Source organism: Zingiber officinale, chromosome 3B (genome assembly GCF_018446385.1).
Source record: "Zingiber officinale cultivar Zhangliang chromosome 3B, Zo_v1.1, whole genome shotgun sequence".
Taxonomy (NCBI): domain Eukaryota; kingdom Viridiplantae; phylum Streptophyta; class Magnoliopsida; order Zingiberales; family Zingiberaceae; genus Zingiber; species Zingiber officinale.
The window spans coordinates 101,685,510-101,743,351 of NC_055991.1; the positions used below are offsets into that span (position 1 = coordinate 101,685,510).

The 57,842-nt window shown below is 37.7% G+C and overlaps 1 protein-coding gene across 2 annotated transcripts; it reads left to right on the forward strand.

The window, feature by feature from the left end:
* Window positions 1–26,375: 26,375 nt before the first annotated feature.
* Window positions 26,376–37,297, forward strand: LOC121967185 (nudix hydrolase 16, mitochondrial-like). 2 transcript variants are annotated; one of them, XM_042517253.1, is made up of 4 exons: window positions 26,376–26,831; window positions 28,761–28,872; window positions 36,435–36,518; window positions 36,867–37,297. In XM_042517253.1, the coding sequence occupies exons 1-4, from the start codon at window positions 26,761–26,763 to the stop codon at window positions 36,882–36,884; spliced, it is 285 nt and encodes a 94-aa protein (XP_042373187.1). In that variant the 5' UTR covers window positions 26,376–26,760; the 3' UTR covers window positions 36,885–37,297. The 2 variants fall into 2 exon arrangements, with proteins under 2 accessions (XP_042373187.1, XP_042373186.1); XM_042517252.1 differs by having other exon boundaries at window positions 36,885–37,297.
* The last annotated feature ends 20,545 nt before the right edge of the window (window positions 37,298–57,842 follow it).

Consider the following 57,842-nt stretch of genomic DNA (forward strand, 5'->3'; position numbering starts at 1 on the left):
CCGTGTCGTCCTTCTTGTTAGCTGTGTCTTTCGCTCAACTTCTTGTGCTCTTAAGTTCCTGCACACTTAGACACAAGACATCAAACACACACAGGACCTAACTTAAATTGGTTAACCACATCAAAACTACCTCGGGATCCATACAATCTTGCCTTTTTGATGTGCATCAACCCGAGTTAGAGTTAGGGTAAAAACATAATTTTAATAAAATGAAAATCAAAACTGAAATTTTGCAAACTACAAAATTACAAACATAACCTCCCCTAGACTTTAGCTCTCATCTCCGCCTTTGATCATAGCATAAAATAAAGTCGGGGAAAATAAAGTTAAAAAATTTAAAACTTTTTCTAAGAGTTAAGGCGATTTAATAATCACATTTATAAATTTTATTTAAAAATAAGTTTAACATTTCAAAAATTTTGAAAATTTCTCTTAAAGTTCAACAGAAGTATATGAATATACAGAAAAATTTTCATGAAAAATTTAGAAGTATTTTAACACAAACAAATTATTTTGCATAGACATAGTTTTTGCAAGTTAAATTAAAAAAAACATTTTTATTCAAATAAATCTTTCAATTTTTTAAGTATTGAGAACAGAATGCACAGTTAACAAAAAAATTAAATTTTTCAAAATAAGTTTTCAAGATTTTTAGTTTTAAAAATAAAGTTTTCAGTAAATAATCCATAGAAAATTTATTATTTAAAGAAAATTTATAAAAAATATTTTAAAATAGAAATTCAATGATTCTATCACTATATAAAATTTGGATAAAAATTTCGAACAGAAAGATTGTACGAAAGAAGCTAGACATGATTCTTTTAGAAAAATATTTTTTAAAAATATTTTTTTTAATATAAAAATCAGGTTGATTTGTCTCTTTATTCAAAATATAAGGGTAATTCTATAAAAAAAATTAGGTTTTTTTAAAATACTTATCCATTTTAAATTATGATTTTTCAATTAAAAATTCAAAAAAAATAATAAAAAAATTCTAAAAAAATTAATACTGAGAGATTTTTCATTCAAGCAATAGAGTAAAAATTTTCAGCAATAAAATGTTAATAGTAGGCATATAAACTTAATTTTTTAAGTAAAATTAATATTCTAACGAAAAAATATTTATTTATACTAAGCAAGATTTTAGTATCCAAAATAAATTTTTACTTACAGGATTGATAAGAAATTTCTTTGATACATTTTTATGATATTTTTATAATTTATTACTTATGATATTTAAGATACCAATTTATGCTTCTATAATTTCTCCAGGTATTTTGATTAATACATGCAAAAATTTTAGATTTTTCAATTTGTTCCTTCAAATTTTTATTTTCATCTTTTAATTTATCACACATTTCTAAAGGACATATATTTTTCAATTCTAAAATTTCCTTTTTCAAATTATTATTATTTTTTTATTTAAGTGTATAAAATGATCTAGTAATAGATTTAATACCTGTATATAATTGGTCAGGGGTATTAAACATACCTCACTTATCGGATCTACTCTGAAGTTTGTTTCTTCCTCCTCGCATTAGCTTTTTTTGAGGAGCCTCCCCCTTCGTTTATGCTCTTGTCCTAGTGACTTGCCATCAGTGCAAGTCCAACGTACTCCTCCAAATCTGATTCTAATGACAACTCGTCCCAAGTCGCCTTTAGAGTTTTTTGCTTTGTTGTGCTTGGACCTTGCTTGTTGTCCTTCTTATTCAGCTTTGGGCAGTCCTCCTTGATGTACCCCTCTTCATTACAGTTATAACATCTTATCTTCCTTGCTCTTATTTTCTTTGCCTGCACTTGATTAAATTTATTAGATCTAAAGAATTTCTTAAATTTCCTTATCATATATATTGATTCGTCATCATCGAGGGAAGTGTCGGCGTCTGATTCATCCTTCTTGGCTTTTAGGGCAATATTTTTAGATTTTTCTATTTCTTGATTATCGACACGATGAGACTCGTAAAGTTCAAAAGTTGAAAATAAATTTTCAAGAGTACTTGCCTCGAGATCCTTAGAAATATAGTAAGCATCTACTAAGGCTGACCACTCTTGAGTTCTCGGAAAGGGATTAAGTACATACCTTAAAGAGTCATAATTTGTTATCTTTTCTCCAAGGTTATTGAGTTGGGTGATCAAATCTTTGATCCTTGCATGGAGTTGGGCTACCATTTATCTCTTGTTCATCCGGGAGTTCGTTAGTTGGCTTCAGAAGATGCCCCCCCCCCCCTTTGCAAGTTTGGCTTCTGAAGTACCTTCGTGAAGCTCCAAGAATTTTTTCCAAAGATCTTTGGTCCAGTCGTAGATTCCGATTCAGTTGACCTCCTGGGGCGGAAGAATACTAAGCAGATGGAACTCTGCTTTTCTATTTGCTACGAAGTCTGATTATTCCATCTTCGTCCATGTGTACTCTTCTTTCTTGGCTCCTTGTTGATCCGTAGGTGTTACAAAAACCATATTTTATAATTAATAAGATTTCAAAATCAATCTTGAAGAATACCTCCATGCGCCTTTTCCACATTGCGAAGTTTCCCTCAACTTTTGGCGGGTAGATGCCAGATCCGACCATTTCTTTTGGTTCAGATGATAGTTAGTCCTTTTGAGACTAACTTGACTCTGATACCACTTGTTGGTCCTCGGTCGGCTGACAAGAGGGGATGAATTGCAATGAAAAAGCAAACAGAATTTTCTCGAAACTTACCGCTTGATTAATACAACCACTTTATTAGAATAAACTAAAATGCATAAATTAAAAGATGCTAATGATTTTTTACTTGGTTACAACCGGGTAGGTTGTTAATCCAAGATGTTGAAAGCACTAATCAAATTCTTTTTTTGTCGTAGGCGGAGAAGCCTCTTACAATCGTTGGAAGCACATAACTTGAAAATAGAGATGTAGTTCGAAGTACAGAAAGTGTTGTATTGAATTATTAAGACCAAGACTTTATTTATAGCCTGCTGGTCAAATCTGACCATTTAGTGATGTGGCAACTTCGGGCTCCTAGAAGGGCTCCGAGTACTTAGGTGTGGATAAAACTTTATCCACGTCGCAACGGCTCGCAATGACTAGTGTTGATAAAACTTATTTGGTCCAGACGCCTGGAACAGCTTGGCCACCCAGGCTGCCTTCGATAAAGGCACGTTGAGGAGGTGCCCTAGGCTGCCCAGGGCAGTCTGGGTGCATAGACCAGTCAACTTCTTGTTGACTATGTGGTTTTTACTCTATTCTCTTGAGTGATTTTGACCATCCGAAATAGGGCTCACTGATAAAGCGCGTATCCAATCTGTCACATCCGCTAATCAAATTGTACAAATGTATATTCCACTGAACCCCTTAATTAAACAATAATGTTGTAGTAACGAGCCCAGGATCGATCCGAGGAACCAACGGTAGAATGTAATTTAGGATTATCTTTATTTCCTATTTTTGGGGTTTTCGATATAAAAATGGAATTGGGGGGAATTAAACTTGAATTTAAATCTAACAAATGAAAAGTACAGCGGTAAAGAAATTAATCTAAAGCATAACTAAAACCTAACTATGTGCCAATGAACAAATCATTACGCATTGTCACACTACGTTGTGATAAATCCATCAACACACTTAAACTAAATATGAAATAACAAGACAGAAATAAAATCTAATCTAAGCAGAATTTAAACCCTAACTTAGAACTTAAACATTAAACAATTAACTAAGCATCAAACAAGAATTAAACAACTACTAAACATGAATTAAACTTCAACAAAACAAAGAAATGCTAAATTGCAATGATAAGAGCACTAATAAAACACTAATAAAACAAAATAAATCTTAACCAATCCAACTCACAACCAATCCATACAAGTTTCACACTCTTGCCGTCACACAAGAGTGCCAAAATCGTGACCACCCAATTCCGGACCTCAATGGATCGTCTCAGCTGCGTATCAGCTCAAGGAAGGTTCAAAAACGCCGACGGACCACCCCCGACGAGCTGAAACAACCCTAAACCCAAGAAAATGCCGAAAATCTGAAAATCTGCCTCTGGATCTGATGGAAGGCTGTGGAACGTGGATGAACGTCGAGTGAAGCTCAGGAACACCGGAAGACCACCTCCGAATGTTGCTGATGGGAATCGGAGCTTGGATTTGGAGGACCACCGCCAAATCGAGCTGGAAAAGGAAGATGCCGCGAGCCAAATTCCACCGGAGAGAACACCCTCCGATGACTCCAGAAGATCGGGATGACACCGCCGAGAAGCTTACCACCGAGATTGAAGCTTGAGAGATCGATTGGAGAAGAGAAAGGGGCCGAAATCCAGAGAAATGCCGCGGGGACGAAGCTGCTGTGCGTGGAGGATTCAACGAAGAAGAAAGAACACTGTAGCTTCTGTTTTGAATCAGATCTGGATCTGGAATGGACGGTTGAGATGATTCCGGGCTAAATCAACGGTGAAAAGTCATCCAAAATCTGATCCGAAGGTACTGATGTTGATCTAGGATCTGGATCTACCCTCCCGTAAGTCGTATCGATCAGATCATCACTGGATGGCCCAGATCTGCTGATCTTCAATGAACGGCCCAGATTACTCCGGCTGGATCAATGGCTGGATGAACTCAGATCTGGATCAAAACTTATGGATCTTCATCAATGGCTCATATCTGCTCCCCATTAAGTTGGATCGGCCAGATCTTCAACGGATGGTCCGGATCTGTCCTATTCTTGATGAACGACCCATAATGCTCCAAAGCTTGATCTTTTTGTTTGAACTCCGATTGGAGCCCAATTTCGGTCCAAATAGATCCAAATTCAAGATCCTTTGATGCCTACAAAATAAGAATCAAATATTAGCATCAAATAACACCAAAAATACAATAATTTGTAATTAGGTCCAAAATAGATACAATGCACAAAATATGATGTAACCATGATTTAAACCTATAAAATCAACATCAAAACATGCATATATGAATCAAAATAATGCAGTAAAATCATGGTTATCAAATCCCCCACACTTAGTCTTGAACGTCCCGTGAAAGTAAAGAAAACTCAAAAAATCATCTCCATAGAAATTTCCTTAGCAATACCTAAAAGATAGTAAAAAGAATTTAACTAAGATTATCTAAAGATCACAAACAATCATGAATACAATCCAAACAAAAATCAGTAGGTATGGTAGTTTCAATCCAATTGAAAAGTTAAGCAAGATGCAATCTCACAAGGGATTTACCTATTCTAGCTCTCCCACTCAAAAATATGTATAAGTGGAGCTCACTCAATGCAACTCACAACATTTCACTACCATACGCTTGCTTATTTTCTAATTCTCCACCACTATAGAACATAGCATACATGAATCAAAAGGATTTTATCATGAAGAGTTGAAATGGAATCAAAATGAACAATTAAAGTGGATGAAATAGGCAAAAGAAAATAATTCAATGAAAAATTGAGGAGATTAGAGTATTGGGGGAATATACTTAATGAGTTGACCATTTTGATGTTAAAAGAGATGAATACCATTTGCCATTACCTCTTCAAAGTATCAAGCTAACCTCTCCTTCAATTTGAATACAAACATAGAATCTTGATACTCTATCTCCAACTTTGATACTCTCTTGAATGTGTCATTTTTTCTTTCTTCACTGTTTTTACTGTTTTTTTCCACTTCATTCCATCACTTCAAAACAAAAATAATCTCACATCAACTAGCCAAGAAGAGTTCCCTCCCCCACACTTAAAGTATTGTTCGTCTCGGACAATTCAATACCACATGTATAACATGACTTGATACTCTTCTATGTCTGATCTTGATTTCATTCTGTAGATATTTTACCCATGGGAAGTTCTGTTTCAAGAGAATACTCCCAATAATGGTACAGCTGGAGTTCAAAGATATCACTGACAAGAATTGGTACCTAGCTTTCTCACAAGACATTGAAGGGATCAATGCTTAAATTGACATATTCAGAACTTCTTTCCAGATTCTGGTTCTACAGATTGTCAACAATCCAGCAATTCCACATTCTATTAAACTTCAACAACTCCTCAAATCCTTTATGTCTTTCTCTTACATAATTCCAAGTTGTCAACAAAAAAAAAACAGAAATGAAACTGATTCTGCATTTCTGAACAGCATTTCTGGTTCACATCTACTCCATTCCAACTAAAAATAATGTGTATCCCAACAATTGCAGAATTACAACAGAAAATTTCAGTTGCTGGACTGAATTTCAAAACTCGATTCCAGGAATTGCAAGTTCAAACTCGATTTGCATCAACCTCTGAAAATCAGCACAGAAATCAGAACTGGAAATCATGGTTATCAAATATCTGCCATTACAGGATTCAAACCAAATGAGGTCAGTATTTAAATGCTAAAACTTTAGTCTTCAATTTCATAATTGGAATTCAATTGTAACTTCAACTCAATTCATTACAACTTAAGTTGGAAAGTAGGAATCATTAAACACTGAGACGAATGCAGATTGGTACATGTCATAACAGCAAGAATATTTGGCACAAAACAGGAATTTCAATTGGGGTTTCACTGATCACACTGTGAAGAAGACTTTTTACACAAAATAACCAAATTGCTCTAGATCACAGTTAAAGAACAAGCTTCACAAAATTATGATTCAGCTTCTCTATTTTTTTCTGTTCTTGATCTGGCTACTTAATACTCCTTTAATGATTTAAGCATCTCCACCAACATCATATGTGAACACTCTAATATAGAATTGATCTCTTCAATGTAAGAGTTCAAGACCAATTTCAGGAATCAAGCTTGGTCAGAAATAAAACTGCACTCTGCTTTCTCACTTATCAGAAATAAATTCCATTTCTGCAGGTTCCTGCATTCTTCCAAGTTTCTGAATTTATAACCTCAAATACCTGACCCATAACAATGTATCTCATCAACACAATATCAGAAATTTACAAGTCAGATTCCGAACTTAGAGGTTAAACAGGCAATTATATCCACTAATTGAGTAAAATAGACACTAATAGATAATCACAGAATGCTAAGAGAAAACCACCAACAATACAAAGCTTTCCAAGCAGTTCAGTTCAAACTTGGATATGCAGATCAGAAATCAGATCTGTCCATGTTTGTTACCACTGCCCACCAGGATCTACAATTTGTACAGAATAATGACTTTGTATCAAGATTGCCTTGTTTAGCCACTAAAAATCTCAATACTTCTTTCATCTTTCTCCTTAAAATCCCTCTCAATGAATACTAAAAAGTTTTCCAGGTTTTATCAGTTCTAGCTCATAGAAATTCAATTCCCAAATTGGCACAGAAATGCCAAATTCATCATTTTGCAGCATTCTGCATTTCCACCTTTGTACCAACATTCACAACCTTTGTAGCTACATGCTTAAGTTCGAAACAATGTTGATTAGGACAACTACAACAATTTGTATATTATTCTGAATTTATTGGCTGTTGTATTCACTTCCAGAATTACAGCAAGAAGAAAATGTATAACCTCCTGGCTCAAGTTTCAGGTCTTGATACACACAAATCAGTAAGTTGCAGGAAACCCATATCTGCAGATTTCACAAAACTGCAGCCATTTCAGCAATTTACAGCTTATTGCAAAAACAGAATCAGTTCAAAACCCAAACTGCAGAATTGGTTTCCGATTTCAGTTCCCAGCTAATTCCTTCAACTGGACAGCTCTCAGCTTTTACAAATCTGCACAATTTCTGCATTTCCTCTGATAAACCTGCACATTTCAGCCAAAATTTTCTAGCTAGTAAGCCTTAAAAGATAGCTCATTTGACACTACATCAAAATGGCTTAACTTCCATTCATACTTAACCTCTTATCTTTCAATAACACACAATTTCAGCTCGAATTTGAATTTTCACCTACTGAAATAGCAGCCCAAAATCCAAGCTGCAAAACCATTTCAGGTTCTAGATTCCAGCTCTATGTATTTGTTTCCATCCAGTTTTCAGTCTTAGAATTAAAGCAATATGAATTCCAGTAATCAAAACCCTTTTCTTCTCTTGCAATAACTCAAAATTTCAGCTCTAATTTTGACTTTCTTCTGCTGCAATAACATTTCAAAACCCAAGCTACAGATTCTTCAATTTCAGTTTTCAGCTTGTTTCCTTGACCAGATTTCCAGATTTTTTTAACTCAGTGAAAGCTTGGAAGGAATGACACACCATTTGTCATTGAGCATACAATACATTTGCTTGAATTTCTCAATGATTTGAGAGTTTAAAGAGAAAGTTGGCACACAAGTGGCACAAACCAGTGTACCCAAATTTCAGCTTCAATTCATGTTATTCCTCTAGCTTTTAAACTATTTCCCACTGCACATATCTGATACTGCACATCTGAACAGAATCTTCAAATTCCAGCTTTTATTCTTAACTCTGCAGATTGTACAAAATTCCAGCAGATTACAAAATTACCTTAACTACTCTGCTTGAACTCTTCTCTTCTCAATCTCCATTCTGCAATGTCTCTCCTTAATTTCTGTTCTTGCAGACTCGAATTAAAATTGCCAGAATTTAATTCAGAATCAAAATCAAGCTAGCTTTTGCTCCTTAATATCCCATTGTCAAGGTACTCTCTTCACTTCTTCCATCAAATTGTAAATCCAGAATTTCAACATCTTGATACTATCAGAATTTTTCCAGCAGATTTGTAAAGAATGCTATCAGGATTTACACAACAGTTGCTGTCAAAGTAACTCAGTTCTCAGTTTCAGTGCCCTTCAATTCTAATCTCACTTATCCCATTTCCATTTCCTCATCACTTGGCAGCTCTCAGCCATTTACAGATCTGCAGGCTGCTTTCAAGTTTCTGAATTCTGTTTCTACATTTTTACTTCACTGTTTGATGTCCTAATTTGCTGCCCTTTTCTTCAACTTTTCCAAGTAAATGATAATATGTTCAATTGCTTCATTGATGAAATGTTAACCACCAATTGAATTCCTCATTATAATCCATTGTGGTCAGATTTCTATAATCACAGGAATTCATTATTTCTGCATTCTTTTGTGCCCAAATAGGTTCCTGAATTCATCTTTCCTTGTTTTGCAGACTCCATGAAGGGTAGCCTACCATTTGTTTCAGCACATTTTTAAATTTCAACTAAGCTTCCAATCATTTGAATTTTGCATTCTGAAATTTGATACAAACTGATACAAGATTTTCAGCTCAGCACTTGAATTTCTGCAGATTTCCAATCTGGTTCCAGCACATTAAGTTTGTTTTTCTTTCTCTACAATGCAATTGCTTCCAAGGAGAAATGTAAGAAGCAGAATGTTGTACTGAAATTTTCTGCCAATAAAGACTTGCATTCATAATTTGGCACAACTCTTTTGCTCTTCCAAAAGCTTACAGAAATGCCAAATGCAGAAATATGCATTTCCTGAATTCTTTACTCAACTGAATCTTGCTGAAAAATATGAAGGAAACTGAAAATGATAAAAGATCATCCAATTACTTCAATTTGAATTATATCAGGAGTTCAGACTCAATTATTCATGTGTGAAGAAAACTGCAGGAACATTCAAAAATTGAAGTGCATCTTCTGCATTGACATCACAAAATTCAGATTACTGCAGATTCATGCTTCTGCATCTTCAAATTCTGATTACTGCCTTTATACCAGCCTCCAACATTCTTTGATATGTCGGCAGCTTGGATTCTCTTAGATTTTGTTGCTCATTGAGCAGCTGGAACGCATTGAGAATTTACTGATTTTGATTTCTGAATTGTTGGATTCAGTGCAGATTTCCAATCTGATTCCAGAATTCCAAGCTTATTGTTGCTGTAAAGTCCTACTTCTGCACACTTCAGCATCTCTTCCTTCCTTCTTTACTGTTTTTATAACTTTGTAAGAGATGTAACTGCTCAACTTGATGCCAATTCTTCAACTTGTTGTAGCTTATGTTCGTAGTGGCACATCAAATTGCAACTTCCAGAAATTCAGCACACACCTCAGTAGCACAACTGAGAAGCATTTAAAATCATCCCAAGATGTTGAGTGTATCACCATAGTATCAAGTTCAAAAATTCCAAACTATTGAAACTTGCTCTTTCCAAGAATAGACTCAAAGAACAATTAAATTTAGCATTCAATGCAAAGAACCATCCAAACCTTCAACATCTTCAAATGTATACTAATTCTCCCCCACACTTAAACTATTACCCATCTTGCAAAATCAAACTCATCAAGAATTCAACCAAAACTCTAAATACAATAGAGCAAGTAAAGGTAATAAAAGGATAAAATGCAAGAGGAAAATGTTTAAAGAAAATTGTGAGGAAAGGAATTGGGAAGTATGAAGTGATCAATAGTTAGAATGCTAGATAAAAAATTTCGAGAAAATTGTAGGAAAGAAATTGGGAAGTATGTAGGGGAACAAAATCCTCAATTTCCATGCACACAAATGCTATTGTGATTTTGAAAAGAAACTAAGCAAGTTCTAGAGCTTAATTTGCTATGAGTGCATGCCACACAAAGTTAAAATAGTGTTTAGGTTTAAAGTGGACCTCACTAGGTATTTTTATTGCAATCAAGCTCAATTAATCAAAAAGGAATCCACCACCATTTTAACTAATATCATGTAAGTAGAGTATCCAATCATGTCAAATGACCTAAAATTGATGATCAAATTTAAGAGACTTTTACCATCTTAAAAATATCACTAAACAATTCATGGAGACTTTTATTCAAATGACGTGCTATGTATACCAAACTAAATGCAATGTATGAAAGTAAAATGCAAAATAAAATGCAAAGTGTAAAAACAAAGTGCAAATGCAAAGTATAGAACCAAAGAAATGTATAACTAATTTATTAGAGAAAAACTAAACAAAAAGCGTGAATTAAAATGCAAGAGCGAAAACAAAATTGAAACCAACTCCCCTTTCATTTCCCGGTGGTTGAAGAAGGTTAAGCAAAAGAAGCCACCCCGGAAGTAGAGTCCTCATAGTTCCACTCAAATTCTTTTTATTCGTCCTTTTTCCATTGAAGATTCTCTTCGGAGGTCTAAGGCGGTTCAGTTGAAGTACCCAATCTGGAAGCTTATGTTCTCCTACCACATCAATAAAAGAAAACACCTCCCACACGCATGTGGGGCAAAAAGAAAATAGGAGAATATTAGTGTGGGTAAAATATATATCAAGAAATGATTCACATCTAATAAAATTAATGAACGGTACCTCTATTAAATTTTCTGAAAAATTACACAAAATACTCACCTTATCGTGTTGAAAGGTACCTGGAGTGGTGTTTGTTACCTCCTTTTCATCGAGAAAATGCTCAGACTCTAGTTCTAATGAATGTTCATCTTCATGTAGTGATTCTTGGGTGCTTGGCTCTATAGCACAAGTCCCTACACTCACATCTTCAATTCTTGGTGATTCTTGAGGTAATGCTTCCAGTAAGCATTCCCCTACACTTGAATCATCTTCAAAAACAATACCTGCATCATTCACAACATCTAGAGCAACATCGTTAGTAGAAACAAAATTTTGAACAACTACATCATCATCACAAATAATATTAGAAAATTGTTGTGAAGAAATAGAAGTAGTGTCAGGCCTGACAAACGCTCCACAATCCATCTCCTCACTGGCTCTTTGTGCTTGTAACTGATTAATAGATGATGCTATATGATCTAACTGACTCTGTATATTCTGTATCCTTACAAATTGTTGCTCTTGATGCTCTCTCATTTGTTGCATAACTTCATTGCATTTCCACATTGATTCTTTCAATTTGTTCTTGTGCATCCTCATACCTATTCCGTTGCTCCATAGGTAGGTAGGACTGAGTCTGAGGCTGATAGTAGTTATTCTCCATCCCATCTCCAAAATACGGATAATATGGATCCATGGTCAAATAAATCTCCTGTTCTTACACTAAAACACTAGTAAATAAAATTAGAAGACTCAGGAACAAATAAAATCAAACACATGGATATATAAACATGAAAGCAATCAAAACAATCCTAAAATTACTAAACATTGCATATTACAATCTCCCCGGCAACGACGCCAAAATTTGATAAGCGCGAATCTAATCTGTCACATCCGCTAATCAAATTGTACAAATGTATATTCCACTGAACCCCTTAATTAAACAATAATGTTGTAGTAACGAGCCCAGGATCGATCCGAGGAACCAACGGTAGAATGTAATTTAGGATTATCTTTATTTCCTATTTTTGGGGTTTTCGATATAAAAATGGAATTGGGGGGAATTAAACTTGAATTTAAATCTAACAAATGAAAAGTACAGCGGTAAAGAAATTAATCTAAAGCATAACTAAAACCTAACTATGTGCCAATGAACAAATCATTACGCATTGTCACACTACGTTGTGATAAATCCATCAACACACTTAAACTAAATATGAAATAACAAGACAGAAATAAAATCTAATCTAAGCAGAATTTAAACCCTAACTTAGAACTTAAACACTAAACAATTAACTAAGCATCAAACAAGAATTAAACAACTACCAAACATGAATTAAACTTCAACAAAACAAAGAAATGCTAAATTGCAATGATAAGAACACTAATAAAACACTAATAAAATGAAATAAATCCTAACCAATCCAACTCACAACCAATCCATACAAGTTTCACACTCTTGCCGTCACACAAGAGTGCCAAAATCGTGACCACCCAATTCCGGACCTCAATGGATCGTCTCAGCTGCGTATCAGCTCAAGGAAGGTTCAAAAACGCCGACGGACCACCCCCGACGAGCTGAAACAACCCTAAACCCAAGAAAATGCCGAAAATCTGGAAATCTGCCTCTGGATCTGATGGAAGGCTGTGGAACGTGGATGAACGTCGAGTGAAGCTCAGGAACACCGGAAGACCACCTCCGAATGTTGCTGATGGGAATCGGAGCTTGGATTTGGAGGACCACCGCCAAATCGAGCTGGAAAAGGAAGATGCCGCGAGCCAAATTCCACCGGAGAGAACACCCTCCGATGACTCCAGAAGATCGGGATGACACCGCCGAGAAGCTTACCACCGAGATTGAAGCTTGAGAGATCGATTGAAGAAGAGAAAGGGGCCGAAATCCAGAGAAATGCCGCGGGGACGAAGCTGCTGTGCGTGGAGGATTCAACGAAGAAGAAAGAACACTGTAGCTTCTGTTTTGAATCAGATCTGGATCTGGAATGGACGGTTGAGATGATTCCGGGCTAAATCAACGGTGAAAAGTCATCCAAAATCTGATCCGAAGGTACTGATGTTGATCTAGGATCTGGATCTACCCTCCCGTAAGTCGTATCGATCAGATCATCACTGGATGGCCCAGATCTGCTGATCTTCAATGAACGGCCCAGATTACTCCGGCTGGATCAATGGCTGGATGAACTCAGATCTGGATCAAAACTTATGGATCTTCATCAATGGCTCATATTTGCTCCTCATTAAGTTGGATCGGCCAGATCTTCAACGGATGGTCCGGATCTGCCCTATTCTTGATGAACGACCCATAATGCTCCAAAGCTTGATCTTCTTGTTTAAACTCCGATTGGAGCCCAATTTCGGTCCAAATAGATCCAAATTCAAGATCCTTTGATGCCTACAAAATAAAAATCAAATATTAGCATCAAATAACACCAAAAATACAATAATTTGCAATTAGGTCCAAAATAGATACAATGCACAAAATATGATGTAACCATGATTTAAACCTATAAAATCAACATCAAAACATGCATATATGAATCAAAATAATGCAGTAAAATCATGGTTATCACTCACTCCAACTCATTTTCCGGCATTCTTCTCGAGCAAGCTTCTGCTCTAGCTTCTCGTCCCATGGAAATGCCGTGCGTTTTCTTGTTGTCCGCCAACGTACTCTTCTACAGTACCTCGTCTCTCGGACGCACCGAGTCCGTCGACTCTCTCCCGTGCCATCTTTCTGGCTAGTTGCGTCTTTTGCTCGACTTCTTGTGCTCCTAAATTTCTACACACTTAGACATAAGACATCAAATATACATAGTGTTGGAGCAATCCCAATGGTCCGTGGGACCATGTGTTTTGGTATTTGGGCAAAGGGTTTAAGTTAGGTTCACCCTTGTTATTTGATATGTGTATGTGAGTGTGCAGGTATGCAGGATACACATGTGACTCAGGTTGATGACTTCGGGTCCGGTGAAGGATGGAGCATCCGAGGGACCGTGGACAAGGCAACGAGGACAAGGGCCGAGGGAAGCGACTTCGAGGCATATGCGAAGGATGACATTGGGGACGAGTCGCGGGCTTGTATGCATCCGAGGGACGAGAGCCAAAGGAAGTAGGCTTGAAGGCAAGAGGTCAAGGCTGCAAAGAAGCGTCAAGTGAGTCATAAGGGTGAGGGTACGAGTGCACGAGAGATTGTACTCGGAGTAAAATCCTAGTTTTAGGGTTTTATTGTAGTAGTACTGTAGCGTTACTATAGCAGTCGACTGCATGTTTTAGCAGTCGACTGGCAGCGAACAGAATGTTTCTGTTTGCTCGGTCAGTGTGGAGCAGTCGATTGCTATTTTTGCAATTGACTGATATCGAGCCGTTGGGATGTAACGGTCGAATTCCCACAGAGGGCAGTCGACTGCATGTTTTGGCAGTCGACTGATAGGTGGGCAGTCGACTGCATGTTTTGGCAGTCGACTGGTAGGTGGGGTTTTCAACCCGCGACCTATATAACCAAAGCTTGGAAGCTTGGTTATCCCTGACGAAATTAGTGGTGGTAAATCCTAATTAGTAATCTACTTGTTCTCAAGTGTTTGTGAGTGTTGTGGTGAGGTTTCTCCACCCACAAGGAGCTACTTGAGATAGCCGAAGTTTGCCGGGGGCTAATCCACCGATGGATCGGGATCGTCCACCTCAAGGACACGTCGTAGAGTAGGAGCTCTAATCTCCGAACCACGTTAAACAACGTGTTAGCGGTTTGCTTGTTTCTTTCCTTTAGTGTTTAGCTTGTTTGGTTTTGTATTATTCCGCTGCGCAAGCTAACAATAGTATAGGAAGCAAGGATTTGGGGGTGTCGTCTATCCAACCCCCTTTAAGCCGGCCACCGATCCCTTACAAGTGGTATCAGATCCGAGGTCACACTGTTGGTGCAACCTTAGGTCAAGGTTGACCTGGTTGACCCGACTCGAGTTGACTTGACTCGAGTTGTATTTTGATGTTTGACTTGGGAAGATTGTTGATGCAACTTTAGGTCAAGGTTGACCTAGTTGAGTTGCATGTTGATGTTTGACACTCGTGAGGGAGTTCTATTCTTGATGTGGGACAAGAATAGATGTTTGGGAGATTATTGGTGCAACCGTAGGTCAAGGTTGACCTGGTTGACCTGATACGCGAAAAGTCCAAGTATGGAGACTTGGCACGGGGAAAGTCCAAACAGGGAGTTTGGCACGGGGAAAAGTCCTGGTGAGTGAAGCCAGGCAGTCGGAAAATCCTGGTGAGTGAAGCCAGGTGAAAATCCTAGTGAGTGAAGCTAGGTGAATGAGAAAGTCCTAACTGGGATGTTAGGCAGTGTGGAAAGTCCTGGTGAGTGAAGCCAGGCAGTGTGGAAAGTCCTGGTGAGTGAAGCCAGGCAGTGGGAAAGTCCTAACTGGGATGTTAGGCAATGTGGAAATCCTGGTGAGTGAAGCCAGGTGAAAGTCCTGGTGAGTGAAGCCAGGCAAGGGAAAATCCAGATGGATCAGGGATGATCGGACTTCTGGTGTTGGAAAGTCCAAGTAGGTCAAAGGGATTGACCGGACACTTGGCAGGGAGTTCTAGCAGGTCAAGGGAGTGACCAGATGTTAGGGATGAAGTACCAATAGGTCAAGGTTGACCGGATATTGGTTTGGAAGTCTTGGGACTTGGTTTGGGCCAAACCCAAGCTCTGGATCGGTCACCAAACCGATCCAGTGATACTTGTTTGCTCTGATCGGTCTGGTGACCGATCAGATACCGAACAGAAGCTCTCTGTTCGGTTACTGATCGGTCTGGTGACCGATCAGCAAGCGAACAGAGGCAAAGAGAGGCAGGCTGATCGGTCCACAGACCGATCAGGCCATGTCCTGATCGGTCTGTAGACCGATCAGAGACGAGCATCGCGAGAAGGAAAGGAAGGGGATCGGTCTGTGGACCGATCCAGCTGTGGCCTGATCGGTCCACAGACCGATCAGAGTACGCACAGAATGTCTCTGTGCACTGACTGATCGGTCTGGGGACCGATCAGCGCAGGGCCTGATCGGTCCACAGACCGATCAGGATTCTAGCCGTTGCAACGCAACGGCTAGTTTCTTCGCTGTTTCTTCTTCGCAGGTATAAAGGAGACGAGGGCATCTTCTGTGCATCTACTTCTTCCTCTTCTCTTCTGCTACAGAGCTGCTGTTCTGGTGCTTGAGCTTTGTTGAGCTCTTCTTCGCAAGCTTCGCGTGAGCTTCTTCCTTCGGCTGGGACTCCGACTGAGCTGCTGCTGTGGTTGGCGTCTGAGAAGCTGTTGCTTCTTCAACAGTCGACAAGAAGGCAAGGGTTGTTTACATTTGCTGTGTATTTACTTCTTGCTTCTCTTGTATTTGTACTCCTTATCTTGCTGTTGCAAGAAGTAGTTGTGGCGAGGTTTCTCCACCCATAAGGAGCTCATATTTAGCCGGTTCTCCGGGGACTCATCCACCGACGGATTGGTAGGCTTCGTCCACCTTACGGACACGCCGAGGAGTAGGAGTTCATCTCCGAACCTCGTTACATCGGTTTGTTTTTCTTCTCCTTAGTTTCTTCCTTGTATTTCCGCTGCGACTAACCCTAACTGTAGGAAGAACGCGAGAATTTGGGGCGGCTATTCACACCCCCCTCTCTAGCCGTACGAAAGATCCTAACAAGTGGTATCAGAGCGAGGCCGCTCTTCATCGGATTCACACCCGTGGGAGCACAAGCGCTAGAGATGGATCAATTCGGAGAAGACATCACCATTCCACCCTTCTACAACGACAACTTCGCATATTGGAAGGTAAGGATGATGTATTTTCTTAGGACTAATATGTGGAATTGGTTTTGTGTACAAGAAGGGTTTACTCCTCCAATGGATAAAGAAGGAGAGCCTCTAGAGAAGAACAAGTGGACAAAGGAACAAGTCCATCAATCAACGATCAACAATGAGGTAACTAAAACAATTGAATTTTCATTACCTACTAATATTTTGCGTAAGATAGGTGAATACAACAATGCCAAGGAGTTGTGGGATAACTTGGCCAAGTACCATGAGGAGAGTTCCACTTCAAGCCATGAAGAGGAGCCTAGTGAGCCAAGTAGCTCACATCATGGAGGAAGCGAGTTGGGAGTTGAGGGCTACTCAACATCCAAGGAAGAAGAGGAAGTGAGTTCTTCTTCAAGATCGGAGCACGAAGAAGAAGCTTCTACCTCCGGGAGGGATGAAGAAGAGAACATCCATTCATCCTCAATCCTAGGTAACTCAAGCATCGTAATTTCAAATAAGTTACATATAATATGCTTTGAGTGTAGGGAGTTTGGGCACTACAAGAGTAAGTGTCCAAGGAGGGTTAGGAAGACTCCACCGGCACCAAAAGTCAAGGGAGCCGGAGTCCCGACACGCAAAGGCAAGGAGCACGTGGTATGCTTCCAATGCAAGCGAAGGGGACATTATCGGAGTCATTGTCCGAGGGGGAGGCAACATCACAAGGGCAAGAGACCGAGCACTTCTATAGGGGGAGCTAAGGCAAACCCTAAGGTACCATTTAAGTCTCATTCGTGCAATACTAGTAAGATGCATGCTAGAAATTTTATTGCACTAGTCAATAATGATAAGCATGATAACATTAGAAATCGATACACATGCTTAGGTGCCAAACATGTTAGCCTAGATAAGAACAATTCTAGAAATGCTAACCCTAGAATTAACTCATCTAAGGCTAAGGAGAACCTAGGTAGAAACCCCAAAACAACTAGACACATGCCTAGGAATACCTCAAAGAAAAATGACAAATCAAAAATTGAGGTATTAGAGAGGAGAATCAAGTCTTGAGGTCAAGACTTGATACTTTGGAAAAGGCTCTTAAGAACTTGGAGAAGTCATCTCTAGGGTTTAAGGGTCAAAACCAAAGCCCAAGGACAAGAAAGGTTTGGGTCACAAACCTAAGTCCCAAGTGGTCAAGCCCACTTACCACAATGTTCCATTCGATTATGGAATAAAACCTAGGGCTAGGAAGATCACCACCAAGGTCACAAGGAGTCACCCCTAGAGTTGATCTTGATGAGACCCAAATGACCAAGGCTTTAAAGCCTAAGAGGGTCATTAGGAGGGTTGCTAGGAAGTCATCCCTAGTGAATTTTTAGTGAACCCAATGAGCTCAAGTAGGTATTGGGTTCCTAGGAGCATTTTCTCTACCCCATAGATGGGTTAGAGTGTCAACTCCAATAAGAAGGGTAGTTAACCCAACTTTGAGGAAATTGACACTCAAGGAGCATTTTCAAGGTTTTGGGAACCTTTGAAAATGAAAGGGGATAATCTTTATCATTCACTCCTTGGAAGAGTAAAGTGTGCCAAAGTGAGAATATTTTAATCTTATTTGGCACAATTTAAGAAACCTAGAGAAAACCATAATTGGGATTTTGGTTTCTCTTAGGGATATATGGGCAATCTAGGATTAGAATTTAAGTTAACTAAGAGATTAAGGATACTTAGATAGGTAATCTAGGAATTTTATTTGTGTTAACTTACCATGGTTGTTTGCCATATGACATGTCATGACATCATGTTTAGTTTTATCATCATTTGAAATGTCATGATAGTGCTAGGCTAGTTTATATGTCATGCTTTATTTAAGTTTTCAAACTTTATGCCATGACATCATGACATTGGCACATGTTTTTACTTATGATATCATTATATGCCATGTCATCATCTCTTGCATTAATAATCAATTGAATTGATTTAAGGATGAAAAACACATTTTGATATTGAGATCAAATTTGTGTTTAGAAAATGCATGAGACCTTAGCCTAAGATACCTAAACCCATATCTCACATCAAAATTGACATGGATGTGCTTGATACACTCTAGATGTGTGTGAGATATTAGGATCATGAATTAGGATCAAGGTGTATAGCTCTTGTACCTAGATGAGCCTAATTCAAGATATGGGGGATCATAGGGAAAGCTTGTGTACAAGTCATGTACATATAGCCCTAAGATTGTGGTCCCAAATTAAAGGGTTTTAAAACCATTTTAAAATTGATTTGGAAAACCTTGATGAAGCTTTCCTAGTGATAGCATTCATCATTGAACATTGTGATACAAAGTTGAGTTAAAACTTGAACTATTTCAAAGTTTTTGAACTTTGTATCAAGATTTGAAAATGGAAACTATTTTCATAGAAAATTATTTTTCCATGGTAGTGTATGATATGAGGAATGTATCCTCAAAATTTCACAATTTTTCGAATTTTCTGGAATTTATTAGGGGTTTCTGAATTTCGGGAGAGGAAAAATCAGAAATCCCTGTGATCAGTGTCTGGATCGGTCGCTGGACCGATCCAGGGAGGGCTGGATCGGTCACTGGACCGATCCAGAGTGCTGTGGATCGGTCTGGTGACCGATCCAGTGAGGTCTGATAGCGTGCCAATGTGCTGAAATTCGACTGCATGTCTGAAATTTCGGCTGAAAGTTGGTTTTTAGATTTCTAAAGGTTTGAAACTCTCCAAGACATTGTTGGTGCAATGGTCAAGGGGGAGTTGGCCTTTAGGGGGAGTTTTAACTATTAGTCAAGGGGAGTTGACTTTTAGGGGGAGTTTTTACTCCTTGAGGATTAGTGATATGGGATTATCACTAAGTGGACTGTTGAGCTTAGTATCAAGGGGAAAATAAGAGTTTCAATGAAAGGTATGGGACTTTCATTAGGAAGAAACTCTTGACCTTGATACCCTCCTTATTCTTTTTGATGTGTGTCAAAAAAGGGGAGAGTGTTCATTGGAGAATTATTGGAGAACCCAAGTTAGGTTATCGGTTTAACCTAAGCTAGGGGAAGTTTGTCAAGGAATGTTCGAGGAAGAACATTGGAATACTTTTTGATGTGTGTCAAAAAGGGGGAGAATTATTAGAGAACCCAAGTTAGGTTATCGGGTTAACCTAAGGGGAGAATGTCCAGAGAATGTTCAAGGAAAGAACATTGGACATTGGAAGATGGTTGGAAAACCTAAGTTAGGTTATCGGGTTAACCTAACTTGATTATGATTTTGTCAAACATCAAAAAGGGGGAGATTGTTGGTGCAACCTTAGGTCAAGGTTGACCTGGTTGACCCGACTCGAGTTGACTTGACTCGAGTTGTATTTTGATGTTTGACTTGGGAAGATTGTTGATGCAACTTTAGGTCAAGGTTGACCTAGTTGAGTTGCATGTTGATGTTTGACACTCGTGAGGGAGTTCTATTCTTGATGTGGGACAAGAATAGATGTTTGGGAGATTATTGGTGCAACCGTAGGTCAAGGTTGACCTGGTTGACCTGATACGCGAAAAGTCCAAGTATGGAGACTTGGCACGGGGAAAGTCCAAACAGGGAGTTTGGCACGGGGAAAAGTCCTGGTGAGTGAAGCCAGGCAGTCGGGAAATCCTGGTGAGTGAATCCAGGTGAAAATCCTAGTGAGTGAAGCTAGGTGAATGAGAAAGTCCTAACTGGGATGTTAGGCAGTGTGGAAAGTCCTGGTGAGTGAAGCCAGGCAGTGTGGAAAGTCCTGGTGAGTGAAGCCAGGCAGTGGGAAAGTCCTAACTGGGATGTTAGGCAATGTGGAAATCCTGGTGAGTGAAGCCAGGTGAAAGTCCTGGTGAGTGAAGCCAGGCAAGGGAAAATCCAGATGGATCAGGGATGATCGGACTTCTGGTGTTGGAAAGTCCAAGTAGGTCAAAGGGATTGACCGGACACTTGGCAGGGAGTTCTAGCAGGTCAAGGGAGTGACCAGATGTTAGGGATGAAGTACCAATAGGTCAAGGTTGACCGGATATTGGTTTGGAAGTCTTGGGACTTGGTTTGGGCCAAACCCAAGCTCTGGATCGGTCACCAAACCGATCCAGTGATACTTGTTTGCTCTGATCGGTCTGGTGACCGATCAGATACCGAACAGAAGCTCTCTGTTCGGTTACTGATCGGTCTGGTGACCGATCAGCAAGCGAACAGAGGCAAAAGAGAGGCAGGCTGATCGGTCCACAGACCGATCAGGCCATGTCCTGATCGGTCTGTGGACCGATCAGAGACGAGCATCGCGAGAAGGAAAGGAAGGGGATCGGTCTGTGGACCGATCCAGCTGTGGCCTGATCGGTCCACAGACCGATCAGAGTACGCACAGAATGTCTCTGTGCACTGACTGATCGGTCTGGGGACCGATCAGCGCAGGGCCTGATCGGTCCACAGACCGATCAGGGTTCTAGCCGTTGCAACGCAACGGCTAGTTTCTTCGCTGTTTCTTCTTCGCAGGTATAAAGGAGACGAGGGCATCTTCTGTGCTACTGCTTCTTCCTCTTCTCTTCTGCTACAGAGCTGCTGTTCTGGTGCTTGAGCTTTGTTGAGCTCTTCTTCGCAAGCTTCGCGTGAGCTTCTTCCTTCGGCTGGGACTCCGACTGAGCTGCTGCTGTGGTTGGCGTCTGAGAAGCTGTTGCTTCTTCAACAGTCGACAAGAAGGCAAGGGTTGTTTACATTTGCTGTGTATTTACTTCTTGCTTCTCTTGTATTTGTACTCCTTATCTTGCTGTTGCAAGAAGTAGTTGTGGCGAGGTTTCTCCACCCATAAGGAGCTCATATTTAGCCGGTTCTCCGGGGACTCATCCACCGACGGATTGGTAGGCTTCGTCCACCTTACGGACACGCCGAGGAGTAGGAGTTCATCTCCGAACCTCGTTACATCGGTTTGTTTTTCTTCTCCTTAGTTTCTTCCTTGTATTTCCGCTGCGACTAACCCTAACTGTAGGAAGAACGCGAGAATTTGGGGCGGCTATTCACACCCCCCTCTCTAGCCGTACGAAAGATCCTAACACACACTTCATCGGACTAATTGCCGAGAAGAGCAAATACAAGAAGATGACCGGCTTGATTGAACCGCCGAAGTTTGAAGGCGGAGGCTTATGGGGCATCACCTATTGGATGATGAAGATGGAGGTCTTCTTCGACACGGATTGGGATACCATGATGGTGATCAAGGAACTGTTCGAAGTCCAGAAAGATAAGAAAGGGAAGAAGCTCCGACCACAAACTTGGACGGAGGAGCAAACCTCAAGATCGGATGCAAACAATAAGGTAATATCAATTTTAATTGATATGTTGCCTTCTAATGTGATGAAGTGTGTAGGTGAGTACGAGAATGCTCACGATTTGTGGAGTAAGATAAAGAAGGTTCAATGGGAAGAACTCATCCCTACACAAGAAGAAAGAAAATCTGAAGAAATGGATGAAGAAGCTCAAGTAGAGGAGGAGCAACTGGAAGGTGACGAGTGCTCAACTTTCGAGGAGGAAAAAGATGAAGAAAGGTTATCCACAAGTGTGAATGAGGAAGATGAGGCATCATCTACATCCTCAAAGGTTGAAGAAGAATCCAAGACAAGTAAAGAAGAAGAGGAAGTCTTGGAGGTCAACTTAGTAAGCATCTCCACCGAAGCAAAATCAAAAGATCACATTATATGCTTTAGGTGCAATGAGAAGGGACACTACAAGAGTAGGTGTCCAATGGGTAAGAAGAAGGTAAATCCTAAACCCGTTCAAGTTAATTTAAACACTAACAAGGGTGGTAGGAATAAAGAAATCCAAGGAAAAAGGATGCGTATTATATGCTTCACGTGTGGAGAGAAGGACCACTACCACACCAAATGCCCCAAGAAGGGGGAAATCAAGAAGCTAGCACAATTAAAGAAATGGGAGAAAGAGAAGAAGAAGAAAAGCTCAAGTCAAGGGGGAGCTTCAAGGGTAAGGGAGGTATACCCTAATTTGAAGTGTAATTCAAATTTAAATTCTTACACTCCCATGCATGCTAAAAAGAATCATTTTCATTATTTACCCATGCAAAATTTTGGTTTCAAATATCATGATAGGAGTAGGGTAAATGTGGATCGAAATCCTAAGGTATCTATGCATGATAAATTTAGAAATGGTAGACCTAAGGAGACCCAAGACATTAATCCCAAGAAGGGGAGACACATGCCTAGAAAGAGTAGGTCTAGGAATGTCCATGGTGGACATGTTGACTCTAGGTTTATGAACCTAGAAAGGGAAAATCAAGCCTTGAAGGCAAAGCTTGATAAATTGGAGAAAACCCTAGAAAGATTCAATGTTGGATCTAAGGGTTTAGGTATGATGTTGGGTAGCCAAAGACCCAACAATGATAGATCGGGTTTGAGATACCGATCTAATGTCTCCAAGGCTAAGGGAAAGTTATATGTTAGGGTTGCATATGACTATAGCAAGGAGAAGTCAATAAATGGTAAGGAAAAATTAACCAAGGACAAGGTGTCCAAGGTTAAGAAAGTTAGGTTTGTAGGCTAAGTGTCACCGGAGGTGCACCAAAATGGCCTAGCCATTGTGGATGAGTCACCTAGGGAGGTGGCTAAGGCTAAGAGCTCTAGGGGGAGCTCAAAGAGTCAATTTGGGACCCATGGCCAATGGATCTCAAGTGGATTTTACTTGGGAGTCTGGATTTTACTTGGGAGTCTAGGTTAGGTCATGGAATGTGCCAAGTGGTTTGGAGACGGACTTGAGTCTCAAACCTAGGGAATTGACACACATGGGTTGTGTTTCATGCTTGGAAATATGACATTGAGGTCATATAACATGATAATTGATTTTGGATGTATAGATGCCATATAAACCAATGCTAGGGATGCATTGCGGGTTAGTATGGGCAAATACATCATGAGGAAGCCAAAACTAGGACTTTAGGTCAAGGTTTAATTGAACTTTTTAGCTAATTTTGTGTTTTGTGTCAATCTTGGGATTTGTGATAAATATATTTTTATATATATTTTCCCAAGTAGACATTGATAAAATAGACATCTCCACAAAATTTGAGAATTTTTAGAGGTGTGTGGAATTTCTGGCGCATTTATGAAGTTGGCCAGAAAAAGTTAATTTTTGCATGAATAGTGTATCAGTCGACTGATAATAGTATTTTTGAGCACAAAATGTCTCTGTAAGTTCATTTCGATAAGGGCAGTCAACTGGTACTTCTTGTAGTCGATTGATACCAGTCTGAAAGTGTTTTCAGCACTGGATTTTGACCGGGTCAGCTCGTATAGATGTATAGGATCCATGAGGGATAAATACATGAGTTTAGGGTCAGTTGGATTATAAATTTAAAAAATTGAGATATTGTTCAAAAGCTTTTTGGATGTTAGGCAAAGGGGGAGAAGTAAAGTTTAGTTGGGAAAACCTTAGTGCCTTTGCGTAGGGGAAGCTTTGGGATAGGTTCTTAAAAAAAAAATCCCTGTGGAAAAATTCCTACATCAATGGGGAGCATAGGTGTAGGGGGAGCCTTGGGATATGTTCCAATGCATGTTTGCATTTTAATTTCAGTGTTGTAAGTCCAAGTGTGTAGCCTTGGCATCGTAAGTCCATTCGGCAGTGTAAGTCCAAGTGTGTAGCCTTGGCAACGTAAGTCCATTTGTTTTAGCATGTTTATTTGCTATTATGTTTTCCCTAACTTAAACGTATTGCCAAACATCAAAAAGTGGGAGATTGTTGGAGCAATCCCAATGGTCCGTGGGACCATGTGTTTTGGTGTTTGGGCAAAGAGTTTAAGTTAGGTTCACCCTTGTTATTTGATATATGTATGTGAGTGTGCAGGTATGCAGGATACACATGTGACTCAGGTTGATGGCTTCGGGTCCGGTGAAGGATGGAGCATTCGAGGGATCGTGGACAAGGCAGCGAGGACAAGGGCCGAGGGAAGCGACTTCGAGGCATACGCTAAGGATGGCGTTGGGGATGAGTCGCGGGCTTGTATGCATCCGAGGGACGAGAGCCAAAGGAAATAGGCTTGAAAGCAAGAGGTCAAGGCTGTAAAGAAGTGTCAAGTGAGTCATAAGGGTGAGGGTATGAGTGCACGAGAGATTGTACTCAGAGTAAAATCCTAGTTTTAGGGTTTTACTGTAGTAGTACTGTAGCGTTACTGTAGCAGTACTATAGCGTTACTGTAGTAGTCGACTACATGTTTTAGCAGTCGACTGGCAGCGAACAGAATGTTTCTGTTTGCTCGGTTAGTGTAGAGCAGTCGACTGCTAGTTTTTACAGTCGACTGCTAGTTTTTGTAGTAGACTGATATCGAGCCGTTGGGATGTAACAGTCGAATTCCCACAGAGGACAGTTGACTGCATGTTTTGGCAGTTGACTAGTAGGTGGAGTTTTCAACCCGCGACCTATATAACCAAAGCTTAGAAGCTTGGTTATCCCTGACAAAATTAGTGGTGGTAAACCCTAATTAGTAGTCTACTTGTTCTCAAGTGTTTGTGAGTGTTGTGGTGATGTTTCTCCACCCACAAGGAGCTACTTGAGATAGCCGGAGTTTGTCGGGGGCTAATCCACCGACGGATCGGGATCGTCCACCTCAAGGATACGTCGTAGAGTAGGAGCCCTAATCTCTGAACCACGTTAAACAACGTGTTAGCGGCTTGCTTGTTTCTTTCCTTTAGTGTTTAGCTTGTTTATTTTTGTATTATTCCGCTGCGCAAGCTAACAATAGTGTAGGAAGCAAAGATTTGGGGGTGCCGTCTATCCAACCCCCTTCAAGCCGGCCACCGATCCCTTACACATAGGAGCTAACTTAATTCGGTTGACCACATCAAATAGTTCACAAGTGGCTTGGCTCGTTTACATCCCTATACTTGATCTTAGCCAAAAAGCTAAGAAAAATATAGATTTTCTGCTTGTAGTGCTGTCAATTTTAAGATGTGGGACGAAAGAGAACTCTAGATATCTAATTAATTAATGAGAAAAATTTTCAATAATACATTGCAACTGAGTCTCTAACTCTAGATTCTTGATTGATTAATGAGACAAATTCTCAATAATATGCCACAGTTGAGTCTCGAATTTTAGATCATTGATTGATTAATGAGAAAAGTTTTTAATAATATACTGTAACTGTAACTGAATTTTAAACTCTAGTTTTCATTGATGTATTTATAAAATTATTAATAAATTTTAAAATTTTTTCAGTATGAAAAGATAAAAAAGATATTAATAGAATTACATTTTATGTTTTATTAAAATTAGTTAGTAAAGTGGATTGATTTTTATTTTATACTAATATGTGTATTTTATTCCGTATGCATATTTTTACCAATTTGTAAAAATAATTTCCAAAATCAATTGGCAAGTAAAAGTAAAAAAAGGTGGCTAAGCGCCTTCCTCGAAAGAAAGGCAGGGGGGAGCGATGGGGTTTGTAATTTGCGTACCGAGAGCACCACGCATCGCCTCCGCACGGCGACTCCTTCGAAGCCACCGACCACAAGCCCGTAAAAATATTTGGGTTTTGTTGTTTCCTTCTTTCTCCTCGCCTCAGCCCTTCACCTGCTCTGCTTTTCAATCCATTTTGGGATCTCCTCCCTCTGGCATCGCTGCCCCTCCCACCGCCTGCCGCCGCATCAAGGATAGCTATCTCATTCCGGCAGACAACCAGAGAGGGAAAAAATGCGAGGAACGAGACACACAAAGTAAGAGAGACGACAGAGATTGGAAGGAAAAAAGAGGGAGGGAGGGCTGAAAAAGGAGAGTAGAATAAGGGAAATACGGAAGGGGAGAGAGCATGTGCGATTTGGTGGCCCGCACCGGTCGACATCAGCAGCGATACGAGGCCGGTTGTCGCCTTGTTGCCGGGTCCCTCCTCCTTCTTCCCTCTCTTTTTACATCTTTTTGTTTTCTTTTTCTTTTTTGGTGCTTATTGTAGTCGACTCTTTCTTTCCGAGTAATTTCAATGCTTTCTAATTCATCAATCGATCGGCTGCTTTCTCTTTCCAAGTTTGAATTTTTATTTTTATTTTTATTTTCTGGGGTCGCTGTCGCTGTCTTCTAGCTGCAATTTTTATTCGGTGATTGACCCCTTTATATTCCATTTCCTTGACACTAGTCCATCACTTCTCTACGGATCCCGTACTTGATCTTGAAGAAGTGAAAGACCATAACGAGTAGGCGTCTTGTACCTTGTTGAGTTGTCTATTATGTAGCTTTCTTGCTGACCTTATTCGATGTTTATGACTTTATGTGCCTGTCTTTTTCTAGTATGTAACTGTGTTAGTATGATGAGCAATGAGATGGTTTCGTGTCGCTCGAAAGTGAGAATTTTAATTACCTTTCTATCATGATATCTGGAACTGGTGGATAATAGCTGGGGTTTAGGAAATTTCTTCCATCTGAAATATTTGGTTGGACAGTTGCTTAGATAAAAACATTTTACCAATCTAGGTAAATATTCATTGTACTTTTTGTGCATTGATGATGGATTTGTTGCCATATATCTGAAGATCAGATGAGCCATTTTTATATTTTCAGATCAACTTTTAACTGCAAGATTGGTCTGATTTCCATCATGTAGTTACACTTGTTTGATAGGAATTATGAAACTAGCTCAGTGTCTAGAATATCTTAGCACATACAAACAATAAAAGTAGCAGAGATGAGAATGCTCAAATGGCTTTGAACTGTTAATGGAAAAGGAAAAAATAAAATAGCATTTACGTGTAGCTCCAATTAATTATAAAATGAGAGAAAATATGCTGAGATGATATGAATGCGCAAATGGAGCTCAAACAGATTATATTTTAGAAGAGTTGAAATAATTAGAGTGGAAGGTGTAAAGGATAAATGTACCAAAGTTATCTTTGCTTAACATAATAAAAGGTTATTTAATTGCTTTGAAATTTTACAAGTGATGCAATCTTCTATAAAGTTTGATAGGCCCCCGGGCTATGGTGCAACGACAGGCACCAAGTTGTCACCCAGGCATCTGCAATTTGATTCCTAGCTATGACACATTTGAGGGATTTTTCCTCCAAATGGGGCACGCAACCGCCGACTTCTAGGCCTCCTGCCGCTAGCGCTTCCCGATTTACCTTGGCGGTCGGTGGAAAATTTCTGTGGGCGGTTCCTGGTTTAACATTTTTTTTCTATAAAGTTTGATAGAGGGATAAAGTCTTTGTAACTAATGCTAGATACTTTGGATAAATATGACTTGATGATGGTGATTGGGAGAACGAGCTGTTAAAATGTTAAAATTTGTACTTTAATATTGATGTAAAGAGGAGGAAGCTTGAACTGTTGAGCCCATATCATTGTTAGTTTGAATATACTGGGGCTCCTTTGATGTGATCAGTATTAAAGGCCTTAGAATAAGGAATGCTTATTTATCCTTGGAGTCATTAGACATACGCTGCATTTCTCTTCATGTTTTGCTAGCTGGCTTCACTTGCTTCCTCATTTTTTTTTTATCATAAGAACATTTTCCTTAGTGCCTTTATATAATCCGATGCGTTTTATTTTCACATCTTGTGGAACTTAAAGGTTTTCCCCCCCTTCTTGATTGCCTACCCAAAGAGTTATGTGATCCTTCAAGAAAGTTAAAATGCTTTCCAATAATATATTTGTCTTTCTAAAGCTTTCTGTGGAGAAAATAATGATATATTTATTGTTAGTAATGATACAGAATTTTTAGATTGTCTATATGGTGCATTAGGGGATGATATATAGTTATTTATATATTACTTGTGTATGGTTTGAGTATCAATCATCTAACATGCCACATATTTGCAGGTGTATCCCATTTAGATATAAAAGCTGTGATATTTCTGATGACAAACATAATATGGAAGTTGAAGTTCTCATGATTAACTCACCTAGTGGACCAGGCCTATTATTTCCAAAGGTATGATACTTTCATATTTTAATTGCTTTTAAACTTTTGCTGAATGTTAAATCTCCTTTATTTCATATGAAAGGTGTATAAAACTATATTTTTACAAGTTATATATTGTTTTCACAAAGCATATATATTAGTGCTTCAGTTTTTATAACAAGATTTTACTAGGTCAGCAGTTACCACATTCTATTTCCTTGTATCTTAGCTTTTATCTTGCACAATGGTGAACATTTATCAAGGAACTCATATTTTGATGCCAAAAGTGTTTTTGTTTGTTTAACTGAATTTGATCTTATTTTCTTCGACCTTTTGCTTTAAGAACACTCCGGCAGTTAGTTTTAATGCTTCACTAATTTAAGTTAGTAATTACTTGACATTCTGAGTGCTACAATTTATGTTCTGTCAAAGTTACATAAAAGATGAAGGCATGTGTCAGTAACTTATTTCCTCAAAGATAACTCTTATGATGTCCATTTCTTTTATCATGACAAGATATTTGATGGAATCATTACCTACTACAGAGAAATTTTTAACAGAGTCTTTCTTCACACTTGTAGCAGCATCTTCTTGTGAGTAACTAAGATATGTAACCATAAAAAGAAACTTAGCATGGGAGAAATATCATAATATCCTACACCATTGCAATTCTTTATCCTTTACCATGTTCTTTTGTATTAAGAACCAATGCCAAAATGGAAGCAATAGTTTCATTGGAGATGGTTGGTTTTGTTATGAACTAGACTTGGTTGTAAATGATAAGAGCTTTCAAGCAAATATATCAAATTTAGGGGGGGGGGGGGTAAATGTAAAGTAACATGAGATTTTGTATATATAAAGATTTAGTAGGACTATCTATCTATAAAAAAGGATAGCTCGGTGCATGAAGTTCCTGCCAATGCGGGGTCTCAGGGAAGGATTGAACTACATTGGGTCTATTATATGCAGTCTTATCCTACGTTGCAAGAGGCTGTTTCTGCGGTGCAGGGAGCTGCCAAATTTTGTGCCCATGTTTATGCAAGCACTTCTTTGGACAAGAATGAACTAGGACATCCCATGTAAACTTCTCTCCAATTTACTATTTAGCTCCTTTCTCTTCAATTATGAGACGTGACTCCGATTAGCAATTCACATTGCTTACATTTCAAAAGAAGAAAACCTGGGTGGCTTTTTCCAATTCTTAATCACGCTCCCCTCTTATGATGGCCTTGTGATTCTTTTTTCTTTGATGAGATAGTGTTCTAGGAAGAATATTGGTATATGCTGATACAAAGAGGAGTCATTTCCCCATTTGGAGAGGAAGATTCATTCCAAAGAGGGAAGCTTTGGAAGGATACCAACTTATCAGCCCATCCCCATTTGAACGATCAAGGGAAAATAACTTCAAAATTTTAGCTGGAAATTTTCTCTCCCATCGAAGAAAACCTACAAAGTAGTATATTTCCATGTTAGCATCATAGCATGGGATAAAATGTTAAGTTTTTCATAAAATTAATGCTTGCTAGTGTTGCAAAATTACCTTTTCAAAAATCAATCTTGAAATGAAGGATGCGAGTTGGGCTGAACTTATGTTATCATGTGATTAGTTCACCATAGTTCTAAAAAGCTGTCTAGGTTAAGTGGAAAAGAAAGGGGATTGCTTCATCTTGTGATTAAGCATCCATCTAGATGTTTCAAAAACAATTCTAGGCAGTGACAGATGCACAACCTAATGGGCAGTGGGGGCAAAGTTGATTAGTTTATTTGGTCATGTAATATTAATAATTCTAAAGAGGATACTATTAGTTAGGTAATTTGAAATTCATGATACTTGCACAATAAAGAGAACAATTATGAAGAATAAACTGTTAGGAGCAAAAGTAGCTAGGGGGGGGGGGGGTGAATAGCTCGTTGCGTGCCCGTTGTTCGGCGTTGCTTGTTTCTTCGAAGATGTGCAGCGGAAAATACAGAAACAAATCACACAACGCTAACACGGTTGGTTTACTTGGTATCCACCTCACAAGAGGTGACTAGTCCAAGGATCCACACCAACACACACACCCTCCACTAAATAAAAACTCTCCTTTATGGTAACTACCAAGGGTGGAGAAGCCCTACAAGACTCAATACAAGAAGAAGAAAGGGTAGTAAAGAAATACAAGCTTACAAGCTTACAATGAGTGCACAAACCCTAACCCTAGTTTCTTCTTCTTGCTTTGATCCGCCTCTTGACTTGGAAGAGCCTCCAAGAACCTTGAAGGACTGGCGATCTCGAGCTTGAGAAGAGCTGTGGAGGAGCTGGTGAAGATCTGAAATGAATCGGTGAAGAAGTGCCGAAGACAACGCTCGCCTGCGGCTCAAATACGACTCAACGGTCGGATCCCGATCGATTCGATTTTTCCCAATCGATCGGGGAGGCTTTGGATCGATCCAGAGCGCCTCTGTGCTCTGGAAAAACGCCTGGATCGATCCACGGATCGATCCAGCGCGAAGCAGCAGCGTCCCAATCGATCCACTGATCGATTGAGACCTCTGGATCGATCCATTGATCGATCCAGAAGCTTTCTGTTCGCTGGGAAAGGTCTGGATCGATCAACTGATCGATCCAGAGCCTGGATCGATCCACTGATCGATCCAGCACTTGGTTTTTTGCCCAAAACCAAGTCCCAAACCTCCCAAACCAACATCTGGTCAACCTTAACCTGTTGGTACGTCATGCCTAGCATCTAGTCACTCCCTTGACCTGCTAGGACTCCCTCACCAAGTGTCCGGTCAATCCCTTTAACCCACTTGGACTTTTCTTTCATACCAAGCATCCCGTCACTCTCTTGACCTACTTGGACTTTTCTTTCATGCCAAGTATCCGGTCACTCTCTTGACCTACTTGGACTTTTACCTAGCTTCACTCACTAGGACTTTCACCTGGCTTCACTCACCAGGATTTCCATCCGCCTGGCTTCACTCACCAGGACTTTCAATCTGCCTAACTTCACTCACTAGGACTTTCACCTGGCTTCACTCACCAGGATTTCCATCCGCCTGGCTTCACTCACCAGGACTTCCATACTGCCTAGCTTCACTCACTAGGACTTTCACCTGGCTTCACTCACCAGGATTTCCATCCGCCTGGCTTCACTCACCAGGACTTCCATACTGCCTAGCTTCACTCACTAGGACTTTCACCTGGCTTCACTCACCAGGATTTCCTTCCAGTCAGGTATACTTACTTGACTCTTCTTCATTCAACTGATCAGTCCCTGATCTGAATCTCCCCATTTGAACAACTGCACCTGCATTATCCATGTGTCTACATGTATTGTCAAACATCGAAACTATGACCAAGACTCAAGCTTGGTCAAACCAGTCAACCTTGACCTAAGGGATATTGCACCAACATAAACTATAAGAAACAACAAAATGAGTAAAGGATTTATTTATCAAAAAGATACAAGGTGGGTAGTGATATCAATTGCTAAATAAAATGGGATCATACCTTCAAATATTGAAGTAATGTTACAATTGGATAAATTAAAGACTACTCTAACTATGGTGGCAAAAAGGTGAAGTCACCACCTTAGCGACCCTTCTAAGGTGACCCCCGCACTCTGGAAGGGGATAAATCAGGGGCCTTATTCAGCCTTAGCCGAGCGACCTTCCTAGACAGAGGGCACTGGATAACCCGAAAGCAGTATTTGCACTTGTAGATCGGGAATCGAACCATGCCTCTTTGGTGGCAAGCCTTGCCTGAGTACCAACTCGACTACACCCGCGGGGCATTAAAGACTACTCTAACATTATTATTGTGGGTCAACTACTATTTTATGTGATAAAAGACACATTATCTTTAATAATATCTCTAGGCGGGTGTAATTGCTCCTATTTGACTCTTCCTAGATTTAAGTGGCTTGCCTAGGCAATCAAGACAGCCAGTCCAAGTGGGTTAATTAGTTCACTTATGCATGCAATCACAAATGATGGATATCATCACACTTAAAACAACAAAGTAAAAAAAACACAATTAATTGGTACTAATCTATAAGTACTGAAAGTGAACCCAGATTACTATTTTATGTGATAAAAGACATGTTATCTCTAATAATATCTCTAGGTCTAGTGGGTGTAATTGCTCCTATTAGACTCTTCCTAGATTTAGGTGGCTTGCCTAGCCAATCATGACAGCCAGCCCAAGTGGGTTAATTAGTTCACTTATGCATGCAATCACAAATGATGGATATCATCAAACTTAAAACAATAAAGTAAAAAAAACACAATTAATTGGTACTAAACAATAAGTACTGAAGTGAACCCAAATATACTGATACAGTACAAACAACTCATGAATGATACTCTAATATTGAATACTGCTATATGTCACAATGTGTATGATTGAAGGAGGATATGATAGAACCTAAGGGAACAACAAACAAGCCAATGAATAGAAGTGATATGTTAAAATCTTTCAAATCAATGGGGAAAAGGGGATTATTGGTACTTTAACCCTCACATCTTTTTGCTTCTCCCCATTTTGAGGATTAACTCCTTTTCACCAGGGTTTCTTTCAAGTCCAAAAGGATGAGTTCAGGCTCAAAAACTCTCACATTTGTTCACATAATCACAAAACCCCATACACCTCTCTTCATCTCCATATGTATCCTTAAGGTCTATTAAACTTGACCTTCGTTGCCTAGTTGACCGATTTCCTAGTTGATTACATCGTGGACTGCAATGTCCATTGATTGGTTTACTAGTTGGTTAGCCACATGGATGAGCAAGGTCACCTTCTCTTTCTTCTCAGACTCATTAATTACCCTCTCTATTCTTTTGTTGAACAATAGTCTGACACCAACACCTAAAGGCACACCCCTACCGCTCATGTATAAATATTTTTAGAAATAGTCACACTTAGATATGCACCCATGTTGGATACTTGCATCAGAGTCCGAATAGCATACATTACTCCTCCCATTTATGTTCTTTGATGCTAACCCTTTAGCTATCAGTTAAACACTTTAGGATTCCCAAAACTCATATTAAAGTTTCAAGTTTGGTAACAAATGGAGAAAACAATTTTCTGTATGTAAAATATCTGAAATTCACTATTAAGATTTGGCGAGTCACACCAATTTAACAAATACATGTTGAAGTTAAATAGTGTTGTTGCTCGTGTTGCATAGATAATTTTCTATAAAGGGTAAAAAAATTGCATTGATCAATTAAATAGGATCCACTGTCCAATGACATTTGTGCAAAAGTGTACATGTAAAACCAATGTTTGGTTTTTAGAATTGTGATTGATAGAAAGTAGCATTTGGTTTCTCCCAGTATGATGAACAATAGTTCCATAAATGTTATTCTAGATATAGATGTATTACATTTGGTTTCATGATTGGAAAATCAACTATATAGGCTATTTACTTAGTAAGAGAACTAATGGAAAAATTATTGAGAAAAGGAGGACTTGCATATAATTTTTATTGATTTAAAAGAGTATATAGAAGCTATTGTGGTGGGTTTTGGAAAAATAAATATCTAATAATTATATTGATGTGATAAAAGATACATATGATAATATTGTTAGCAGTGGAGTTATTTGGGAGCATGACAAATGATTTTTCTGCAGTTATAGGTAGACATTAAGGCTAGCCCTAAGTCCCTATCTAATCCTATTAGCAGTAAATGAACTAACCATATTCAAGATAAGCCTCCTTAGCCTATGTTATTCACAGCAATATTATGTTAATTGATGTGAGTGTAATTTGATTAAAATCTAAACTTAAATTGTAGAGAAAAATCTTTGAAATCAAAAGGGGTTTTATTGTAAGCTGAATTAAGATGAATTTAATTTCGTCAACAAGAATAGGATTATAATGAAGTATCATTAATAGGATAAAAATAAATGGAAAGAAGCTTTAGAGTCTTACGTGATTGAACAAGTACCAATATTTAGGTGGATGGTGGAATTATTAGCAAAGATAAAATAAAATACCAATATTTAAGAGAAATTAGGCATAACTTCAATAGATCAAAAAATGAGGGGAAAAAACATTTGAGATGGTATGGACATGTTCTACAGCAACTAATGAATTTTGTAATTGGAAGAATTGAAACTATTGGATTGGAATGAGTAAGGGAGAAGAAAGATGCCAAAGAAAACACTAATCATTATAATATAATAAGAAGTGATTTAATTAGGTTGAATATTACTAATGATTTAGCTTTGCATAGAACTCATAAGATTCATGTAGCTTACGACAAACATGGTTGATGATGATGAGCTAGAGTTTCTTTGGTTTTCTTTTCTCCTTATAACTTTCACTTTGGACAATTAATTGATAGTTAATTTCTGATTAAATTATAGAATGTTGAAATTACACTAAGCATATTTCTAGTCCAAACATCTGGTGATGGATAAAACATATTCTGGGGATGTTGCAACCGTGCTTCTTTAATCATAGAATCCTTCAACAAAACAAGCAAAGAAATGACAATCCAAAGACAAGAGAAAGTAATCTTCAATTTCAAAGATGGAACAATTGTGGATGATCTACTTCATCTAACTCATCAAGATTAGCATGCCCAGATATGCAATGGGTGAACATGACTCTCTATGAGGTCTTCTTTCATACCGTCACATGCATGTGACACATTCATAACAAATTGAGAGGGAGCTTCCTAGCAAAGGGAAGAAAGTTTCTATTAAGATCTATCTAGGAAAGTTGGTGAAAAAAAGGTGAGGCCGAAAAATTGCATGACTTTGGCAATAAGGGATTCAAGTAGAAATACTATGGCAAGGAGATGAGAGAAAAGATACGTAGGAGGAAGAGATGTAGATATGCATGAGGAAGAGTAGATGTCGCGGTCAAAAAGGAAAAGGATTGTGTCCATGGAGAGAATGATGAGGATGATCATGTAATTGGAGTAGCTAAAGAGGAACAATTGATTGTGAGCAAAGAGGAGGAACTAAGAGGCAACATGGGCAACGAGGGAGGTAGGTTGCTAAGTTTTTGTGGTTGATTTTGGTTCAATGTAGAAGAAGAAAAGGGAAGTCTACTAATTAGGTTTAATATTTGAACCTGATTTACAAGAACTTGGAGCAAGGAACAAAAAGAAGATGAGGAACAAGCCTTCAAAAAAAAAGGAGCAACAATGATACAAGAAGAATTTGAAGTGATAGAATGATATTTGCTAATATCAATAATATTTCATTGTGGTAGAAAGATGAAAAAAAATGGAGAAAAAAAACATGTCATATGTTTTGTGAAGAGATCAATGAGGTACAATCACTTTCTTTCAGCTGGGTTGCAATCCTATTCTCTTAGTGTACAATTATCTTATTTTTAAGGTATGTAAAATATAAATGGAGAAAAAAATTATGGTTCTCTTCCCAGGTGGTTCCTGCTTTTGTCTTAATGATATATCTATATGTATATCCATGTCATATGCGCATTTACGGAAATTCCCCTATCTGTATATATAATTAGGTCTTGCCAATTTTCGTGTGATGCATGATTCCTGCTTGTTTTATGAGTGAACTATATTGGCAGGCACTATTTATCTGTTTTGTGATTTGCATCTCTTTTACCCCTGCGCAGGGAGGATGGGAAAATGATGAAACTGTTGAAGAGGCAGCTGTGCGAGAAGCCCTTGAAGAAGCAGGAGTTAAAGGGGATATAGTGGTAATTTAATGTATTCTATTTCCTTCTCTCTTGGTCAAAAAAAAGAACTTTGGTGATCCAAAAATTTTCAATTCTATTATTGCTCTAACTACCATGTCATAAAGTTTATTTTCCACCTAACTCTAGCTGCTTACAGATCTAGTCTCGAATGTAAACACTAAACCTGCCACAAGTTTTTGAGACTCCTAAATCTTACATAGCTCAAGCAGAAAAATTACTTGTCCTTTAAATGGGATGTCGCTTAGTGTGGGTGCATATTTTCATTTGCTGGAGAAACTTTATAGTTACTTTTTTTTTTTTAAAATTCATTGCATGATTCATTGTTTCTTTTTATAATCAATGATTCAGCTTACGTTTCAATTTTAGTCATTCTTGGGGAACTATCTCTTCAAAAGCAAAACCCTGCAAGATGAATTCAGTCCATAAGGTTTGTGCAAAGCTGCAGTATTTGCTCTACAAGTGAGAGAGGAGCTAGAGTCGTGGCCAGAGCAAAGCACCCGTTACAGGTCTTGGGTTACCTTACCTGAAGCTGTGGAGCAATGTAGACATCCTTGGATGCGAGATGCTCTTATTGAGGGATTCTCAAAATGGCTTGAGGGTATACAAACAAGGCCTGAAGGTGAAGAGAATGGCAAATCGGAAGAGGATGCCAACTTAAACGATAAAAGACAACCTTTTCTGAAAGTTTAAGTAGACTATCGTGTATTTGACGTTGGTCATTTTTGCATTTTGCTAGTATCTCATCTTTGGTCATGCATGCTATTATATGCATTTTGTTAGATGAATATCGTAGTCCTTAAGGCCTTTGTCGATACTTGATTCTGTTCTCTTTTGTGATACTACTGCGTGCTCTGATCTGAGCATGCTCACAAAATGACAACCACGTTATAATTGAAAGAACAAAAATATCTTTAGCGTACATGGATTTGTAGGAAGCAACGTTGAATGATGGTTTGAGTTGTGCCATGTTACGCATTGTTTGAGCAGCCAATTTGGAACTGATAAGGTGGCTGACAGTTAGTTTAATGTCGCATGATGCTGGTGATGTTAATTTATTTTGCGGTATTTTACCTAACTAAGATTCATTATTATCCATTTCATACGTATCTATTTTTCAAAATTTATAAAAAAGTAGCGCTTTTTTTATTATACCTACTCTTTATTTCACGTTCAATTTTTTTCAGACTCAATTTGTTTTCAACTCCTTTGAAAATTCGCCGTACAATTTTAAGCATGAATATATTAAGGAAAGTGTCAGGAGTATATTGATACTAATTTAAAATGATTTAGAGTTTTTTTAAAATTTATTAGTCAATTTATTTGAAATTAATAGATAAATCTATATTTAAAAATTTAAAAATTTAAAAATTTGATATTTTTTGAACTAAATAGTTATAGGAATTTTTAGTAGTGTTGAACTGTTGATTAATGAGTATTATTATTTTAGGTCATATAATAAGTTTGTGATAAATTTTATCAAATAGTTATAAGTTCAAAAATTTACCATTCTAAGTTTTTGTAGTCAAATTTAAATCCGAGGATATAGATACATTAAGAAGTTTTGTAAATAGTCAAATTTAAATTCGAAGATATAGATACATTAAGAAGTCTTGTAAAATTATATTGATTTTAATTTGAAGTGATTTAAAATTTTCTAGATTATCAATTAATTTTATTTGAAACTGATTGATTTTGAATCCTTTCAAATCAAAATCAATGTACCCTTATAAGCCTTTTAAAAGTATCTATATGCATTTAGATCTCAATTGAGAGTAGTAAATTTTTGAATAGATAAAATAAAAATTGAAATAGAAAAAGAAGGGAGGCATAAAGTGCTATATATATATATATATATATATATATATATATATATATTTTAGAATTTTAAAATTTAAATACTTAAAAATGAGTAGTACTGAATCTTGCCCAAGCTGTTGAGTAAAATGCATTTATGTAGGATCGAGATATGCTAGGGGGGGGGGGGGTGAATAACACTCATGACTTTTTCACACTTTTCGAAGAACAAAGAATAACGCAGCGGAAAGAAAGAAAAGAGAAACAACGCTAACAGACTAAGTTTTACTTGGTTCAGAGCTTATGATAACTCCTACTCCAAGGCCCGCGATCGTTGATCGTTTTCGTTGGACAATTACTATAATTTCAGAAAAGCTTTACAAATTGCAAAATTACAAGTGTACCGACAACATGGAATTCTGAAAGTAGAGTTTTCGATCGTCGGAGTAGCGTTACGACTTTGTCGGATCAATTTTAGAGTAGCGCGCAAGAGAAAGATCGCGAAGATGAGTTGTATTGAAGCATCTGCTCGTGGCCTCCTTTTATGGGCTGTTGAAGGCGCCTTCAACCCCATTGAAGGCGCCTCCAGCGGTGCAGCTTATCCTCGTAGCATCGGAGACGATAATTTTCACTTTCTATGAAGTTTATCCCTTTGAAGGCGCCTTCAAGCTTATGGAAGACGCCTTCCATTCAGCATCCAAGGCGCCTTCAGGCGCATGGAAGGCACCTTCGTGCATTTTCGCACGAGCCTTTGGCCAGGCCACCCGAGGCACCTCTAATAACCTTGGAGGTGTCTTGAACATTATTCATCCGAGCTTATCTTGTGCTTTTCAGTTGCTGCAAGATATATTAGTCCAAAGTACCAAACATACACTGCAAAACAAAGTTAGCTCAATAAAATATGATTAATAAAAGTACTTGACATTTTCTAGATTGTCTGGTTCTGACTTTCGGATTTTTCGAAAATCCTAAGTCAAACTGATGCCTATTGTTCCTTCAACAGGGAATGCGCCCTCATCTACTCCTCTCAGGAGAGTTTACCTTTTGCCAGACCGGTCCTCTAGATTGATTAGACTTTTGCTCAGCGTTCGAAACTTTAGGACTTTATGCTGGATGCCATCTCCACGATCCGTCCAGTCTTCCACCTGGTCGTTGGACCCTTAACAGCCAGCTAGAAGGGGGTGAATAGACCTGCAAAATAAAATGAACCTTCCTCAAACTTTATAGCTTAATAAGAGTCAACACTTGCATAAAATAAATAAGAAACTAAAAAGAAGAGGTACAAATGATTTACTTGGTTTAAACCGGAGAGATTGTTAATCCAAGGAAGTTGAAGCTCACTAAAGTCTCCTTAAAGCACTAGATAAGAAAGCTAAATCGAAAGAGAAATAATTACAAGTGTTCTATCTAAGCTTCTGGGACCAGAGCTATATTTATAGCCCTAGTCGGGGTGTTTGGAAAGGGTCTATGTAACACCCCACCCTCCTCATTACTGGACTGTGAGGGCGGAGCGCTACTGGACTACTACCTTTACTTAACTATCCTTGTTCACATGTTGATAGTAATTCCTAAAACTCTCGGAGAACTCAAAACATACAATTAACTAGCAGCGGAGGATTAAATGACTCATCTAATATATTCTATTCAACTCTTTGTTAATAAATTCTTATGCTAAATCCTAAGACTTCTATAGTCCAGGCATCACACATCCATCCACACCTCCTTGTCGCCTTCCTTTGCTATAACTTTTCCTTCCCTTTATCTACAGTAAGAGGAAATGCAACTATAAGCAAAATTACTTAGTAAGCGCTATCTAACTCACAAAACTCTATATGCATGTACATATATCTATAACATGAACTAACTGAATGCTTACTGAAGACTACTCATGTTCATCCAATAGTAAAGGAATCAAACAGGCTGAAATGCTAAACATGCTAGCATAAAAGAAAACTAAATTGCAGGATTTTAAACTTATGTGAAGCTTGTTTTACTTGTTTAAAAACTTATACTTTAATACTTCAAAATAATAATCAACTTTCTTCTTGGGCCCGGCAACTGTACTTGCTATGCGCGCATCCCTAACTAGACTCGAAATAGCTAGTCCCGAATCTAGTAGGGTTTACTAGGTTATCTAAACCTAGGGACGACTATGGGAGCCCAACCCAAGGACAACTAAGAGTCCAACACAGTGCCACTGATAAAAGTAAAATACTGATTTATAAGCTGATTTATCTTAATTACTTCTTCTTTAAATGCCTTGGCATTTTAACGAGTACCTTGTGTGCCAAAATCCCTAAAGTCTTGACTTTGGGATCTACTTAAGGCCTTGGCCTTTTTCTTTCTTTTCTTTATCTTTCTTATACTTGTTAATACCTCTAATAAAAGAATGCTTTTTTAAAAATTGAAATGTTTAAACAAATTCTAACTTTGAAATGCATAAACAAAAATCTGCATACTATGCTAATCAAAATTCTGCATACTATTCTAATCAAGATTCTGCATTCTATGCTACACTATTTCTGCATACTATGCAAACATAAATTCTGCACTATAATACTTAACTAAACTGCACTATAATCTTTTTCTTTAAAAATTGCATTATAAGTTCCACCAAAAAAATCTGCACTACAATTTCCACAAAAAATCTGCACTATAAATTCCACCAAAAATCTGCACTACAAGTCCCACAAAAAATCTGCACTATAAACTTTAAAGAAATCTGCACCATAAGCTCTTAAGAAATCTGCACTACAAACTCTAAAGAAATCTGCTCTAAAGAAATCTGCATTTTAAGATCTAAGAAATCTGCACTAGAAGCTTAATTAAGATCTGCACTATAAGCTTATATAAAAATCTGCACTATAAGCTTAATTAAAATCTGCACTATAAGCTTAATTAAAATCTGCACTATAAGCTTAAATAAAAATCTGTACTATAAGCTTAAATAAAAATCTGCACTATGAGCTTAATTAAAAATCTGCACTATAGGCTTAATTAAAATCTGCACTATAAGCTTAATTAAAATCTGCACTATAAGCTTACATAAAAATTTGCATTATAAGCTTAATTAAAATCTGCACTATAAGCCTACATAAAAACCTGCATTATAAGCTTAATTAAAATCTGCACTATAGGCTTAATTAAAAATCTGCACTACAAGCTTAATTAAAATCTACCCTATAATCCTACATAAAAATCTGCACTATAAGCTTAATTAAAATCTGCACTATAGGCTTAATTAAAAATCTGCACTATAAGCGCTTCTCATGCTTCGAATTCAAGAAGAACAAAGGTCCGAAACTACTCCTACTGCAGGTGAGAAGCACTTACCTTGCTTCTTGGACTCACAACCGAACAAAAAGGGCTTCTAGGACCTTGGCCGGCCGCCGGAGATGATGCCCTAACTCCCTTTCGTTTTCTGCCCGAGCTCGGCCATCATACGCAGAAGAGAAGGAGAGAATGGTTTAAGTCACGGGAAAACAGAGCATCAACTTATCCCTTTTTATAACTTAATATTTCTGTTAACTCCTTAAATAAATTCGCTACCTTTTCTAAACAGACAAATCCAACATCAACTTATCCCTTTTATAATATTCTGTTAACTATCTTAAATAAATTCACTACCTTTTCTAAACAGACAAATCCAACATCAACTTATCCCTTTTATAATATTCTGTTAACTATCTTAAATAAATTCGCTACCTTTTCTAAACAGTCAAATCCAATATCAACTTATCCTTTTTATAATCCAATATTTTGTTAACTATCTTAAATAAATTCGCTACCTTTTCTAAACAGACAAATCCAACATCAACTTATCCCTTTTATAATATTCTGTTAATTATCTTAAATAAATTCGCTACATTTTCTAAACAGTCAAATCCAACATCAACTTATCCTTTTTATAATCCAATATTCTGTTAACTATCTTAAATAAATTCGCTACATTTTCTAAACAGAAAAATCCGTTTGCACACTTGGTCAACTGGGTTTTGACCGAGTCAAAGGTCGTGGGTTCAATTCTTGGCTTGGACATTTTTTTGTCGAAACTTCCTTCGTTTAGTAAAAATACCAAATGACCTCCAAAAATTACATAAAAATACTCTAAAAATTTCTAAAAATCCCTAGAATATTTCTATAGCATTTTAAAATATTTTTAAATTACTTTTAGGACTTTAATTGAGGAAATTTGGGGCGTTACAGTCTAGGCACTTGGAAGGGGACCAGGGGCCTGGAATGGAATAAACTTTTATCCTTATCGCAACAGGACGCTCCACGTCGCACTCTAGATAATTTTTGGTTTCGAGCGCCCTGACCAAAAAGTCAACTTCTAGTTGACTTTTTGGTTTGGGACTTCCACTCTGGTCTTGCTTGTATTGGTTCGGATCTTCTGCTTCGGCTCCGCTCTCTTGGGTGATCTTGGCCATCCGGAATAGTGCTCACCCGAACCCAACTTCTGGCCTTCAAGCAATCTTCCGCTCCAGCTTCTCATCCCTCGGAAACACTGCGTGCCTCCTTCTCGTCTGCCCACGTGCTCTTCTGTAGCACCTTATCTCTCAGATTCACTGAGCCTGTCATCTCTCTGTAGGTGCAGCGGAGGCCGGCAAGAGGAGGGTGAATTGCTTGAAAAATTAAAGTATACCCTCCTCGTCTTTCAACTCAAAAAGATAGCAATAATTAAAAATTAAACTTAATAGAAATAAAGAAAAAGAACTCAACAATTTATTTGGTTACAACTAAGACGATTGTTAATCCAAGGCAGAAGAAAAGCGCTCTGAAAAGATCTCCTTCTCTGAAGGCGGAGAAGCCTTTTACACAATGGAAAGCTCAGACAAGTTGCTAGGAATGACTACAGAGTTGAAAGAACAATTGATGAATAATTCCTAGGTCCAGAGGTCCTTTTATAGCCCCTGTAAAGTCTATCCCATAGGTCTAAGGCGTCTCCAACTGAGGTTCAAGGCGCCTCAGGTAGAGTGAACGGATAAAACTCTATCCGGTCGACAACGGGCGTTTTGGTCGAGATGAAGGCGCCTTTATCAAGCCTTGAAGGTGCCTGCAAGGTGAAGGCGCCTTCAAGCCATGATGAAGGCACCTTGAGCTGCCTTTCCAGCTCATTTTCTTCTTTGCTTCAACTTTCGAAGTTTCGTCCTTTTGGGTGATTCCGGCCAACCGAAATAGGGCTGACCCGAACCCAGTTTCTGGCCTTTTCCTCGAGCAGTCTTCCAACCTAGCTTAACGTCCCTTGAACGCCGCACACATTCTTCTCGCCCACCGGTGTACTCTTTCGCAGCTCTCTCGTCCTTCGGACGCACCGAGTCTGTTGGCTCCCTTCCCGTACCGTCCTTCTCGCTAGCTGCGTCTTCCGCTCGACTTCCTACGCTCCTAAGCTTCTGCACACTCAGACATAAGGATCAAACACAAAGCAGGACCTAACCAACTTAGTTGATCATATCAAAACAACCACGGGGTCCAACAATCTCCCCCTTTTTGATGTGCATCAACCCAAGTTCAAGTTAGGGTAAAAGTAAACAAACAGTAATTTTAAAGAAAATTACATGTTAAGCATAAATTTGCAATAAATAAAATTACAACTATTTAATTAACAGTTTAAACAATTTTTTTCAAAAAATATTTTTAAAACTCAGAGTTTTGAAAACAAATAAAAAAAAAAAAATCAAAATTCTCTCCCCCTAAACTTGTACCTTTCTCTCCCTCTTTGATTACAACAAAAAAGGGGTAAGAATATGATATTTAAAAAAATATTTCTAAGTAAAATGAATCTTTAGAGTTTTCTAGAAAAAATTTCTAAGTAAACTGAATTTTTAGAATTTTTTAAAATAATTTCTAAGTAAAAATGAATTTTTAGAATTTTTCAAAAATATTTGAAAAACTTTCAAAGCATTATTTAATTCTAGTTTAATGCTTTTTCAAAAAGTTAATTAAACATTTTATTTCAATATTTCAGCTTCCAGGTCGTGGCGAGGCACTAGGCCTTCTTGGTTATTGGAGCAACAACCACTTCCTTAGACAAAGCTTCATAAAAAAATTTTAACGTTTACTTTTTCTTCTAAAAGCCTTAATTTAAAAAAAAATAATTTAGCATAGATTTTGGAACCCAATAGAGGTTCCTTCCTTCTGGATTAATCAGAAACTTAGGGGGTATGTGATTTTTGGGAATTTTCCTAAGTTGACCTTGATGATGTTTAACATACCAGTTTAATTTTCTATAATTTTAAGTTTTGATTTCTAAAAAACATTTGTTTTTAAACATGCATCAGATTTCAATTTCTAATTTTAAGTTATCATTTTATGATTTCAATTTATCTAAGATTCTATTTAAGTCAGTATTCTCTTTTTCTAATTTAAATAAATCTTTAAAAAGAGACTTGATAAACTGAAACGACTGAGTAGGGGTTAGATTACGCACCTAACTTACCTGACTTGGTGATGCTCCCCATTCACTGTAGCTTTCTTCCTTTGATGTTTCTCCCCCTTTATCTATGCTCATCTCTGAGCTTGACTCTTCTTCCAACTGATGGTTAGCCATTAGCACTAACCCCGAGAAGGCTTCGACGTCTGATTCGGAAGAAGACGAATCTGACTAAGTGGCCTTCAGGTTCTTCTGTTTGGAGGAAGATTGTCGCTTTTCCTTTACTCTTCCCTTTTTCTTCAATGTTGGCCAGTCATCTTTGATGTGCCCTTCTTCGTTGCAGTTGTAGCAACGAACCGTTCTTCTCTTTCGCTCATGCCTCTTTGTCTGCGATCTAAATTTATCAGAATTAAACAATTTATTGAAACGCTTTACCAGTAGTGCTGCTTCTGATTGGTCGATCGAGGCTTCGGAGTCAGAATCGTTTGTTCTTGCCTTTAAGGCAATGTTCTGACTTGTTTTCTCCACTTCATTGGGCTCTGCAATCCGAGATTCGTGAAGTTCAAAAGTTAAAAATAAATTTTCTAAAGTACTTACCTCGAAGTCCTTAGAGATGTAGTATGCATCTACTAAGGACACCCATTCTGGAATTCTGGGGAAGTCGTTGAGTGCATACCGGATCAAGTCCCGGTTCGTTACTTCTTCTCCAAGGTTGCTTAGTTGAGTTATTAGCTCCTTAATTCTTTCTTGGAGTTGCGCTACCTTCTCGCCTTGGTTCATCCGGATGTTCGTAAGTTGAGTCCTGAGGATATCGCGTCTTGCAAGCTTCGTTTCAGATATACCTTCGTGAAGCTCCAGGAATTTTTTCCAGAGGTCTTTCACGGAGTCGTAGCTTCCGGTCCGACTTACCTCTTGTGGTGGCAGCACGCTAAGCAGGTGGAACTCTGCCTTTCCGTTGGCGACAAACTCAGCTTGCTCCTTCTTACTCCACTGATGCTCTTCTTTGTCTTTCGGAACTTCAAAATCATATTTCATAGTTAGTAAAATATCGAAGTCGGTTTTAAAAAATACCTCCATCCGGCGTTTCCACGTCGTGAAGTCTCCGTCGAACTTCGGGGGATGAATGCTTGTTCCGGCCATCTTCTTGATCTTCGTGCTTCAGTTGGCGGTTAGTCCTTCTGAGGTGGTCTGGAAAATTAAAGTATACCCTCCTCGTCTTTCAACTAAAAAAGATAGCAATAATTAAAAATTAAACTTAATAGAAATAAAGAAAAAGAACTCAGCAATTTACTTGGTTACAACCAAGACAGTTGTTAATCCAAGGCAGAATAAAAGCGCTTTGAAAAGATCTCCTTCTCTGAAGGTGGAGAAGCCTTTTACACAATGGAAAGCTCAGACAAGTTGCTAGGAATGACTACAGAGTTGAAAGAACAATTGATGAATAATTCCTAGGTCCAAGGGGTCCTTTTATAGCCCCTGGAAAGTCTATCCCATAGGTCTAAGGTGCCTCTAACTGAGGTCCAAGGCGCCTTAGGTCGAGTGAACGGATAAAACTCTATCCGGACGACAACGACCGTTTTGACCAGGATGAAGGCGCCTTCATCAAGCCTTGAAGGCGCCTTCAAGGTGAAGGCACCTTCAAGCCATGATGAAGGCGCCTTGAGCTACCTTTCTAGCTCGTTTTCTTCTTTGCTTCAACTTCTGAAGTTCCATCCTTTTGGGTGATTCCGGCCAACCGAAATAGGGCTCACCCGAACCTAGTTTCCGGCCTTTTCCTCGAGCAGTTTTCTGACCCGGCTTAACATCCCTCGAACTCCATGCACGTTCTTCTCTCCCACCGGTGTACTCTTCCATAGCTCTCTCATCATTCGGACACACCAAGCCCATCGGCTCCCTTCCCGTGCCGTCCTTCTGGCTAGCTGCGTCTTCCGCTTGACTTTCTGCGCTCCTAAGCTCCTGCACACTCAGACACAGGGATCAAACATAAAGCAGGACCTAACCAATTTGCTTGATCACATCAAAACAACCACGGGGGTCCAACACTCTCTTCTATGTCGTTTTTCTCGCTAGCTGCGTCTTTCACTCGACTTCCTGTGCTCCTAAGTTCTTGCACACTTAGACACAGGGGTTAAATACCAATAGGACCTAACTTGACTTGGTTGATCACATTAAAACTACCTTGGGGGTACTTACATTGGTGTCCGCAACCTCCAGGATTTTCGCTTAGAGTCCTCAACTATAGGATTTCGCCCAAAATCCTCGATCCGCTAAGACTTTGCCCAGTCCCCTGGACCAGGACTTTATTGCCTAACCGCAGCTAGGACTTTCCTTTGCCTAAGATCACTTAAGATTTTCCTACATACTTAGTTCAGCATGTTAGATCACAAGACAATTTAACTTTGAACCCTTTACTATAATCAAAACTTAGGTTCGATGGTTTGGTGCTTTCTGCACCTACAATCTCCTCCTTTTTGATTATGACAACACAATTTAAAGTTAAATTAAAATAAATAAAACTAGATAGATGACAAGTAAAGCTAAGTAAGTATTCTTTCAAGTAGATAGAAACTTTTTTTTCAAAACACTAAGTTTCTAAGTTTTTAAAATGGAACTAAGAATTTTTTTAAAGAGTTCAAAAAACTCCCCCTGAAACATAGCATTTTCTTAGTTTTTTCCTTTTAAAAAAAAACTTAGCTTCATACTTAGATTTGAAGAACCTTTATTAAGTATTGAGCTTTTGAAAAAGATTTCTTATACAAACTTTGCTAAGTACTTAGCTTTAAAATGATTTTAATGAAACTTTAGTTAAGTACTTAGCTCGAAAAAGATTTGTATAAATCAGCTTTTTTTAAAAGAATTTAAGTACTTAAAAAAACTTAGTTTAAGTACTTAGCTTTAAAAGGATTTTGATAAAAAATGTAAGTACTCTAAAAGACTTAGTTAAGTACTTAGCTTTAAAAATATTTTGACAAAAACTTTAGTTAAGTACTTATCTTTTAAAATATTTATAAATCATCTTTAAAAAGATTTTTATAAAAATTTTAGTTAAGTACTTAGCTTTAAAAAGATTTATAAAGCAACTTTTAAAAAGGTTTTTATAAAAGCTTAGTTTAAGTACTTAGCTTTAAAAAGATTTTGATAAGAACTTAAGTACTTAAAAAAAACTTAGTTTAAGTACTTAGCTTTATAAATAAACTTTAAAAAGATTTTTATACAAACTTAGTTAAGAAAAACTTAACTTCTATTACTTCCCCTTTGACATATATCAAAAAGAATTATAGAAATAGAGGAAAAAAATTTAATCTTTAGGCTTAAAAAAATATAAGTGAATGCTTTTAAGTTTGAGGAGGAAGTTCCTAGTTCTTATCCTAGAGTCCAAGCATGTAAAGTTCAAAGTAAAAAAGGTTTTTTTAAAAACTTTAAAAGATTCATCTACTTTCCTTAGAATAAATGTCTAACCTTTAGCTACTAGCTGTTTACCATAAGGTAGTAGCGTTCACTTGGTTAGTCAAGTTAAGTAAGTGTTCCAATTAGTTTGATAAAATTAGATAACTTAACTTGATCAATTTGACTTAGTATTTATTACCCAGACTTATGTCGATGCACAAACATAAATATTCTGAAGTTTAGGCAGTACCCTATACATCTCACACCATTCTAAGTGTTTTTGATACACAAGCAAGGTATCCTAGTGTGCTTGTGAGATGCTCTGGTTGAAACCTAGGGGTACATGCTTTCTAGGGGAAAAACCTAGGCTAAGTCCAATCTTTGAAGGCACTAGTAAAATTGAGAGTTTTGAAGAAAAAAAAATAATTTTATCCTAAAATTTTAAAATCAAACTGATTTTGAAGAAGTAATTTTTAAAAACTATAACTTTTAAAAAAGACAACACAATAATAAAAAAATGATTTTGAAAAATATTTTATTTTGAATCTATTCTACTAAGCGCATACTTAATTGTCTTCTAAGTGTATTGAACTCGAGTTCAAATAAGAGTTTTGTAAAAATATTTGTTAGGTTAGACTTGGACTCAACATAGTCAAGTACAATATCACCTCTAGCTATATGATCCCTTACAAAGCGATGCTTAACCTCTATGTGTTTAATCGTTGAGTGGTGTATTAGATTTTTAGTTAGATTGATTGAGCTTATGCTATCAATTAAAATTTTTATATTTTATATTTTTATATTCTAATTGATAATATCTTAAAGTATGTATTATCCATAATAGTTGAGATGTATATTCCCTCATGGCTATGTACTCTACTTCAGTAGTGGATAAAGCAACACAGTGTTACTTTCTACTAGACCAGCTTACTAAGCATTGACCTAGAAGTTGATAGCTTTCACTTGTATTTTTTCTATCTAGTTTACACCCATCATAGTCTAAGTCAGAGTACCCGGTTAAGTCAAATGTGCTAGTCCTAGGGTACCAAAGTCATACACTTATGGTCTCCTTAATATATCTAAGTATCCTTTTTTACATTAGTTAAGTGTGATTCTTTTGCACAAGATTGGTATCTAGCACACATACCTACTGCAAATAAAATATCAGATCGACTTGTAATTAGGTAAAGTAGACTTCCTATTGCACTTTTATAATATTTTAAGTCTACTAATTTTTCATCTAAGTCAAAGTCAATTTTAACATTGGTTGCCATTGGGTATTAATATTTTTAGAATTTTTTATTCCAAATTTATTAATTAATTCCTTGGCATATTTTGTTTGAAAATTATAAATTTCCCCTTTTATTTGTTTTATTTGTAATCCTAAGAAAAAAATTAAGTTTTCCTACTAAGCTCATTTCAAATTCATTTTCCATTAATTTAATGAATTCTTTTAAAAATTTAGTATTTGTTGAGCCAAAGATTATGTCGTCTACATAAATTTGAGCTATAAAATTTTTTTCTCTAATATTTTAATAAATAAGGTTTGGTCTGTTTGACCTTGGTTAAACCCTTTAGATATTAGGTATGTTGTTAGTCATTCATACCAGACCTTAGGTGTTTGTTTTAATCTATATAAAGCTTTTTTTAACCTAAGGACATGGTTTGGGTGGTTTAAATCCTCAAATTCTGGGGGTTGATTTAAATAAATCTTTTCTTTAATGAACCCATTGAGGAATGTGGGCTTTACATCTATTTGATATAACTTGAATCCTTTATGTGCTGTATATGCTAGAAACATCCTGATGGATTCAAGTCTGGCTACAGGTGCATAAGTTTCGTCATAATCTAACCCTTCTACTTGGCTGAACCCTTTAGCTACTAGTCTAGTCTTATTCCTTAATATTTTTCCTTTATCATCTAGCTTACTTCTAAATACCCACTTGATATCAATTATGGATTTATTTTTGGGTTTAGGCACTAGTTCCCAGACTTTGTTTCTTTCAAATTGAGCTAGTTCCTCTTGCATCGTAATTATCTAATCTGGGCCAGGCAGGGCGCCCTCTATAGTTTTGGGCTCAATTTTGGAAATTAGTGTTATTTGACTTAGATTTCTATAAGATGATCTAGTTCGAACTCTTAAGCTTGGGTCACCCAAAATTTGGTCAGGTGGGTGATTGATTCTTACCCTAGGTAGTCTTATTTCAGGGTTAACACTTGGTCCTCGTGATTCACTTGATTTAGGTCTAATTTTATTATCTTCATCATCTTCTATGTTTCTTGTATTTTGATTAATATTTTCATTGATTGAGTTAGGTAAATTATTTTCTTCATCAAAAATTACATTGGTTGTTTCTTCAACTTTTAGGGTATTTTTGTTATAGACTCTATAAGCTCTACTGGTTGTGGAGTACCCTAAAACGATCTCTATTGTTGATTTTAATGTAAATTTACCTAAATAGTCTTTAGCATATGAACTTTACACCCAAATACCTTTAAATAATTTAAGTTAAGAATTTTATTATAATATATTTCATAGGGGGTTTTATTATAAGATTTATTAATTAATATTTTATTTTGAATATAATATGATGTGTTTATTACTTCTGTCTAAAATTGGTTACTTAGATTATATTCATTTAGTATGGTTCTTACAGCTTCTTGTAATGCTCTATTTTTTCGTTCTACTAGACCATTTTGTTGGGGAGTTCTAGAACATGAAAATTCATGATTATATCTATTAGTTTGACAAAATTTGGTAAACCTATAAAATTTTGAATTCCCCCCATAATCACTTCTTATTCTTTTAATTTTTGTATCTTTTTCATTTTCTATTAATTTATAAAAATTATTAAAGATTTTAAAGGTTTCATCCTTAGTTTTTAGAAATTTTAGTCAAGTAAATCTTGAGTAATCATCAATTATAACTAAGCAGTATTAGTTTCTGCTTAGTGACTTGGCTTCGTGTGAATCAAATAGGTCTAAGTGTAGGAGCTCAATTATTGAATTGGTTCAATTTAGATTTGTTGGTTTATGGGTTGACTTAGTTTGTTTACCTTATTGACAAGCATTACAAATTATATTTTCTAAATTTTTAGTTTAGGTAGACCTCTGACTAAGCCATTTTAACTCATTTTTGAAATGAGTCTAATGTGAGTGTGATATAGTTTTCTGTGTCACAATTTAGTTTCCTCTTATTGTGTCAAGAGACACTTGAGTGAGGAAGTTGATAGGTCAATTGTGTAAATATTATTTTTTATAATTTCCTTAAGTATAATTTTAGGATTTTTGATATTTTTAATTATATATTTAGAGTCAGAAAATATTACTAAGTAGCCAGAGTCACACAGTTGACTTATACTAAGTAAGTTAAACTTAAATTTCTCAACTAATAGGACTTTTATAATAATGAAATCAGAACTTAGTTTGATATTACTTGTTTTGATTACCTTAAATTTTCCATTGTTGCCAAACACAACCAACCTTAAGTTCTTAAGTTTTAGCTTGGTGAACTTCAATTAGTCTCTAGTCATATGTCTGGAGTATCCACTATCCAACATCTATCCAACATCTATTGGTCCAAATCATTATATTCCTACACATAAAATATTTGATTTGGATCCAATTAAAATGGATTACAAGATAGATTGATTGAATTCAACTCCTTATTTTCTATCTCACCCAGTCTAGGTTTCAATCATGTTATACCTATGAGTGCTTGTGAGATGGTTTATTGAGTTTAGCTTATGTTTAATTTGGTTTGATTTAATTTTAATATAAGTTAGATTTAAGTTTATATTGATTTGATTTAAGTTAATTTAAGTTACGTTTAATTTTAATTTTAATTTTAAGTTTGGTTTAATTTAATTTAGGTTTGGTTTACTTTAAGTTAGGTTTAATTTAATTTAAGTTTAATTTGGTTTATGTTTAATTTGATTTAGGTTTAATTTTAATTTAGGTTTAATTTTAAGTTTGGTTTAATTTAATTTATGTTTAATTTTAATTTAGGTTTAATTTGGTTTAGGTCTAATTTTAATTTAAGTTTAATTTGATTTAGGTTTAATTTTAATTTAAGTTTAGGTTTAATTTTATTTAGGTTTAATTTTAATTTTATTATTTTAATCTAAATCCACCTCACTCTTTTCGAGATTATCAAACAGAAAATCTTATGACTTTTGTGAGATGATTATTTTAATCTTCAATTTAGATTAAAATCTAAGGATTGATTTACATTTGAGTTAGACTAAGATTTAACAGTTAGTTAATTAAATATTCATTTCAATAATTGGCTTTCAAGTTGTGGCGAGACACTAGACATTCTTGGATATTGTAACAACAACCACTTCTAGACAAAGCCTTTTAAAGAAATTAAATATTTAATTTTATTTCTGAGAATCCTTGGTCTAACTAAACAAGTGTTGATCAAGCCTAAGTCCTTATCTATCATAATCTAGGCAAGTATATGGAAAGCAGTAAATCAAATATCAAATAAATTTATTTAATAATAAGTTAAGTTAAACCAAACCAAGTTAAGTTAAACCAAACCCGATTATGGATGGGTGGATGTGAGGCTTTATATATAGAGGCTACAACAGGGACCTAGAGGAAAAATTGATTGTGGCCTCCTGATGGACTTGAGATTCCTGTGTTCGACCCGAACATCCAACTCAAGTTCATCAATAATAACCCATACCACTAAAGGGTCATTATTGAACTACCACACCAATCCCATATTACAATATGGGCTCCTACTTATTATGAGTGTGTTAATCTCCCTGTGTTTAAGATATCGTAGGTTCGTTAATTAAATGAGTTACTGACAACTCAATTAATATCTGACTCCAAGAGTAGTACCACTCAACTTTATTATTGTTGGAGTAATCTGGGTACCCTAGGTTTTGATGTTTAGGCAAAGATTTAAGTTAGGTTTATTGTTGTATTTGATATGCATTGTGAGTGTGAAGGATATAAGTACAACAAGGAAAGTCCAAGTATGATCTTGGTAAAGGAGGAAAGTCCAAGGATGAGTCTTGGCGGTGTAAGTCCAAGCATGTAGTCTTGGCAACGTAAGTCCAAGTGTGACTTGGCAATGGATGAAGTCCCGGAGGCGCGATCTCTTGGCAAAGGAAGACCCGACAACAATGACAAGGCTGATGGAAGTTCCAGAAGGCAAGACGTGAAGGATGGGGAGACATCCAAGGGACGCAAGACTGATGGAGGAGGCTCGAAGGCTAGGTCTAGGTTGGTCGGGCGAGGACGAGTGCTGAGAGATTGTACTTGGGGTAAAATCCTAAGTTTAGGGTTTACTGTAGCAGTACTGTAGCGTTACTGTAGCAATATTGTAGTAGTCGACTGCATGTTTTAGCAGTCGACTGGTACAGTCGACCGCGCAGTCGACTGGGTGCGAACAGAATGATTCTGTTCGTTCGGTCAGTGTGAAGCAGTCGACTGCATGTTTTGGCAGTCGACTGGTATCGAGCCGTTGGGATGTAACGGTAGAATTTCCACAGAGGGCAGTCGACAGCTAGTTTTGGCAGTCGACTGGTAGGCGGGGTTTTCTAACTTGTGGCCTATATAACCAAGCATTGGAAGCTTGATTAAGGTTGATGAAATTAGTGGTGGTTAACCCTAATTAGAGTCTCCAAGTGCCCAAGTGATCTAGCGTGCTTGTACGAGGTTGTGGCGAGGTTTCTCCACCCACAAGGAGCTACGTGAACTAGCCGGAAGTTCTCCGAGGAATCATCCACCGACGGATCGGGATTTTCCACCTTATGGACTACCATGGAGTAGAAGCTTTATCTCTGAACCATGTTAAATCAACGTATTAGGTTTGATTTCTATTGTTAGTATTTGTATTTTATTTTCCACTGCATACTAACAAGTGTATGAAGTGATGATTTGGGTGAGACGCTATTCACCCCCCTCTAGCGGTGTCAAGGTTCCAACAATTATTATGTCGGACTAAGTCCATCTGCAGGGTTTACATGATAATTCTTATGATCTCCTCAAGGGGACATCATCAACCTAAATAAATAAGACACAATTTCCCTTTATAATCAACAACACATCATATAAATGGTACTATCTCCCAACTTATCGGGCCTATTGATTTAACGAATAAATCTCATCCATTGATAAGTTAAAGAAATAAATACTAAGTATATGTGTTTGTTATTATATCGGGATTAAGAGTACGCACATCCATAATAATAGAGGTTCTGTTCTTTTATATAGTCAGTATAAATCGAACAACATCAAATGGTCTTGCTCAATACACACATAGTGCACTAGTGTAATTATATAGTCAAGACAAACTAATACCAAATTACACTACAACCGTTCCAATGGTTTGTCCCTATCTATCTTGGTTGCGAGCTACTATTTATAATTTATAAGGAACCAATAACATGATCTTCCGTGTGGCACCACACACCATGTTATCTACAATATAAATTAAATGGACAACTGCATTGACATATATATAAATATAAAATGTAGACATTTGACCAAAGTGATTCTCATTTCAAAATATCTTAAAAATAGATGTTCATACAAAAGCTAGGCTTATAGTATACATCCCAACACTTCTTGGGGTGACTTTACTAGGAGGCTGAATTTAGCTAGTTTTCTAGACAAGTACGAGATCAGGTTATGAGATCTAATTAAGCAATTCTTACAGTGGATTGGGAACCTTCTGAACCGGATACGGATCCGTGGCTTCACTCAAACTTAGCTTCCAATTCTGTCTCGGACTTGGATTCGACGACTTGCACTTGGGTCGGAAGTGCGAGGAAGCTTGTCTATTCGAGATATTCATCGGAGTCTTCCGATGATGATTCATCCCACGTTGCTTGTATCACCTTTTTCTTTTGTTGCATCTTCATTTCTTTCTAGTTTGGACAATTTGCCTTGATATGCCCCTTCTTGTTGTAGCCATAGCAGGTGACTTCAGACTTCATTTTTGAGTTGGGGCTTGGTTGCATCATCTTTGACTGGATCACCTTCTTGATCTCGCATTTTGTGAAGCCATTCTTTTTCTTGTACAATTTTCATACAAGGTTAATGAGCTGGGCAGTGATCTAGTTGTCGTCTTCTGAGTTTGATTTATCTTCGGACTTGGGTTTGGTTCAACGCTTGATTTTTGGTTCCCGCGTTCTACTTGTACCTATGACCAAAGCAATACCTTTCTCAACTGGTAGTGCATTAGTCTATTCATGAAGTTCAAATTTCAAAAATATCTCATTTAATTTAATTAATGAAAGATCCTTAGATACTTTGTAAACATCTACCATGGATGCCCATAAAGTATTCTTTAGAAAGGAATTAAGTGTGTACCTGATAATGCCATGATTCTCTATATTTTGGCTAATTGCGTATAGTTCATTAAGCAAGTCTTGGATTCGAGTGTGGAGTTGACTTGCCGACTGGTGTGCATAGATTATATATATTATTTTGTAGGGTTTAACATACATCTTCTTGCATTCATTGTCTATGATCTATCCTTTTTCACCCTGTATCATATTAATTTTAGCATACTTACTATCTGTAGGATCGAAGAGCGCAAGAGAGGGGGGGGGGGGTGAATATCGCTCGTGACTAATTCGTTCATTTCGTAAAACTTTAAATAAATATGTAACAGAAAAGTAAACGACATGGAAGCAATGCTAACACTTTTGGTTACTTGGTTCGGAGCCTATGTCGACTCCTACTTCAAGGCACACGATCGTTGATCGCTTTCGGTGGGAAATCACTATAAGCTCGAGAATCTTTACAAGATTAATTACAAGTATATAATTTAAGTACAGAAAAATATACCAACAACTAAGAATGAGAAAATCCGGGCTTCAGGTTGTTGGAGTAGTGCTACGGCTTCTTCGGGTCGTCTTTGGAGCAGTGCAAAGAAGATGGATCACGATTTCATGTTGTACCTATGCATCTGCTCGAACCAGGCTTAAATAGCCTGCTGAAGGCGCCTTCAACCTCCATAGGAGGTGCCTTCAGCCTCCATAGGAGGCGCCTTCAATCCCGAGTTAGCCGTGTTGATAAGCTCTACGATGTTCGCTGCTTATCCACCCGAAGGCGCCTTCAAGCTCCATGGAAGGTGCCTTCCATCCAGCGTCCAAGGTGCCTTCAAGCCCCTTCCAAGGCACCTTCAGCCTTGCTTCCTATGCAGCCACAACCAAGGCGCCCGAGGCACCTCCAACAACCCAAAGGTGCCTTAGACACTGTTCATCCGAGAATTCTCTTGTGTAACTTCATTCCTATAAGACATATTAGTCCACAAATAAAGTATACCCTGTAAAACCAAGTTAGCACAATAATATAAGATAAACATAAGTACTCGACAGTCATCGGGTTGTCCGGTTCTGACTTCGAATTTCCTGGAAACCCTAGGTCGAATCGATGCCTACTATTCTCTCGCTGAGGAATACATCCTTATCTACTCCTCTCAGGAGAGTTTACCTATTGCCAGATCAATCCTCCAAACCGACTGGACTTTCTGCCTAGGGTTACCATCCCCTAGGACCTAGGGTTACCACCCCTTAGGATTTTTCATAACTTAGGGTTACTACTCCTAGGACCTAGGGTTACCACCCCTAGGACCTAAGGTTACCACCCCCTAGGATTTTCCACCTGTCTAACTACAGCTAGGACTTTCCATCACCTAGGGTTACCATCCCCTAAGACCTAGGGTTACCACCTCCTAAGATTTTTCACCTGCCTTGAATCCACTAGGACTTTTGCCTAAGAACACTTAGGACTTTCCTACAAGCTCATTCAAACATGTTAGATCACAAATAATCTTAACTTTGAACCTTTTTCCATTATCAAAATCCAGGTTCGATCGTCTAATCCTTCCCACACCAACACTATCTTGCATCCAAAGATCTGCTCGTTGTTTGTTTTAACTTTCAGGAGAAGTTTGGAGCAAAAAAGAACGCTTAAGATGCAAATGAAGATCAAATAAAGTAAGGATTGGAGTCTCAAATCATTTTCAGAACCAAACTAGGCCTGACCATGCCTTGAGGCATGACCAGATGAAGATTCAGATGGTGGCCGTGTGCAATAGCATGACCAAGGAAGCAAAGATGGTCATTGCCATGCCTTGAGACATGACCATGCTTCTAGAATTGCAATTTTGAGGAACTAGCTGTGCCATTTGGCATGGCCCAGAAGAACAAAGCAGAGCAAGCCTTGCTTTGGCCGTGCCAAATGGCACGACCAGATGTCCATAGCCAGAGCCAACTTGGCTCTGGCCGTGCCTCTAAGCACAGCCAGGTAGCCAAGATATGGTTTGGGCATGCCTAGAGGCACGCCCACCCCTTCCTCACCCATAAAAGGGGCACTTCATCTCCTTCCTTGGGGGAGGAAGTTTGGTGGATGGGAGGAGACCATCTAGGTCGAATCCTTGCATTCGAAGTCATCATCTAGATGATCTGAGGTCATTCTACTGCTCCATCCTCATCGACATTCCAAGATCTATATCCAAGCACTTCTCTCGACGTTAAAGGACAAGTTTCTACTCTCTTTCCTTAGGATTTTGGGAATTTCTAGGTTTTTGAGTGTTTGGATTGTATTTCTTCCTATTATGGAGTAGATTTATACTATTCTAGGACGTAAGATATAATTGTAATGTGTGGATGATGTAAACTCTATAAATTTCCAATTTCCTAGTTGATGAAACTTGTATGCACTTGTTCTATTTGATGAAATGCTTGCATAGAGGCTTTCCCTTATAATAATGAATTTGTCTATCTAGATTGTATTTT

Coding starts and splice junctions, on each gene's coding strand:
- LOC121967185 (XM_042517252.1), top strand. CDS start 26,761: ATGTGCGATTTGGTGGCCCGCACCGGTCGACATCAGCAGCGATACGAG. Junction 26,832..28,760: donor GGTTGTCGCCTTGTTGCCGG/GTCCCTCCTCCT, acceptor ACATATTTGCAG/GTGTATCCCATTTAGATATA. Junction 36,519..36,884: donor GAGTTAAAGGGGATATAGTG/GTAATTTAATGT, acceptor TTTCAATTTTAG/TCATTCTTGGGGAACTATCT.